Source organism: Pongo abelii, chromosome 7, assembly GCF_028885655.2.
Source record: "Pongo abelii isolate AG06213 chromosome 7, NHGRI_mPonAbe1-v2.0_pri, whole genome shotgun sequence".
Classification (NCBI taxonomy): domain Eukaryota; kingdom Metazoa; phylum Chordata; class Mammalia; order Primates; family Hominidae; genus Pongo; species Pongo abelii.
The window spans coordinates 133026120-133098208 of NC_071992.2; the positions used below are offsets into that span (position 1 = coordinate 133026120).

A 72089-nucleotide genomic window follows, 5' to 3' on the forward strand; every position below is an offset into this window, starting at 1 on the left:
GTTTATGGAGACTATCAATGGGGACAAAGTTTCAAGAAATTTGGGGAAAGCTGCTTCTGCCCCAGAGTCCCTTCAAGAAAAGCCTTAAGTGCTGAAATTCCCTGGGAAGTTTAAGCTTGTGACACCTGCAGTGGTTCCCCCAAGAAATCAACCTGAACTGTCTTGTATCCGCTTACCTTGCTGAAAATGACTTTCAAATGAAGGCATAATGTTATCTTCATCTCATATGAGGACTCTTCTTCCCAAGGAAGCTACCTTGTTATTATAGCAACTACTTTTGTGGAGCTTTCCAGATTGCAAAGTATATGTGCATACATTATCTTGTTTAGCACTCATTGTGATCATGGGGCTTGGTAGAGGAGAGGATGACATTTCGTACACAACTCCTATAATCAAGGGAATCTGGCAGTCTCTGTTATTTCAGCAGAGTCAATCTAAACAAATTTTGGATGGCTTGGGGGAAAGAAACTCAGAATTTACCAGCTGCTATAACCTTCCAAACAGCATGAAGAAAATGACACTGTTGTTTTCTGGAAAGCAAGATTTCATACCCAAGAATTATAGTAGGGATTTGGAATCCCAAATCAAGTATTCTCCTGTATTTTACCACATATTTAAACTCTGAGGTGCTCGCTTCCAAACTGGTCAATGTAGCAACTGAATCCGGGGCCATTAGCCTTTTGTTCTGATCCAGCCACATCTGCTAGCGGAGCTCTGAACCAATTTCAAAAGGACACACCCATAGGAGCCTTTTGATAGGTGAGGTAGGGGATAGCTTGGTGGCCCTGAAAGAAATGGGTAACTAATGTTCCAAGAGCAAATCTTTGACTGGTGGGAGATGGAAGGTGGTAGATAAATTATTCTCCCTTCTCTGTTTTTTTTTTTTTTTTTTTTTTTTTTTTTTTTTTGCAGGGGGTTTGGGGGGAAGGAGTCTAGCTCTGTCACCCCGGCTGGAGTGCGGTGGCGTGATCTCGGCTCACTGCAACCTCTGCCTCCCGGGTTCAAGCAGTTCCCCTGCCTCGGCCTCCCGAGTAGCTGGGATTACAGGCACGTGCCACCATGCCCGGCTAATTTTTTTGTATTTTTAGTAGATATGGGGTTTCAGTATGTTGTCCAGGCTGATCTCAAACTCCCCACCTCAGGCAACCTGCCAGCCTTGGTCTCCCAAAGTGCTGGGATTATAGGCGTGAGACACTGTGCCTGGCCCCTTCTTTATTTTCTAAGAAAAATAACACACACTTACCAAAGCTTACAGGAACTGTATGTTTAGAAACTCTTAAGAATTCATATTCTATTCTCAAAACCAATTTTCACAGAAATTGGCTTCATAGGAGTTTATTTTCATCCTTTACCATGGTCATGCTGAAGCCAGTAAGACTGACTGCGCCCTAACTCAGAGTCACACACTGGATTAGGTAGTTCTGGAATTATAGACAAGTCTTCCAAAAATTCATAGTCAGCTAGTCAAGAGAAGTAGACAGGCAAAGTATGATATATTGTGAAAAGTTTTATCAGTTATGAATAAAATATCGTGGAAATAGAGAAGATGGGGGAATAGTTTCTCTAGGGGAATTGAAGGAAGGTTTACTTCTTTGGAGATGTCCTTTCTTGAACTTACCAAAAACTTACCAAAACTTACAGCAACTGTGTGTTTTGTTCACATCAGTACACTTAGTTCTAGTATTATTCCTTGCTCAGAGTAAAAGCACTCAGTAAGTATTTTGGCCTGAAAAACAGCTAATATATAGCAGCGACCACTAGCCAGGCACGATGTGCTTTCCTTGCATTATGTTATTTAATCCTCACAGGAGCCTTACGAGCTTCCTCAGGAGAGAACCAAGAGTTAAAGAAGTTGAGATGGTCACCACAGTTTCTACTTAGAGGCAGACCTAATCCTGAACTCACCTCTCTTGGATTCCAACCCATGTTCTCAACCACTGGACCAAACTCACTCTGTCAATTAGAGAAGCTGTGTTGCTGTTTTGATGATCATTGCTGGTATGATTACTGGCCACCCATTGGTGCCCTTAACTCATTTTCATAGCAAATAGGAGACTGTCACAGCAGGGGTAATTAGAACAGGACCTGAGAACCCCTTTGGCCAGATGCCTTCTAGAAATAACAATGTACCAGTTTGCTCAAGTTGGAGAGCTTCATTTTCTTGAATTGTATGAGAATTTCCCCCTGAACAGCTGCTGGCCAATTGCGAGCTAATTAGTCCTAGAGCATAAGTAACAGCTGATCATGGAGGGCACTTCCTCCCACAAGCTGCAGCTCCAGATGCTGGCCAAGCATTTGAAATGGCAGCTCCGAGGTAAGGCTGAATTCTGGTACCTGAAAACAATCTGGGAATTGTCTGCTTGAGAACCATTGGAGTGCTTGTTAAAAATGCTGATTCCCTGCCTAAATGTCAAGCCTACAGGTTTACAATCTTCCATCTGACTCTTGAGCTAACAAACATCTGAGAATCCCTGCATTGTTTGGCTTTGGAAGATATGAGGAAATTAGACTTTTGTCTTTAGGTTTACATTTTTCAAGTCCTGCTTTTCAGAAGACATGTCCACTAGGTTGGGAGTGCTATAAAACAGCTGTCACACAAAGTTAGCAGGGCACACATGAAGCATAAAGTCAGGTGAGGATACTGCCTGTGGGCATGGAACATCAAATAGGGCCTTAAAAACATTGGACAGCGTTCTTTAAGAGGAAGCAGCCAGCCTGTGGCCTTTGAAGCACTGACAGGAAAGAGCCCAGAAAACCTTGCTTCTTTAAGTGGCACAACTTGCTTTCCTTGTGGTCCTCAAAGTCAGCTCAACAGAAGCCACAAACCTGAGGTTTATGAGCTGGATCTGTCTGCCAAGGTATGGGTGGCCTGCATGGTACTGAAACAGTTTTGAATCATATATCACATTTTAAAATCAGGAGTGAGAAGAATCTGGACCTCTGGCCTTTCCTGAGGCAATGAGGCAATACTCGTCTCCTTTTCTGAACCAGCAGTTAGTGACATTTGAGCAGACGCTGTGCTCAGCTCAATGGGAGCCCCTGCCGTTTCATCCAGGTCAGCACTGTTCCTCTTCACCCTCCACTGCTGGTCACCCGGCTGCTTCACTCATTTCCATGACCTGCCTGGCCACTAAGCGTTTACACACATGACCTAGAGCACAGCTGGGAAGACAGCAGGGGGAATACAGAAAGCGGGGCAGATGACTGCTAGGGCATGGTCTTGAAATAAAAACCTTCCTGTCCTACCTGTTTAAAAGTCCCTCTGCTGACTTGCCAGTTGACTCTAATGTATTTAGAGGTAACAGTCTAAATTTTGAGTAACTGGAGCTGTTGAAGTAATCTCTGCAAGTCTTCAATAGTGTTAGCAAAGGAATGGTTATTTGAAATGTAGAACACTGAAGCACCAGGTCGAGAGGACATCAAAGGTGAAGGAGCCACTCACCAAAGATGAAGCATTAGGAAGGCCTAAAGTAGTAGAATTAATTCAGTTTTAGAGAAATTAAGTGTATGTGGTTCCTCCAAGTAGAGATGTCCACCTCACAACGTACTCTAGAATTAGAATCTAAGTTTAAAACCTTGCCCAAGTACGTGCACCTAAGCGGCCTGAATGCAAGCCAATGTTATCTTCATCATACAAATGTTAGCTGCTTTTCAAACCGCTTTTAATTAGCTCATAGGGTTTTCACAACTCTTGGAAATCGGTGGGACTCGACTTTCATTTTTAGACCTGGATACAGAATGAAACTTCTGAAGTTTCAGGTTCAGGTTCTATAATCAAATTAAGATTACAGCCTGGGGCCTAGGCCTCTGGCCCATTGCTCTTCCCACTGTTCCACTCTGGTAACTCGAAGTTTCAGGACAGTCAAGAGACCAGATTCTACTGTCTACACCTAGGCCTTTGAATTCAAACACACATGGTTCTGCTCTAAACATCACTTCACTTTACCAGGCCGAGCCATCTTTTAAATTTTAGCAAAAGCTTTTTATCATCTGAGAATCTTTTCTTTCTGAACTTCCCCCCAGGTACTGTGGCATGCTGTATTCTAGGCTCTCAGCACTTTCACATTAATCATAATTCTTTACTAGAGGCATCTATGGCAGTGAGCCCCAAATTCAAGCTGCTTTGGGTTTCAGGATAATTGGTGCTTAGTAAAATCTGACTTTTTTTTCTATTAAAAACAGCAACAAATTTACACTCGAATCAGGGTTTAAACCATAAAATCTCAGGGCTTTAAAGCTCACAGTGAGGGCTGGGCGGGGCACGGGCAACAGGCCTAGTCAGAGGCTAGAACGTAAAAGTGGGTACATGTCAGGTTACTGAACGTCCTGGTTTTCAGTTAGGCTTCTCAGAGTGACCTAGGATATTTCTAGCACCTGCCTACCCTCCTAGCTTGTTTGGAGCACCAAGGATGTACACACATAGCATGTCAGTTTGTATGTACTTACCAGTTGGAGAGATATATTTACGCCCCAAAGCTTCCTCTGTACCAGCCATTTGCTGGTTTCATTTTTAATCTTAATACCTTCACATATAACAATTATATATTTATTAAAATTTCAGATCACCTAGTTCTGTTAACAAAGAAAGTTGGAGACAAGCTAGTCTGTCTTCCATTTTTTAGTCTAAGACCTCTTGAAAAATTCATTTGGTTTGTATGGATAACTATTCTAGATAAGGCAAACAAATGAGGTGTTTGGCTCTATTAACTTTTTCAGCCAACTTTCCCTTGGGGACCACCACCAACTGAATAATGAATACTCAAAAAGTACAGCTTATAACACAACTTTTATTAGAAAAGTTATACATAACATAGCATCAACTATTTTCAAGAACAATATTAAACCCGATAAGCAACAAAAACCAGACTAACAAAATGTGTAACAAGAAACTAATGACCTTTCTAAAATCAAACATTCAATTATCTACAATGTCTTTTTACAAACGGGGAAAACTCCTTGGTTTACAGGCACATCATATTGAATATAAAGCTGCAATAGCAATTTTATACAATTACCACTCTCAAGAAACTGAATCATTAAAACAGTAATTACGAGTTCACAAATTTAAAACATTTCACATAATTTTAAATTATTGGGTATACACTGAAGTCTGAGTTTCAAAAGTGATTTTTTTCCCACAAAAGTTTCAACACTTAAGCTAGAACTTTCAGTGTTAACTTTGCCCTAAAAAGTTAAGACATATTCTGATAATCATAACAGTCACATGATTTCTGATGCTATCTGGTCTGTTAATAATAAAGTCTTTATTTGGATGTATTTTTCTTCAATTAAATTACAGGAAACTGGATACAGGATTTCGTTGCAACGCTATTAAAGTTCCAAATACAGGAGTGTGCAGCACTGGAAAAGGAGATCAGTACTAAAACTTATAATAAATATCAGAGAAGCCATTAGTTTTTACAGCATCGTCTGCTTAAAAGCTAAGTTGACCAGGTGCATAACTTCCCATCAGTCTGTCCTTGTAGTAGGCAGGGCAATTTCTGTTTTCATGATCTGAATACTCAAATATATCCAAACATCTTTTAAAACTTTGATTTATAGCTCCTAGAAAGTTATGTTTTTTAATAGCCACTCTACTCTAATCAGGCCTAGCTTTGCTCATTTTGGAGCCTCACTAAAATAAGAGATTTCAGGATAGCCAAGTTCATCGGAAAGACTCAAATGGAATGATTTACAAAATAGAACACTTTAAACCAGGTCAGTCCTATCTTTTTGTAGCTGAAGGTTACCAGTCATAACACAATTTCACATACCCCTCTGCCCATTATGGAATTACACTTAAAACGAATCTCAAGAGGGTGACCTTTGCTGTTTCAGAGACCATCCCTAAGGAGAGTGGTTAACAGGAAGATTGCCAGTGTTACTGATGGAAAGGTGTGTATTTTTTTTTTTTTTTTTTCTTGTCAAAGACTCACATCATAGTTTTAAATTAAACTGTCAGGCATTTTCTCAGACAGGTTTTCCTTTTCAATGCAGTAATGAAGAACTAAGATAAAAATCATGACTTTTGACTGCCACTCAACATTATTACATGCACCAATATTGCACACATCTGTTCTGAACTGTTAAAATCATCTTCTGAGTCCTGGGGGTGCTGTTTTCTCCATCAGAACACAAACACAACCCATCTAATCAGTTTCCCTCAAAGATGAAATTGACAAATTTAATGTACTGGAAAAAAATGAAGAAGGAAAAAGGCAAAGACTTTGTACAGACAAAAATCTAAGTTTTCTCAAAGGGTTCTGTGTCCCCTACACATGGGGGCAATTTGTAAGCACTAGTGAATCAAACACTAGCTATAATGCTTCTAGCTCCTCATATAATATGGAACCTTGGTCCAGGTGTTGCGATGATGTCACTGTACGGTTCTTCCTGTGTCAGCTCAATAGCTTGCTGCTTTTTAAGAACCAAGAAGCTGTAGAACTTTGCGGCAGCTTGTTTTCTGTTCGTATTTCGACATAACTCAAGCAAACTGATAGATTCAGCTCCAGTTTTAGCAAGAGCACGCTGAAATAAAACCAAAAAAGGGTAACTTAAAGTAATCTGTATAATAAAGTAGTAATTCAGTGAGGATGCTGATACAGTCTGAATATTTGTCCCCTCCAAATCTCATGCTGAAACGTGATTTCCCAGTGTCAGAGATGGAGCCTAGTGAGGTGTTTGTGTCACAGGGTGGGGATGGGGGTGCTGGTGGATCCCTTATGAATGGCTCCCTGCAGCAATCAGTGAATTTTTGCTCATTAGTTAACACGAGAGCTGGTTGTTTAAAAGAGCCCAGCCATCTCTCTCATGTCTCTTGCCATGTGACACACCTGCTCCCCCTTTGCCTTCCACCATGACTATAAGCTTTCTGAGGCCTCACCAGAAGCAGATGCTGGTGCTTTGCTTCTTGTATAGTCTGCAGAACTGTGAGCCAAATAAACTTCATTTCTTTATAAATTACCCAGACTCAGGTATTCCTTTAGAGCAACACAAAACAGACTAACACAGATGCTAATTTTGGTTACTGGAAAAAACAAACTATATATTCTGCTCAGGACAAAGATAGCACTTTTTAAAATAGTATGTGATTCTCATGTTAATCAAGAGGGTAAAAGGCCAAAGTATGTTATGGTACATCTAAAATCCAAATAAGTCCAAGAAACCAGCAAAATTGTTCTGACATGTATTATTAAAATAACCAATTTCTTTAGACAGCTAATGTAATATAGTAGTAAAATCTAGCACTTATAGTTTTTAAAGTAAAAAATAAAGAAAGAAATGTCAACTGTCTTATTTTAAGAAACCTTGAGCAACTTGCTTGGCATTTTGCAGACGTTCAAGATATCCTGTCTATGTCTAGGACATTAAAGCACGAGGAAAAGTAACGTCTGATGCTACACAATGACCCAATAAATTTAATGATTCAGCATATTAAATTTACTCCGTGAAAATCAAGAAGGTGCAGGCATACAAAGGAGTTGTGTAGTATGTCATCATGGTTCTGCTTTTCAGGAAAACCACAAGCATTCTCCTGCATGCTTTTCAGGCTTACTCTTGGCCTAACAGTTTATGTATTTAATTAAAACATTTAAAAATAATGTAGTTTTGGAAAAAGTTTGACAAAGGTATGCTTTCTGTTTCCAGCATCTAACTTTTTTTTTTCAGGGAACAATGCCAAGAGCCTTTGATGAAGCATTTTCCTCTAAGACAACAGCAGCAATACCTGAAGACCATGAAGCATCTGCTGAGTTCTTTTGTTCCATCTTCTTTCTTCCTGATCTTGATCACCCCCTGATGCATCTTCATCCTGAATAAAAATGACCCCCAAAAAGCTGACAAAACAAGTCCAATGCAAAATGAAGTATTTCTACATCTCCTAAAAGCTCCTAAATTACCTTGAGATTGTATATTTTGAACTAATAGAAAACTGTACTTAATGCTGCTGAGCAATCACTTAGCATCTAGAGTACAAACTGAAGAGTTTGTTTTTCTTAAATTACAAGGCAAAGTCCTCTGTTTATGTGCAAGCAAACATTTGGCTGAAAGTATGCTTCTATACTGCGCTATAAGGATGCTATCTACACACACTATGTGGTCTGTGGACTGCTGCTGATCATGGAGCTTTTGGTTACTGGCCCCTCTTAAAGAACTTCAGGATATAAATAAACTGTACCACTAAATATACTGTTTATTTCAACTAAATATACATACATAAATATTGCAACATGATTTTCTAGATGACTTATGTTCTGGCAGACTCCTAATCTCATTGTGGAGCAGTACCAAAGAGCCTGCAGACTACCTAAGTTGAGGATTTATTATTGGTCTATATGGTGTTTTAAAATGAATGGGCTATAATCCTTACTATATATTTCACTTGAGCAACCTAGTTCTCAGCCACATGCTGCCTAAGTAACTTTTTAAAGTCCAAGGTGGGTGCAAGGCAGCAGCTGTGATGTTCCCAGGCTATGGTGAAACTATATACCAGCCATAACAGAAACCACAACTATTTTAATACTCATTCACAACTAAGTCTGAGATAATGGCACATCCTCACACATAGGTAGGAGTAGCTCTGAAGCTAATTTTGGCTTTAAAATAAGGTATTCATATTAAAGATAAGCACTATTATTAGAATTAAGAACAGATGCTAATGAAAATTTATCCAATCCATAACTTTTTTTGGTCTTGAAGAAATTTAAACAGCTTCAATGCTACCTAAAGGACACCTTATTTTAAATTTAAAAGTTTAAGTAACACATGCGATAGAATATCAAACAGAAGAATAAATTCTAAGTCTTAACAACCTCAATGATCCAGAAATAAGGAAGAAAAAGAAGAAAAAAGACCTTCAACAGTGTAAACATGCCCCAAGAAAAAGAAATTGATTCCTAAAACACCTCTTACTTTGTAAAAAGAAAAAGTCATTTAAGCCTTCGCTCAGTCTAAGTGTTTTAGCAAAGTTATGCTTTACCCTGGTCCAAGTAAAAGAAAAACAAAAACAAAACCCAGACAAGTGGAAAACATATGGTTATCTGATTTCCAGGCCACTACAGATACAGAAAAGGTTATATCAGAAGCAGATGATAACAGCAGTAAGAATCGACCACTGACCACAAGATAGTAAAAGCAGCTACAAGCAATTTTGAAGCCAAGCAAGAAATCAGTGTAAGGGCAATTCCATGTCCTTCAAAAGCCCACAAGGGAGCCAATGAGTTACAGCACAGCATAAAATTTGATGTTCCTAATGATGAGCGAGACCATGAAGAATTTGGTAAAATTTTGCTTATATTCTAACATTTTTAAATAACTCTGATGCTCAACATCAATTAAGTTAGCCCCAATATGAAAAATAAAAGAAAGCTGGTTGGAGGTTTTTGCTAAATCTGGAATGAAAATTATTAATTAGTTTACCTCTTCCTCTTCATCATCTTCTTTTTCCTTCTCTTTCTCCTTCTCTTTTTCTGGCAGAAGTTCTAACTCTGGTATTAGCTGACAGATATTTGGAGGTTCTTCTGGGGGAAGCTCTACAGGTGGTATTTCCATCTGCTCTACCTGCTGAGGCTTAAAGCAATACAAATAAGACAATTTAAGATGTATGCTTTTAAAGTAGCTTATTTTAAATATGAAAATACACAGTGGCTGAAGTTTTCTAGTCGAAAAGAAATACTGAGATTATATCTCCATATTTCCCCACAAGCAAAAATTTATTACAGTATATATCTTTTTTGATTTTTTATAAAACTACATTGAAGCAGCTTACAAAAGAAACTGACTGCTTATCCTAAACCACGTTTCATTTTCATACTTTTTAGGAGTCAAATGCTTTTTAACTACTAAAGCTTCTGTAAGATTATTATATTGTAACTTAAAAATCATAAGCTTTCACTCTGAGAGTCTTGAATGTCTCACGACAGCAAATAAAAGGAGTGAGAACATTGCTTTTCTGGGTCCACTTCCTATATTTATTTTCTCTCAGGCTTTATATAGAGTTAAGAACATTAAAACCAAAGTCTTTAAAAGAAACCAAAGAATTACCAGAAAGAGGGTGGTTATGAAAGTCACCTACTCATTACTGTGTTCCTATTCCTGAGCTCATACAGAAAAATGCTCTTATTGACAACTCTTACCACCAGAGGGCACAGAAAACTAGTTCTTAAAATTGGCAGAGTATTCTTGATGGAGGCTGAACAAGAAGCCTAAGGTTATCTAAAAGCCTCCCTTTGCTCAAATTCATTTATTCTATGGACTTAAGATTGGAAAGCCCTAAACCAAACCCTACTATTTCCTCCTTCATACTTGCTTAGCTTTCCTATCCTAGCTGAACTCAATGGTAGTCAAAGTTTGAATGAAGCAGACAGATACTGCTTTACATTTTCTCAGGTACTTGAAGTTTATTCTGATTACTTAATAAGATGACCTAAAACTGCCTAGTACTGAAGGTATGCAGGAATGTTTCCCAAATAATAAATCAGAACCAGCTTCAGAGTCAAGGATGCTCATTCCGGAGCACTCTAAAGCAATACTATTCAAAAAGAGTCAGGAAAGACTGCACCAACTCCCAGAACATATTCTCTCACTCGGAGTGGACTGTCTATATCCCGTTGCTCTTCTTCCTCTGGACTCATTCCTTACCATTTTCTGTCAAAACCAAGACACTTTAAAGGCCTCCCTAAATACCACTTGCTACTGACTGTATGAATACCTTCAAATGACTTAATGGATAGATTTGCTTACTTACAGGCATCACAGGCTCTGGGTCAATTTGTCCAGCTTTTCGCTTAACTCCCTGAGGTGGTGGTGGAGGCATAGCTGACTCATCTACGTTTGTTCTGCTGGCCTCCATCACTGACTCCTGGAGGCGGCTTGGCTCTTCAATAATGGGCTCATCTGCAATTGGTCATATGAAGAGAAAACATAGGTCATACAGTTTTGAACAGTATTATAGAACCATTTATTTTTTAAACTGGTACACTAAGACATACATAATGCTTTCTTTAATGAAGAAGGCCAGATAAAATTTTAGCTCCATAAAGATTTACTCAATTTTCAGCAATATACATAAAGGGGAAAGGGGATCTTAAAAGGAGAAGTCCTACCCCCAGTACAATGTAGGACAATTCTTTAGCAGACTATCTACCCTGCCAGTTCTGAACCTTAAACCTCTGGAAAGACAGGAAGCTTCATACTTAAATAAGGCAATCAGATCCAATGCATTTCCCTGCCCAAACATCTGAGTTATCTTTGATTCCTCATTTCTTTCACTCTGACAGTATAAAGGTAAATTTTAAGCCAAATACTCATGTGAACTTCATCAAGGAACTATTCCAACAGAACAAACCAATAACATCACGCTGCTGATGCTGCTGTTGCTGGTCCTCTCTAGGAACCTCTGGATTTTCAAATTCTTTGAGGAATTCATCCAAATTATCTGCCTCTCCTCCTTTCCTCCTTTTTCTAAGGTCTTCTGGTACAAGCGGTGTAAGACAGCGTGTAAAGAGCTATAAAAAAAAAAAAAGAAAAATTTCAATTATAAAATAAATCTAACTAAAAAGTCACCACTGATTTCTATCTTCCAAAGGTATGTTCTAATAAATATAAGTGTATAATTTAGCATGGCTTTTATCATATTCACATTTCATTCCATCTGAAAACGATTTTAAATGAGTTTTCAAATTATAACTGCAGACATTTTAAATAAACTAAAAAAACTGTATCCATTATCTCACAACCTTAAGGGGTTTTCTATTTATCTGCCTGCAGTTTATTTTCATATTCATCAATTAAAACTCACCCTAACTGGTCTCATACAAAATAGCTTTAAATTGTGTTTTCTTCCCTTATATATGGTAACCTTATTAGCTATCATTTAAACTATTTTTTTTGAGACAGAGTCTCGCTCTGTCACCCAGGCTGGAGTGCAGTGGCACAATCTCAGCTCATTGCAACCTCCGTCCCCCGGGTTCAAGTGATTCTTGTGCCTCAGCCTCCTGAGTAGCTGGGATTACAGGTGTGTACCACCACACACGACTAATTTTTATATTATTAGGACAGACCATGTTGGCCGGCTGGTCTCAAACTCCTGACCTCAAGTGATCCACTCGCCTCAGCCTCTCAAAGTGCTGGGATTACAGGCATGAGCCACTGCTCCTGGTCTCATTTAAACTACTTTTAATGGCTATGTAATATTTCATTTTGAACCATTCCTCTACTTTTAAAATTATTTCAGGCTTCTCTCTTTTAAACTGTAAACAACAATGTAATCAACATTTTCACAGAGATAGCTTTTCCACACTTTGAATTACTTCCTTAGGAAAAATTTCTAATAATGAAATTACTGAGTCAAAGAATAAATAGTTTAAGGACCTTCTTAAAAATAATTATATGATAGTGCTTACAATAAAGAGCACAACTTTGTTGCTCTGGGATACTTTAGATTTAGAATATATTACTATATTCTAAATACACGGTAAAATCAATAGGTTCTGTGCATATCTCAACTTCAGACAGAATAGCCTAACAGGACTGCTTCATTCACCAGACACCTGTGAGTCTTATTTTGGAATACTGTGGAATGTGAGCAGAAAAGAGCCTATAAATGGAAAAAAACAAAACAAAACAACCAACCAAAAAACCTCCTGAAGCCAGAATTCTTTACTGTGGAAAAAGGAGAACCACTCATGTTTCATTCAGAAAACATTTCAAGAATTCAGATGTAAAACACACTGAGACGATATAACTAATAATTACAGAGAGAAGTATTATTAAACATGTCAGTGGCTTTTTAATGTAAGCAAAATTCATTTTACATCTTTTAGAAATGCACGTCTCACTTATCCATATATTTCAGATGAAGTTATGCCCAGTACACTGTGATTTAAGGGAGAAAAAAGAAAATGTGCCACACAGTTGCAAAATACTTGATCAAAAATGATTCAAAGGTTTTAGAATCTTTTTTTAAAGATGCTCAAAATGTATATGAAGTAAAAATTCTGCAAACTGTATTACCTTCAGTAGTCTGTTATTCCACAAAGGCTGAGCAGGTAAAGAAAACAGTTTTTCTACTCCTCCTGTCTCTTTCCACATCATCAATTTCTTGGTGGGTGGTGCCAGATCCAAAGTAGTAACAATATCAGAATAATCACTAAGTTGGGCTCTAATTGTCTTGCTATCCAACTCTTTGACACTGTCAACAATTAGCTTCCTCTTCCTCTTGGCTTTTGTTTCTTTAACTGGAATGATAATAAAAAAAATAAAAAATAAGATCATTTTCCTGAGAGGCCAGCATGGAACACACAGCTACAAGATCTGGACTGACTATATTCCCCTGCTTTTCTACACACAGACTCTAGCAGAAAAGTTAAACTTCATGAGGATAGAATGTTTTAACTGATGTTTTCCAACCACCATTCAGAAGAGAGGCTGGAACACAATAGGCATTCAACAAAAATTTGCTGAATGAGTATGTATAGACTTTTAGCACAAAATAAGCCAAATGATGCAAGGGCCAATACATTTTTGCCTATGTAGTTTTATACTGTAAACAATGAACATATCACACTCTTTAGAGTTGGGCTCATTTTCTCATTTGAAACAGGGCCCATCACTCAAACTCACAGATTGAGTTTTCTTTAATGATTGTAAATACTGTTATTTTTATTAGAAAAGTTATAATTCACATATGGCAGTTGTGGAAGCTGCTTGATAGAATGAAACAAGCCCAAGCCCAGTCAGATAGACCTGTAACTCCATCCTAGACATTTTAAGAGTCATTTCTAATCTTTACAACTTACAAGTGGGTTGTATTGCCTCACTTTTTTAAAATGCAAGAAAGCTCATGGGGTTAAATAAAATCCTCAAGATTTCACCCTGTCAGACATACCCCAAAGGTTTTTGGTTCAACACTTAAAAAAAAAAAAATACAAAAAGATGTTACACAGTGAGAGTCTCTCTCTAATCTCACTGTCTAATACAGTATATATTTTACTTAATTGCCCATTTCCCTCATCAATGGGAAACCCAAAAGGGTAATCTTGTTCTGCTTAAAGGTAAAAACTATGTCTAAATTACACTGTAATCAATTTCAAGTATTCTATCCTACTGTCCTCATAAACCATCTAGAAATTGTTAAGTTTTATATCCCCATTATCTCAAATTGTCTGTCATTTGGAAGCAGCCTTCCTCAAATTAAATAATGTGTTTTGCAATGTTACTTAAAAAACTACAAGAAAAAGATTACTTATTCTAGAAATTTTGACATTTCCAGTTTTTAAATTTAAAAAAATTTCTTTTTTCAGAATGTGTGGAAAAAGGCAAATTCTAAGAGTACATAAAATTTAAAAAAAAAATTTCTTTTTGAAGAGACAGGTCTTACTACATTTACTGCCCAAGCTGGTCTCAAACTCCTGGCCTCAAATGGTTTTCCTGCTTGGGCCTCCCAAAGTACTGGATTACAAGTGTGAGCCACCACACCAGCCTCCAGTTTTGTTTTTTTTTAAAAGAATACTTTTAGTTTTTTCAGCTCGTAGCCCAACTGCACAGCATTTAGAATTGTACTTTATTGAAAAATGCTTTCCAATGTTTTCCAGTTGTTACACAAGCAAGCTGCTAACTTTTTGGGAACCCCAGGAGACTAAGATATGCATTATCAGAAAGCTTGTTCTATACTTTTGTATTTCACAGCAACTTGCACAGACATTCTACAAAATACTCAAAATTATAATTGGATAGAAGAAAGACTCTATGACAGATGACTGTGACATAAAAGCAAGAAGCCTAGTTACCTAATACAACAGTAGCAGATCAGTAGACAGGCCAAAGAAACAGAAAAAAGCAAGAAGCCTAGTTACCTAATACAACAGTAGCAGATCAGTAGACAGGCAAAAACCAGAAATAGGACCTTATGTTGTATGCTGTATAAATCTTAAGGTTCATATGCTCACCAGTTATATCAATAGGTTCCAATGCAAATGCTTCTTCCTCATTTGGAACAAGTGTTGTTTGATCTGTCATGGTTGGCATTGGTTCAACGGGATCCACTGAATCAGGACTATCAGGCCCACCCACTGTAAAAAAAAAAAAAAAAAAAAAAAGGAGTCACAAAAAGCTTTGGTATATAATATATATCCCACAAATGGGGAGGAGAAAAATCTCTTAATGAAATGGAAAGAAATCCTGTTATTACTAAGAAAAAATATTTTTCTAGTTAATTGGAAAGCCCCGCCAGACTTGAACCCAATCGGCCAAAAAAATGGGGAGGGGTGCAAGATTAAACATAGAATCAGAACCAGTAATCATAAGCACTGTACTTAAAGATATTTATAATTCATTACAAACTACAACTTTTAGTTTGTCATCTTCTATGGTAAGTATCTTTTTGGATGCCATACGATCATCACCAGAATCACTGAACATGAAGTGCTTACTTGATACATTATCATCCTCATCCATATCGTCATGTGCAGGCTGCTCTGGCAACATCACCCCTGCTTCAGAGAGGGCAGGGGGATCATCAAAGATACCACCATCATTATTACTAATAAGTTTGTCATCTGAAATAGGGAATGTAAGTTAGTTATAATTTGAAAAAGAAACGCCAAACCACAATAGCCAATCAATGGAAAAACAAAATTATGTTAAAAGGGATAAAATTTAAACATATATTCAATTTTTATCTGTTTCTCCTCCAGGTAGTTTATAAAACACTTAGTATATAAAAAAAATTTCTCATTCTTCATTTGTATTTTCTAGTTCATTTATCTATTTTAAAAAGTATTTACTTAACACAGCTTTCAAACACAAACAGAACAGTTTTAAGTACTAATAAAATTTAGCATTCTGAGATAAGCATATTTAGGTTTTGTTACAACATTTTAAGAGGCTAGTTTTACCGAAATGTCTTATTGAACCAATTGATCACAATTCACTCATATATATCTAAAAGCTGTTCAAGACTCAGAATTAGCAACTGCTTCCAAAACTTTACAACTTAATAAAGAAATTCTGTTTATGTTCGAATAACCATCATTCTCTCACATACCTAATATTCCACCATCATTTCCTTCTCCAAAATTATCATCCTTATATTGATCTTCATATTCTAAATGGTTAATTTTCTCATTCAGATTGCTGGTGCTCTGTTCAGACTCTAATAGGAGGTTAGAAGTAGTAGTGCTTACTAACATGTCGTCATCCTCAAAAGCACTGCCTTCTCTCATTATCTCACGATCATCCATTCCAAAATCACCTAAACAAATTTTAATTTGTCATTAGTTTAGAAAGATTAGAAATAGCACTATGATAAAAGAAAACAGCTAATGATTTATTATAATTATGTCACATTTGCTTACTGAAGTCTTATCTTCAAATGTTAAAATATCTAGTTTAAACTTTAAATCTTTAGCATCTAAATTTTTAAAAATGACTCAATTACACACAGCTACAACACTGGGGCATGACTAGCAAATTCCAACTTAGATCTAGATTTAAATGATCCTAAAATATGTTTGATAAAACTCTAAATATGTATGTATGTTAAGTTATATTAACAGTCACAGCTGAAACTTTCCTGTTATAATGTGTTTCATCAAGAAAAGAATCTGGTTCTGGGCACAGTGGCATGTGCCTGTAGTCCCAGCTACTTGAGGCTGAGGTGGGAGGATCACTTGAATCCAAGAGTTCGAGGCTGTAGTGTACTATAATCCAGCCTGTGAAGAGCCACTGCACTCCAGCCTGGATAACACAGCAGAGACCCTGCCTCTTAAAAAACAATATGCCTTGCTACTAGTTTTGAATACCTGTTTTTGAATAGCAAGTATAATAGGGAAACTAACTGTTCCAAAATGGTTGGTTTAAACGTGATCACCACTTCAATGTTGGGACTCCTCGCAGAAATCTATAGGTTCTATGATTGTATATAGGGAGAGGAGTACGTAAACAATTATCTCTAAGTATGAAAATAATGCTTAATCTACTGGTAGAAAGCCAAATTCTTTTCTTGATGAAAATGCATTACATGAAATTTTAAGTCTTTCTGTCTATAGTCTGGTTTTCTTTTGAAATTTCTATTAGCAACACAATATAACAGTATAATTAATGGCTAGTAATTTGTTTCTCTTTTACCAAAATCATTTTCTTGTAAAATACTGATGTTCCCAACTTCTTCTCTCATGGTTATCTCTTCCACTCTACTCTGATTCAAGCTGAACTGCTGGGCCACATCGATGTCACTTTAAAAGAAGGTCAAATACATTTTAGTTTCAAGTCTATTTATAAGAAAAAACATCCCAATTCTCTCTATAAGAAAAATTAAATATATATGTATAACCCACCAAGTTTTAGAAGACTTAATATTTAATACTTTTGTACATTCTAGTACAATCCAAGAATGTAAGTGATTTGGAAATTAACTTGTATTTAAATTTGAAAAGCATCAATAATCAGCAAATACAATGTAATATGCAGAAGTCACTAAATCAAGTACAGAGGAAAAAATTAGAAATGATGGGCTAGATAGGCATGGGTTTTCATTAGGACCCTGCAACTTACAGGTGGTGTAAACTCTAAAGTTCCCTGACTTCCCTGAGACTCAGTTTCTTTCTCTAATAAAGAATAATCTCTCATATAGTTTAAAAATACTAAATAAAAAATAAAAAGTGTGTAATGCTAAACACCAATCTAAACACTATCAGCCATATCCAGAACATTAATACCTCAAAACAACTGACCAAGTCTGTACAAAAAATAGATGGCAAGGAAAAAAAATAGGAGGCAGGAAAACTGTAATAGATTCTCAGAAGACCCATAAGCTATATCAACCAGATGCAGTTTGTAGACTTTGTTTAGCCTCAACAGAAACTGGAAAAAAAAAAAAAAAAAAGCCGACATGTCAACTGGGGACATTTGAATGCTGACTGGCTATCATATAGGCATACCTTGTTTTACTGCACTTTGTTTTACTGAGTTTCGCAGATGCTGAGTTTTTAACAAACCAAAGGTTTGTGGTAACACTGCCTTAAGCAAGTCTGTTGGTGCCATTTTCCAACAGCACAAGCTTACTTCATGCCTCTGTGTCACATTTTGGTAATTCTCATGCTATTTAAAAATTTTTCATTATTATATTTGTTATGGTGATCTTGATTAGTGATCTTTAAAATTTTTTTCCTTATTTTTTAGTAGACATGGGGGGCCGGGATCTTACTATATTGCCCAGGCTAGTCTCAAACTCTTGGCCTCAAGCGATTCTCCCACCTCAGCCTCCCAAAGCACTGGGCTCATAGGTGTGAACCACCATACCTGGCCCAGTGATCTTTGATGCTACTATTTTAATTATTTTGGAGTGCCACAAAGGATGCCCAAATAATATGGGCAAACTTAATCAAGAAATGTTCTGTGTGTTCTGACTGCTCCTGCCCTCCCCCACCCCCGCAATGTTTCTCCCTCTTCTTGGGCCTCCCTGTTCCTTGAGACACAACTACAGTGAAACAAGGCCAATTAATAACCCTACAATGGCTACTATTTGTTCAAGTAAAATGAAGAGTCACATGTATCTCACTTTAAATCAAAAGCTAGAAATGAATAAGCTTGGTGAAGAAGGCATGTCTAAAGCTGATTTAGGCTAAAAGCTAGGCCTCTTGCACCAAACAGCCAAGCTGTGAATGCAAAGGAAAAGTTCTTGAAGGAAATGAAAAATGCTACTCTAGTGAACATGAATAAGAAAACAAAACTACCTTATTGTTCATATGGAGAAAGTTTCAGTGGTATAGACAGAAAGTTTGGAAGAAATTAACATTAACCCTGATGCATGACTTTGAGGGGTTCAAGACTTCAGTGGAGGCAGTAACTGCAGATATGGTGGAAAAAGCAAGAGAACTAGAATTAGAAGTGGAGCCTGAAGGTGTAACTAAATTGATGCAATCTTGGAATAAAACTTTAACAAATGAGGAGTTACTTATTATGGATGAGCAAAGAAAGTGGTTTCTTGAGATGGAATCTACTCCTAGTAAAGACACTGTGAATATTGCTGAAACAACTACAAAGGGTTTAGAATATTCCATAAACTTGGTTGATAAAGCAGTGGTAGGGTTTCAGATGATTGGCTCTAATTTTGAAAGAAGTTCTACTGCGGGTAAAACGCTATCGGGTAGCACTGTATGCTACAAAGAAATCTCACATGAAAGAGTCAATTGATGCAACAAACTTCACTGTTGTCTTATTTTAAGAAATTGCCGCAGTTACCTCAAACTTCAGCAACCACCACCTGTATCAGTCAGCAGCCATCAACATGGAGGCAAATCCTTCATCAGCAAAAGAACTGCAACTTGCTGAAGGCGCAGATGATCACTAGCATTTTTTTGCAGTATTTTTAAGATAAGCTCACTGCTTTTTTAAACATAATGCTATTACTGCACACTTAATAGACTACAGTACAGTGTGAACATAACTTTTATAGGCACCATGAAACCCAAAAATTTGTGTAACCTGCTTTACTGCGGTGGAACCAAACCCACAGTATCTCCAAGGTATGTCTATATTAAGGAATAACTGATAATTTTTTTAAAGGTGTGATGTGTCAGGGAGGCTTTAAAAATTCTTTACCTCTAAGAGACAAATATCGAACTATTTACAGATGAAGTAAGATTATTGTTACTTGATTTAAAATAATCTGGTGGGGGTTGTGAGGTAAGCTGGGGAAACATAGATGTAATAAGACTGGCAATATACTTGTAACTTAAAAAGCTGAATAACTGACATATAAGGTTCATGATCCTAATTTCTCTAGTTATTAGCTATGTTTAAAAATTTCCATAATAAAAAATTTTCAAATAAAATGTCAAAAAGAGAGAAAAAAGTAAAATAGCTAGATAGAGCCTAGAACTGATCAATACACATGCAATAACAAAATAGGTCATAACTTACTCTTAATTAGAAGCCACAGATCATTTCAAAAAGCAGAGAAATCTGTAATGGTGTAGAGTTTCTTGGTTGTCAGTTATGCTAATAAGTCACTTGGAAAGCTACAGTCACGTTCCAACATCATGGCATGATAGCTGGATCGTAAGGGCTTGAGAAAAGGGAAACATACTACAGTACTCTGCTATAACAGCCATCTCTGTGTAACTCTCTCCTCTCAAATGCGTGTCATGACAATGACCCTTTGTTGCTCTTCATAAAAAGTTATCTCGCATGTTCATTTAAAACAAAAATAAAAACACACCAGAACAGAACTATGGCTCTGAGTATAGCCTGGCCAAACCAGTAGCTGACTTTAATATGTAACTCTGAAAAAAATCATGAAGCAACAGTTTACATTCCCTGCTATCATTATGTAACAAGCATATCTGACTGTTTCAGTTTACGTAAGCTTTGGCCTAAGATTGTCAAAACTCTCACATCTTAGCTGTGTTAAAGCTGACATCCACATGATTTTCTTACAGAAGAACAACTTTCTAGGTTTTATGTTCCATATTTATATACTATCCTAAATAAACATATATATGCATTTTAGCTACCTGTTAATGTAAAACATTCCAAGGAAAACTATACATTTGGAAGCTAATACTACTGCTTATTGTAGACCAAGTCAACGATTTTTTTTAAAAGACGACACATACTCTAAGTCAGGCAGTGGCTGATCAAAGTCATGAAATTCTTCAGGTAAAGTAATGGCATTATAAGCTGCTTCCCGATTTTCCTCAGGCAGGTCAACCACACCTAGAAAAGAAATGCTAAGCTTAAATATCTAGCTACCCATAAATTATCTAGGGATCAGAGGGAGATAAGTAGGTATAATTTCCTAAGTTTGTATTCTAATAGAAAGGTTGATAACATATGCAAAATACCTTGAAGCACAAGTACTTCTCTTTTTCCATGCTCATAAATCGTATTCCTTGCTTTAAGAAAAAGTCAAAGCACTAATTATGCATTAAGCTCATAAATGTTTAAACGGACATATCAACAAATAACTAGTAATGTTTCCTAATTAAACATGATATTTATGAGGTGGGAAAAAGAATGACTGCAAAAGAGTACCTTAAATGTTAAAAGGAGCTGGTTATTTTGGAGAAAGATTTACACAAAATTTTCATTTTCTTTATATTTTTCCTATATTTTTCAAGTTGTCTATAATAAATATGCCTTACTTTGAAAGACAAACAAACAGCATGTTATTTAGATAAAATGTGCTTACTGGTCACATGTTAATTTAAGTATTGTAGTCTTTTTCTAAATATTTTACTTTTAAATAAAATCTTAGACCTCAGACATTTTACTGTTCACATATTGACATAAACTGAAGTACCAGAATGTATCCTCAGTAGAAACTGTTTAAGGCATTCCTTAATAAAATACACATTATTTTAATTTAGAATAAAAATTTCATCAATGCTTTTAAAATTATAGAAAGATATGTGAATTTAAATATTAATTATCTACTTAGATGGTGGTGTGGTTGGCAGACTCCAGTTTTATAACCAATCATTACCTAAAACAAAATAACAAAAAACTGCAAAGAATATTTACTTAGGAAAAAAAGTTTAAAATCCTAAAATTGTCTTTTCTGAGCTATAATTTAAAAAATCATTACATAACAATTAGTTTTTAACATTTCAACCTCTTGATGACTCAGTCTATGTAAGCTGCTGAAAAAAGTATTAAAAAGGCACCTCCAAAGGAAGAACAAAAGGGGGTGAGCTCCATTACTTCACAGGGAGAACAGACACAAGTAGGTTTCCTCCCTTGAAGCACTGCCTCCCCAAGCCTTGATCTATCTTTGAAGGGTTCCTTGTATTTCAATTATAACAAAGCATGTAGATTTAGAAAATGTGTTTAGCTATGGTAACACAAAAAACATGAGAAACTCCAAAGTAAACAACAACAACAACAACAAAAACCAAACAAGTTCAACAATACCTGGCCGAAAAGCCATCTTTATCTTAATGAATGCTTCATTACAGTCTGCAAGAAGGTATTTGGCTTTCCTGTGATAGATTCGAACTACTCCCAGTAAGAGATGTCCTGATGTCCGTAATGCCATTTTCACCTATGAATAAAACATTAATCATATTCCAAAACCTGCATTTCGTGCCATTCATAGTCTTTATTTTTTTATCTTTTTCCTTTAAAGCTGCCTTATAATCATATACATTTCTCACTGTCCTTACCTATAAATTCCCTGAATATCGAATATTCTGAAAAGACAGAATGAGTGGTAATTCACAAATTAACACAAACATGAAGGAAGCTACGAAGCAAGCACTAAACCATTCCATGAATTGTGTCATTAGCACATTAGGGAGCACGTAACACTTTTGGTTGCCGATCCAGAGCCATTGTTTCTTGCTGGCTAAGTCAATTCTGATTTTGTTTGAGAAGCAAATGTCCCCCACATTGACAGATGTCTCATTCCTCTCTGCTAACACCTGTTCTTCAGTGGGCATGAAACACACTTCAGCCAATTGAGTAATAGGTGAAGTATGCCAGAGAGTTTCTGAGAAAGATATTTCCCCCCAAAAGAACAACGTCTCTCTCTTCCTTCGAACTCTTTCCTGCTTTGCGAATAGGCAGGGCTTGCTTGGTGCTTCATGCAGTCACCCTGTAAATTACAATGCTAAAGTATGAGGACAGGAAGCCAACACACTAAGTAAGGATGGAGAGTCCTTGGATGACATAATCAAGCTGCTGGACCAATCTCAGATCTCCTTGTTTCCAAAATTTTAGTTAATTAAGCCTGTTATTTCCCTTATTGTTTAAGCTACTTTTTACTAAGTTTCCATTAATTGGAAAGCATACTGATTTAAAAAAAAGTTTGGAAAGCATACTAATTGATAAAGAACAATAGTATCCATAGCTTTTTTTCACCAGAAAATATACTCCCAACCTTTTTTTCAAGGTAGATCTTGATCAACATTAATATGGGATACAGTATGTGGAAAAGCAGTAGTTGATAAAACAATGAGATAAGACTCCATCTAAACACAAGTATTCAAAATTCCTCTAGCCATAAGGAAAATTTACTGAAAGAACAAGGCAATATGAACTCTAACATCCCGATACTTTCCCAAACCATGCCATAAAACACAACAAGTTCTAAGGTAACAAAAAAAGCTTTTAAACATTTGCTTAATGTTTAAATTATGATTAGTATATTGTTATTTGTAAAAGAAAATGTTGTATTTTAAATTTTATGTGTATTCTCCACAGCACTCTAGGACCCTACTTATGACTCTAAGGTTCTGTATTTATGAGCATTTTATGTGACTTACAGCATAAATGATGATGTCTATAGCCATACATTTTTAGACATCCGAAATTATACCAAATTTGTGATCAAATTCAGAATTTATCAGACAATGAATCCCTAATTTTAAAAAAAGTCAAAGTAAAATGTTGCTCCTAATGGAAAAACAGAATCTATTTTTATGTGGTGTTATAAAATTTAAAATTAATATTTACTGAACCTTCACCTAAGAACAAAGGAGGGGAAAAAAAACCTCTGCTAACTATTATCTTATCTAGAACTAGCAACTTTCAAAAAGTTGTGTTTGGGCAAAAGCTTTCTTTCTGGATTAGTCTGGTTCAGAGTTTAGCCTAGGAGTAGATAAAATGAGGTATGGCCTATGTTTTTGAGCTAGTGTGTGTTAAAATGTAAACATAAATATAATAAAGATTCCAGGCCACATATTCTGGGAAAGCTCTGCAAATAGGGCCAGTGGTTCTTCCAATGGGGGAGTGGAAGAGAGAAGAGAAAGAGTATGCAAGCTTGCAGTTGCAAATAAGCCACGTGTGACACTTACGCTAAACAACTAAACTGACATTTTCACAACAAGAACTGCACACCAAAGCAAACATTAGAAATTTCAGGCCAGTTCACTCTGGGGAAATATCTTTACATCCTTTTACCAAATAGATAAAAGATCAGGTAGAAATGGTTAAAAAAATTTGAAGAAAAATCACTTTCTCTCATAAACACATTACAGTCTTTTACATTATTCCTGAACTGTCTGCTTTCCTTTGTGGCTGTTCGTGTATATGTTCAATTATCAGATTATCTCATACTCTTTTGTAGTGTCCCTAAAGTGGCACAAAGTACCAGGTACATATCATGAAAAAAATGTGTTATCCTTTTAAGCCACTCAATATTTGCTTACGGATGTTAAAGATTAGCCACACATACACTTTCCAGAAAAGAGTACGATTTCTACGTTTTCCATTAACTTATCCCACTAAGCATACCTATAAAAAAAATTGAAAATACCAATGTTCTCATACAATTTGACCAGCAGTGCAAACTGGTATGATCTCACCAGAACAAACTGTTGGTGCATATCACAAATCTCAAAAACATGTACATCACTTGGCCTATCAATTATAATCTTAAAAATAAATCTTAAGAAACACTTAAGGGCGTGAACAAACATTTAACAAGAAATGTTTACTAAATGGCTAGTCTTTAAAAAGAAAATAAAACAACCTGTAATCCTACCACCTACAGAAATCTGTAATAATCTTTTGGTATACCTTCTAGGCTTTCCTGTGTACATGTACGCAAGTTTTCTTTGTGTATATAAATAACAACTAACATGATGATTGTTAGAAGGATGCATCCAGGAAATAGAGCAAAACTTAGGAAAAGGCACAGATTTCTCATAAACACCCCCTTCCTCACATACAGATAATCTTCCCCACAACTGACACCTCCCATCGGTGTTTCATTTATTAAAATCGATAAACATATTAAAACATCATTACCAAAAGTCCCTAGTTTACATCAGGGTTCACACTTGGTGTTATACATTCTATTAGTTTGGACAAATGTAAATGGAATTTGTTAACTATTATACTATCATGCAAAACAGTTTTACTGCTCTAAAAAGAACAGTCTGTGCTCTGCCTACTCAACCCTCCATTCTCTCCCCAACCTCCCATCTTTTTACTGTCTCATTTGTATAGTTTTGGCTTTTCCAGAATGTCCTATAGCTGCAATCATATAATATGTAGCCTTTTTAGATTGGCTTATTTTACTAAGTAATATGCATTTACAGCACTTCCATGTCGGTTTTTTTTTTTTTTTTTTGAGACAGGGTCTCAAATAAAAGCTCCTCTAAGGAACAGATCAGTAAACAATATTTGGGCACTGCCCTGACTGATGCTTATTTGCCATTAAAAATAGGCAAATCAAAATATATGCACTTAAGAGATTTTTTTTTAAAGAAAAAGAGAATCATACCATAATCATATCAAGTGTATCTAGAGGTGATAAGGACTTCACATAATAAACACTTCTAAGGATTTTCCTTGCGCTCCAATGCCCCTACCTAAAAAAACTGTTTTAGAAGTTCTATTTCACATATCAATAAACAATCACCAAAGTGAATAAAAATGTCAACATCAAACATACCTTTGGTGAGATGATACTCTCCACGCTGCTCTCTAAATTACACTCGAACACATGGGCTTTGGTTAGCTTCTTATCCCAATGGGCCGCTAGCCAAATTTTGGCCAGAGGCCCTCTTTTACTGAGTACAAAATGTGCGTAGAACATTGTTCTGGCTGGCTATGAAAATAGAAGAAAACCTAAGAGGGGAAAAAAAAGTTAATACAAATATCATCTGACAATTTAAATACTTGTCAAGACATAAGAAATTTAAAATTTTTCTTCTCTCTTTAATATAAAAACTACAAAATGCTTGAGTAAATGTTTAATATGTATTTTAAAAACAACAGATTTGAAACAAATCTATTGTTTTAATTTTGAGAGAGGAAAAAAAAAAACAGACCCCAAAATACTAAGAACTGAAAGTAAAAGGGACAAGAGTCAAATTGCTTTCATGCCTTGTTTCATTTCTATCTTGATTAACAGTAGAAATAGTCTGTTTACTGGCCAAAAGCTAGAGAATTTATTTTTCATGGCAAGAAAAGAAAATCTATGAAGAAAGATACTCAGGCACAGATAAAAATCTGTGGAAATTTCCATTTTTAGAATCCCATTAAAAATCGCGATTCTGGGATAAATTATCTGTAAAATTGCTACTACACAAAAAGTACTGTACTAAGCATTTCATATTCCACCAAGCAAAGCTAAGCAGGTGGGCTGGCCCCATTTTACAGCTGGGTAGTTTAGAAAAATTGACGTTCAAAAAAGGTAAACAATTATATATAGTTTTCTTAACTTAAGAACTTACAAAGCATTTATCTACTTATAATTTAAATATTAACTCAAGGACAATGGTACAGCAGATTTATCTTATGACTGAAAGTCTTGGAATCACAAATATGTTACTGACATTTTACTTTCCTTCAGCACTCTAATGTATTAAGAAAGGCCGCTTGAAAACCCCAGTTCAGAAGAGTATATTATCTGCAGGATATTTCCTTTATATCATTTAATTTCCCTCTTTCACAGATTTAAAAGAAATCTACTTCGGCGAATGAATTTCCAGATTTAAAACAAGTCTATTGTTTTAATTTTTTTCTAAAATGTCCATGACTAGAAAATGATATATGCCTTGCTTTACAGAAATAAAATCAAGTACGTGTACAATACATAAAAAGCACTTTAAAATTTTAATTTGAAATAGAGTCACAGGGAGTCATACACAGAGTAGGTCCCATGTACTTTTTTAAACCTAGTTTCTCCCAATGGTGACATCTTAAATAACTACAATATAGTATCAAAACCAGGGCACTGACATTGATTCAATGTGTCTACAGACTTTTATACCATTTTATCACATATGCAGATTTGTATAATCACCACTGCAAAAAGATACACAGCTATTCCATCACTACAAAACTCATCATATTCATCCCTCTCTCTCTGCCATTCCTAAGTCTTGACAAGCACCACCTGTTCTACATTTCTAATTTTGTCACTTTTTTTCTTTTAAGAGATGGGGTCTCATTCTGTCTCCCAGGCTGGAGTGCAGTGATGTGATCATAGCTCACTGCAGCCTTCAACTCCTAGGCTCAAACAATCCTCCTGCCTCAGCCTCTCAAGTAGTTGAAACTACAGGTGTTGAGTCACCACACTGGACTTAATTTTGTTGTTTTGAGAAAATTATATAAATGAATCATATAGTATGTGACTTCTTGAAATGGCTTTTTGGATCTAGCACAATGCTTCTGTGATCCAAGTTGTTATGTTTATCAGTAGTATATTCCCTTTTACTGCTGGACAGCATTCTGTGAGATTCATATACCACCATATGCTTGGACATTCACCTACTGAAGGACATTTAGTTGTTTCCAGTTTTTGGCTATTACAAATAAAGCTGCTATAAATATTCATGTACAGACTTTTGGTGAACGTTAAGTTTTAATTTCTCTAGGACAACTGTCCCGAAGTGTGACTGCTGACAAGTATTGTTAAGTATATGTTTAGTTGTTAAAGAAACTTTAATACAATTATCAAAATAAGTGAGTTTTTTAAATTTATAGGCAAGATTATCAAATTTTTATGGAAAAGCAAATAAACTAAAACTATTTTGAAAAAAAGTGATAAAAATTAGTCTATTTGATTTCAAGACTTACTATATAGCATAATCCTCAAGATTGGTATTGGCAGAGGAAACATAGTCAATGTAACAGAACTGAGAACCCAGAAATAGCCCGCACAACTAAGTTCAACTAATTTTTTTTTTTTTTTTACAAGATGCAAAAGCTATCTAATGGAGAAATGATAGATTTTTCAACAAATGGTGCTGGAATGATTACATACGATCTGAAGACCAGAAAACACGCAGGCACGCACGCACACACTCCCCACAAAACAAAAAAGGCAAGGAAAAAATCCTCCACCTAAATCTCACACATTATATAAAAATTCAGAATAGACAAAACTTTTTAAAAATGGCAGAAGGGAACCTTCAGTACCTAAAGCTTGGTAAAAATTTTGACACATCAAAAACACAACCCATGAAGGAAAAGTTCTTGCTCAATAAATTCGCCTTTATCAAATTAAACTTTTGCTCTACGAAAGAAATGCAAAGACAAGCTATAGACTGGGGAAAAAATATTTGTAAACCACACATCTGACTAGAACTCAGATACAGAATATGTAAAGAATTCTCAAAACTTCAGGGGTAACAAGAAAAAAAAAATCCAATTAGAAAGTAAGCAAAAGAGGCCAGGCATGCTGGCTCATGCGTGTAATCCCAGCACTTTGGCAGGCCGAGACAGGCAGATCACTTGAGGCCAGGAGTTCAAGACCAGTCAGGGCAATTTGGCAAAACCCCATCTCTATTAAAAAACACAGAAACTGCTACATGTGGTGGCATGTGCCCGTTAATCCCAGCTACTCAGGTGGCTGAGGCAGGAGGACTGCTTGAACCCAGGCTGTGGAGGTTGCAGCGAGCTGAGATCGCGACACTGCATTCTAGCCTGGGTGACACAGCAAGACTCGGTCTAAAAAGAAAAAAAAAAAGTGAGCCAAAGAGGAGAAATTTCACAGAAGAGGTTTACTGATGACAAATAAGGACATGAGATGTTCAATTACCCTAGGCATTTGAGAAATACAAATTAAGGCCAAAAACATTATCACCACACACTTAATATTTAATAAAAGAGCTAAATTAAAAAATAGTAGCAACATCAAATGCTGAAAAAGACACAGAGAAGCTGGATCTCTTACACCGCAGGTGGGACTAAAATCTCTTGAATTAGCTTTTTTCTAAAAGATACAGAGTAATTATTTTTCATTTTTTCACAGTCTGTAAATCTTAAAATGAGAATTTTGATTACCGTACTTTCAATTAAAAATATGCCAATTCTTTCCAATGATGTAGAGAAAAAATATTTTAGTTAAGCGTATCACAGGCAACAGATTTCTTACATGTCAAAAATATTTGGGAGGGTGGGGGGCTGTGGTGCAAGACTACTGCAGTCAGGTTTGCCTTATCTCCATTTCCATCACTTAACAGTAAAGAGTCTTGAAATTCTCATTCTCTGAATCTAATGTTCCCAAAGGATTATTAATTCATACTAAAAAAACTTTTTCTCAAAAGAAAAAAAACCAGGCTTTGTCAACTGTCTAATGTTCTAAACTCTTCCTCCTAAATTTGGAGTTAAGGAAGGAAGAAATTGGCTAGCCGTGGTGGCTCACGCCTGTCATCCCAGCACTTTGGGTGGCCAAGGTAAGAGGAATGCTTGAGGGCAGGAGTTCCAGACCACCCTGGTCAATATAGCAAGACCCTGTGTTTATTTTTTAAAAAAAAGAAATTAAAGAATGAAGAAATACTATATTCTATACTAAGAACTCAGACAAAATATTCTTAAAGTACGAGCATTAAATAACACCTCAAAGGTGCTTTATTTGCCATTTGGTATTTTATAGATTAAAACATGCTTCCCACACTGGAAGAGAGCCTCCTATGTTTCAAATCAGTGCCTACTTCAAGCCTTAAAATGTTATCACAAAACTTAAGCTGCTCCTACTATGTTATAAATAAAACCTAGAGAACTTTACAGAAATCCAACATAGCAGCATGTTCTGAGAAATATAATCGCTGTTGTAAGGACAAGCCCCAAGTTCCACTATGGAAGCAAGCAACTGTATCCTAAACAAAAAACTCCTTAATATTAAGCTTCTAGAATACTATCTGTCGCATGACAATTACTAAATATGTGCTTAATGAATAAGTAAATAAGATCCACCAAGTGATCTCATAATTGGCATATGTAAAAAATTTTAGATGTTTTAAAAATTAAAACTACTGGCATTTTTCAACAGGTGTCAGTAGCTCTTGGACAGCACTTCAGCTGCTGGTCAGAGCACCGTGCCTAAAATATCCCAGCTATGCAGAGGCAGAGATTCCTAAACAGAAGCCTGTTTGGCATAGGATGGGGCTAAGGAAGGCAGAGTGATGCTAAAATTATGTGGGAAACAATTAGCAAAAGGAAATCACTCTAATAACTAAAGGAAGCCAAAGAAGCAGTGGTGGATCGACTCCTGGTGTATATCTGAATAAGGAGAAAGTGTAATTATAATTGCCTTTTAAGCCAATTTTTTTTTTCCTTGATAATACCAAACTTTATCCAATCTTTAAAAAAGTCGATTAATCTCTTTAGGTTTTGAAGATTCTATATTCTGCTAAATCTTTTATGAAAACCCTGTGCAGAAAATCTGCATTTGATACCAGAGCACAACTTAGCATTTCATGATTTGAGAATCATTTTTTTCTAAAGCGGGAAGCAATTTTTTTCAATTGATCCTAAAAAATTAAAGTCTGATGTGAAACAGCAGAAAGATTGCTATTTTAGAACATATTCAATACAAAAAATGGCAATTTAAGACTGTTTCAAAGAATCAAACTGAGGCTCATGCTTCTAGGATAGTATCAGTCATTACCAATATTTCACTCGTTAGAAAGCATGGCAGGACAGTGGTTGTGTAAATTCGTACTGTCCTCTCTGAAGGACAATATGACAACATTTTATAAAAATTTCACTTACGCTTTCTAGCCAGAAATTGCACTTTCAGTAATCAATACAAAAGATATACTTGGAAATGCATATTACTAAAGACAAAACCAAAAAACCAAACACCAAAAAACCCAAAGAAAACTTACTAAGCACTACGTGTTTTATGTATCCAACCTCTTCATGACTGTCCTACAGAAGTAAATTACTGGCCCATTTTAGAGATGGAGAAAACAGATGAAGATAAGTAAATGTCACTAGTATTTAATGGAAGTGGAACTTGAACTTCAGAATCCACACTTCTAACTACAACACTATGCTGCCTTGCCAGAGCAGAACAGAACATTCGAAATAACCTACTTGGCCATCAATAAGTGATATAAAAAATTAATAAACCCAAAACAACGGAATATAGTCAGTCCTCCTTATCCATGGCTTCTGCATCCATGGACTAAACCAACCCAGGATCAAAAATTGTTGGAGGGCGGAGACAAAAAAACACAACAATAAAAAATAATACTAATAAAAAACTATAACTATATTAACTATTAACATAGCATTTACATTGTAATATTATAAATAGAGATGATTTGAAGTATATGGGATGTTAGTAGGTTATATGCAAATACTACACTATTTCATATAAGCGACTTGAGCATTCGTGGTTTTGGTCCTGGAACCAATTTCCCTTTAATATCAAGGGACAATTATACAGTACAGCTTTAAACAAGAATACATTTGTACTAACATGGAAAATCTCCAGGTTAAGTGCAGAAAAGTTGGAGTTTTAAAAAAGAATGCTCTTTCTCTATATATTTACGAGTTCTTGAATAAGCTTAAAATACCTGTGGCGTACACATGAAACTGGTGATACTGGTTACCTCTGGAAAGTAGGTATGCAGGGCAAGTGAGGCCTAACTTTTTGTACTGTTTGAGATACACACACACACACACACACACACACACACACGTATAGTTTAACTCGGGACATACATGTACACCACCTATTCAAAGTAAAAACTACTATCTCAGAAGTAAAGACATAATCCTGCTATTGTCATTAACTAGCAGGTTAAGCTGCCTAACCTTTATGCAGTTCAGTTTCCCTACTATGAAAACCTGAAAGGTTGAAATCTGGTGGTTTACCTAACCTTTGAAAACATCAATACCTAACTCAAATCAGAATGGAGCTACCTCTTCAGGGGAGTGGGGGGAAGGATCTCCGAAGATATTTCTAACCCTGCACACTAGAAATCTCCTCTGTTTTGGTTCTAACATCCTTTGACCAAGAGTTTTACAATCAGACAGTCGTAGGTTCAAATTCAGCTCCCTCTTTGCTCAGTTGTTTTGTAACGGTGAATAAGTTACTTCTCAACTATAAAGTGGGATAATATTCACCAAAAAAGATTATGAAAATTAAATACAAGGGCACACCTAACATAGTGCCACTGCTGATGCGAAGAGTAACTCTGAAGACAATCTTGCAGCAAAACATTAACCAGCCAGTATAATCATGCCTAACAACCCTGGTTTGACATTTAAACTAAAAGCACAACCTTATTTCTCAAGAATTAGAAAATTTCTATTCTGTACCAAACTGTAAAAGAGTTTCTTAGAATTTGTATGTTTCACAAAATAATTCACCAGAAATTCTTTTGTAATTCTGACTTGTGTATAAAAAAAGCACTATGTCTATTAGTTATGCACTGCTGTCACCTCAATTATACAAACTGTTCACTTATTTGAAGATCAGATATGGCGCATGTCATCAATGCCTTTCCAAAAATAATTAGTTGCCTCCGACATTAACAAAGGTATTTAATGACTTCACGATTTCAGAAACCTTCTCCTGCCTGTCTCCAAAATTCTACAGACTCGCACAGCCCGCTGGCATTTACACCCAATTTAAGAAAATAGAAATTTTTGCCTGAAAACCAATTACTCTTCTAACCAGTATGACAGCAAATATTAACTTTCCCTTGCAAAAAGAAGCCGATAAACACAAGCCTTTCCCAGAAACCCTTCACACAAACGCTGTTTTTTTTTTCACGCTGAAGACACTAACAAATCAGAGTGACCAAGTAAATCCCCCAGCGTTTCCCTCTTACAAATTTGAAGAAGGTCACTAAGTCTGGCAGCACAACCCGACAGTGTCACCCCGAACTATCAGAGCGGATCATTCGCAAAAAGCCTTTTTCAGCGACGAAAAGGGCATCAAGCATTTATCAGAAACACACACCTCCCCCAGAGCGTCTCTACAAGACCCGATATCCTTAATCACTTTAAAGAATGATCGGCAAAGTTGAGGGGAAAACCAATTATGCAAATATCCTTGGAAAAAGAAGCAACTTCCCTCCGTCTCTTTTTCCACGCGTCTGTGCAATATTTAGCATTCCTAACGTAAAAATTATCTTTTTAAAACGGGAGGGCAGCAGCAGTCACTGGCCGAGGGGCACCCGCCAACCCCCCCGCCCCCCGCCCAGCCCCCCCAGGTCCGCACTTTCTTGAGCCCCGCACCCGAGTTCGGTTCGGCGGAAGGTCGCTGCTCCCGGGGCTGGCACCGCGGGCGCCGGGCCCGCCACCGCCTCCTCCCAGCCAGCCATTTTTACCCGCGGAGTAGGCAGCCCGGTCCCCAGAGCGGGCTCGTTCAAACCTCCTCCCCTCCCTTCGCAGCCCAGGGTTTCCCCGGCCTCCTGGGGGACGTGAGATGGACCTGCAGGGTAACAGCCTTTGTAGATCTCAGAAAGGATCAGAATCATTTGTTACCGAACAAGCGATGATGCGGGTCCAAGCTGCATGGGTCCGGGCCGAGGGCGGGCCCGGGGCGAAGGGGACTGGGCGGGTGGCGCCGCCGCTTGGGCGCCGGGAGGGTGGCAGCACGCGTGGGCGCGGCGAGGGCTGCCTTCTTCCTCGCCCTCCCGCCCCCAGGAGTCCGGCTCCCCGACGGCAGAGCGGCGGGGAAAAGTGGGGGGAGGGAGCTGGAGGAAAAGAAGGGGTCGGCCGAGTCTCTTACCTTGCTCTCCGCTGGGAGTTGGGCGGGCTGGGTGGCCCGGGGAGGGGAAAAGGGTCGGGGGAGGGGGCGGGGAAAGGGGGGAGCCCTTGCGAGGTGTAGCGTCGGAGCAGCTCCCGCCGCCGCCACAGCCGGCGCCTCCTTTCCGATTCACTCAAACAAACAAGATGGCTGCCGTTACGCCGCGGCTCTTCCTGCCGCCCAAATCCTCGGTTCAAATCGGCAGGATGTTTACGGTCAAAATGGTACCTGTGCGCCTGCGCAGCCAGCCTAAGCCTCCTAGAAGGAGCGGCGCAGGCGCAATGACTATTTCCTTTTCTTTGGAACCCGCCCTCTGTTTGTGGAGTCCGCAACTGAGCAAGCGCAAAGGTGATTCTCCTGCGAGAGGGTTTTTGAGAGTTGCGGTGTTAGTCAATAAAGTAGGAAAGCGCACGCGCAGTGCTTTCCAGTGCGGTGAATATTTGCGTTTAGCTTTATTCTTGTGCTTGTTTTAAAGAAAAAAGCTGTCGTGGTGCAATTTTGTGTGCCCCCACCAAAAAATTCATTTTATGGCTCTATAGGGATGAAAGTAACATAAAAACCTCAAACTAACTCCGTAAAATATAGAGGTTCATTTATTCAGTCAACCTATATTATAGAGGATCTTCTGTTTGCTACACTTTGGGCTCTGGATATAGTGATTAATATAACAGAGATAATAACTGCCTTTTGGAAATTTTCAGTATTGCTTGGGAGGAATCTTAAAATTTCTTATCTTAAAAGACTTACTTGTACCATGAAGAAATTTACTTTTGTTTTTATTGTAGAGATCTTTCCAGTGATGAAAGAAATTGAAGAGGACACACAAAAAATGGAAATATATTCCATGTTCATGGATTGGAAGAATCAATATTGTTAAAATTTCCATACTACCCAGAGCAATCTACAGATTCAATGTAATCCCTATCAAAATATCAATGACATTCTTCACAGAAAGAGGAAAAAAATCCTAAAATTTATATGAAACCACAATAAGACCCAGAATAGCCAAAGCAATCCTGAGCAAAAGAATAAAGTTGGAGGCATCACATTACCTGACTTCAAATTATACTACAAAGTGATAGTAAACAAAACAGCATGATGCTGGCATAAAAACAGACACATAGACTAACGGAACAGAATAGAGGACCTATAAATAAATCAATACATATACAGTCAACTAATTTCTGACAAAGCTGCCAAGAACATACGTTGGGAAAAGGACGGTCTCTTCCAAAAATTGTTCTGGAAAAACTAGATAACTATATGTAGAAGAATGAAACAGATCACTATCTTTTGCCATATTAAAAAAATCAAAACAAAATGGCTTGAAGACTGGAATCTAAGATTTGAAACTATTGAAACTACTAGAAGAAAATGTTAGGGAAATGCTCCACAACCAAATATTTCTTAGTAAGACCTTAAAAGCATAGGCAAGCAAAGCAAAAATGGACAAATGGGATCATGCCAAGCTAAGAACCTTCTGCAAAGCAAACAACAAAGTGAAGAGACAACCCATCAAGTGGGGGAAAATACTTGCAAACTACTCATCTATCACAGAATTAATAGCCATAATATATAAGGAGCTCAAACAATATAATAGGAAAATAATCCAATTAAAATTGAGCAAAAGACCTGAATGGATATTTCTCAAAAAAGACATACAAATGGCCAACAGGTATATGAAAAAATGCTTAACATCACTAATCATCAGAGAATTGCAAATCAAAACTGGGATGAGGTATAATCTCATCCCAGTTGAAATGGCTTTTATCCAAAATACAGGCAATAATGAATGCTGATAAAGATGTGGAGAAAGAGGAACACTCATACACTGTTGGTAGGAACGTATGTTAGTACAGCATTGTGAAGAACAGTATAGAGATTCCTTAAAAACCTAAATATAGAGCCACCATATGAGCCAGCAATCCCACTCCTGAGTAAATACCCAAAAAAAAAAAAAAAAAGGAAATCAGTATATCAGAGTGGTATCTGCCCTCTCACATTTATTGCAGCAAGATTCACAATTGTCAAGATATGGAATCAACGTAAGTGTCCATCAGTGGATAGATGGGTAAAGAAAATGTGGTACATATACACAAGATAATATTTTTCAGCCATAAAAAAGAAAAAAAAGTCCTTTCATTTGCTGCAACATGGATAGAACTGGAAGACATTAAGTGAAATAAACCAGGCACAGAAAGACATTAGTGTGAATGTTCACACTAATATGTGGGAGCTTAAAAAAAAAAAAAAGAACTCATTGAGATAGAAGGTAGAATGATGGTTACCAGAGCCTGGGAAAGGTAGTGGGGAGGGGGCAGATGAGTACAAAATCTGCCCCCTCAGATTTGGTACAAAAATACAATTAGAAAGAAAGAATAAAGTCTAGTGTTTGGTAGCACAATAGGGAAACTATAGTTAATAACTTACCGTATATTTCAAAATAACTAAAAGAGTGGAACTGGAATGTTTCTAACGCAAAGAAATGATAAATACTTGAGGTGATGGATACCCCAATTACCATGGTTTGTTACACATTGTATGCTTGTATTGAAATGTCAGATGTACCTTATAATTATGTACAACTATTATGAATCCATAATAATTAAAACGTTTTTTAAAAAGAAATTTTGTGTCCAGTTTCTGAATGTATTTTCATTTTAAAGTAAAACACACAGGAAAAGCAGACATTTAAGTCCATATACTCCTCATTGTCAGCAACCACTACTTCTGGACACTTCCAGGGTTTTAATGACACACAAAACAACTCACTTTTACCCTTCTTATGCTGCTATAGGAGATGGATAAGAAAGTGGACAGTCTTGTGCTCCACTCACTGTGGGTCCACTGTTTTTGGGTTGGGGCAAGGTTCGTCTCACTGGCTGGAGTCCATTAGCTAAGTGGCCATACTGGCCAGAGCTCAAAGCTTCATCAAGAGAATTCCTGTTTTAGTTAGCCAAATATTTTATGTTCTTTTGGTTTGTTTTTAATGGAGACTTTAAGAAGTTGGCATTAAGGATAGTTGTTAAAATCCCAAGCTGGGGAGTGAAGGAGTACAAGCACTTTTAACATTTTAAACATGCTTTCCCTTGACCAATATAGATTAGATGCTCAAAGCACTTAAATCCTTCCTGCTGGTGTGGCTTTAAGCAAACTCAACAGTGGCAGTTGTTGCATCATCTCAAAAAAAAAAAAAAAATACAAGCTCATTAACAATTAAACTTCTTGCAACAGAAATTAGATTTCTGCCAGTGAACAATTTAATTCTTCACTTCAAAATAATTTAAGTGTATCAGCTGCTAAATGACCTCAAAACTAATCACGTGGGAAAAGTCTCCTGTCAGGTTAAGAATCACACAACCATGTTGCATGGTGAAGACGTTGTCGTTCATATTAAATTTCAGTTTAAATCAATCTCAGCTTCAAACTATGGCCAGGTGAATATGCATTGCCACTTCCTGTCTCTCTTATATTACGTTAGCTTTTAGAGTTTTTGTTCATGGAACCATATATTTTTCCTCTGTATTTGAATAAAAACAATTCTCTTTTCCTCATTTCTAGCACCAAGTCTGATTCTAATATTTAAATCAACAGGCTTACCTTTTTCTTAAGACATTTATTTTTCTACTTTTGGGGAATGGTTATGAACATGGGCTTTGGGTTCAAATTCTTCTCTTCTACCTCCCAGCTGTTTTAACATGTACAATTAATGTCTGAAGTTTGATTTCTTTATTTATAAAATGAGGATAATACTTGTCATGATGTTTGAAAGAATTCAATAGGATCACATATACCAAGTGCTTAGTATAGTGCTTGGAACTGAGTAATTAATAAATGGCAGCTATTACTCTAGTTTTATCTGCTTTCTGAGTAATAAGATATCCAGCAAGATATGGAAAATATTTATCAGATATTCAATTTATAAGAACATCAGTAAACACTGGGATACTCTGCCCCATTCTGACTATATCCTGTTTTATGTTTATATTTGAAAATTATTCCCTCTCTCTGTCTTCTCTCTCTCTTCTCTCTCTCCTCTCTCTCCATCTTTCTCTTACATGCTGTTCTCCTACCCCAAGTTACCTCCCAAAGTACTACATTTCTTTTCTCTTGATCTATTTATTCTTACTCAGAGCTCCCAACTCTGAGCCCACCTTCCCATTTGTAGATTTTAATATAGTTTCTTCACATACAATCCTAATCCCCTAAATGGGTGGATTTGATTCTTTTGAACAAGGTGTATGTTTTATTCTGGCTTGGAGTCTCCTCTTATCAACATACTCATCCACCTCCTTGTATTAAAATGTCAAGTTAAATTTCTTATTGCAGGAGTTAGCTGCAGTATCTCTTCTCCCTGGAAATACTTATCTGATGAATATGCATTTGTCAAAATTAGTAATTGTGAATTTGTTTGACTAAAACCATGAGAGGACAGATTTCAATTACAGATTTTGTCTTTCTTCAGTTGCAAATGGTATGCTTTCCTTTTCTGATTACTCAGTTGATGACTTGTATGATTTGGGGAAATCACTGAGAAACTGGGTGTTGCCACTGTTTTGAGTATATCTATAAAAACAGCTGTGTTCTGTCTATATCACGTTATTTTATGATGACACCCCCCCACACACACACAACTGGGAGTTTTTTTGTGAGATAAAAACTGTTATGGCAAAAAAAAGAGAAAATATACTGTTATAGAAAAAGATGATAAAACTTACAGTAGCAGATTTGTTTAAGATTTACATATACTGTTGTAGACTTGTTCCTCTGAACTGGCAAACTTTTAAAACAGGATTCTCTATAACATTAAAATAATTATAGAATCCCAGAACTTTGGGAGGCCGAGGTGGGTGGATCACAAGGTCAAGAGATCGAGACCATTCTGGCCAACATGGTGAAACCCCGTCTCTACTACAAATACAAAAATTAGCTGGGTGTGGTGGCGTATGGCTGTAGTCCCAGCTACTAGGGAGGCTGAGGCAGGAGAATTGCTTGAACCTGGGAGGCAGAGGTTGCAGTGAGCCGAGGTCATGCACTCCAGCCTGGCGACAGAGCGAGACTCTGTCTCAAAAAAAAAAAAAAAGTATTATTATTATTATAGTAAGTAGGAGGAATTAGGTGAAGAGAAGAATAAGACAAGAAAATAGATATTTCAATGTTCGGGAGGATGGGTATTAAACGTGGTGCACCAGATTTTTAAAAATTTTTATTTAAATACAAATCAAAGTATAAAATATGATGATCAAAGAAAAGTTCAGAAAGAGTGAATAGCCTCTTTAAGGTTTTCGGCTAAGCAAAGAAAAACGGACTGCAAGTGACTTTAAAAATTGTAGATTCTGGCTTTCCTTCTAGTGCCAACAGTATCTTGTCTATCCTTACAAGGGGTTTTGATCAAAAAGGGAATGCATTTTAAGGACAAAATCCAAGGAAGAAATGTCATAATCAGACATAAACATTATAGGAGATGTAGAGGAATTCAGGACAAAATGTCATTATTTGAAACAATTCCTAATTCACTAGATATTAATTAAATGAGTGATAATAGCGTGTGCATGTGTGTGAGAGAGAGAGAAAAAGAAAGAGAGAGAGAAACCGAGAGAAAGAAAGAGTTTTGTAAGCCTTAGAAAACATAGGTTTCATTCACAGTCACATCCTCAACTTCAAGCAGAAGCTGAGGTTTGAGTTTTAACGTTTGAGCTGAGGTTTGGGGTTTGAGGCAGGACTCCAGAAAGCGGCTGCAAGCATCCCTATTATGGCTGGGCTAAGGGTCTGCTCAGGCAGGTGTGTATCAGCAATGGAAAATCACCAGGGGCCAGGAGTGGGCCCAGGGATAATAGGGGGTAGTCTCTGGGCCAGATGGAAATGTGAGTTTATCAAGGACTGAAGTGGAGATGAGGGGAAGCCTCAGAGGCAGAAGCTGGGTCAAGGTCTTATGTTAATCACTTGGACTTCTCTCAGAAAATTTCACTGTGCTAATATTTCAATACTGGGAGCATTTTTAACTCTAGCTGGGAATTTTTCTCAGTGAGTATTTTGATGCATTTCCTCTATTTTAAAGCCCATCATATCTTCCACAATTGTGCTGCATCTTTGAGAATAATGAGTGCTAGCTGGGTAGGTAGTGTGCACCTGTAGTCCCAACTACTCAGGAGGATGGCTTGAGCCCAGGAGTTCAAGTCCAGCCTGGGCAACATAGCAGACCCCAACTCCAAAAACAGAAAGAAAAAAATAATGGATGCTTTCTAAAAGCAGAAGTTTAGTGTTTATTCTGAAATCCTCTCGCCATTCCAGAATGCAGACATTTTTGTTTTAATACAATATACATTGTTCCTTTCATTCTGTGAAATTGCTTGGAAAAATTATTGGGAAAACTCAGGAAAAATAGGGTTGAGATAGATTTCTTAAAACCAATACAACTAACAAAAGTGCTAACAATCCTAATAAAAATTATTAAATATATGTTAAATTGCCACCAATCAAGGAAATAATATAGCAAATATAGTACTTTTACCACAAAGAAGGTGAAAGTGCTTGGAGAAAGGGGTGTAACAAAAGGTAGAAGTTACCGAGTTGTGAGAAAAGAGTCAAATGCAGAGATTAAGTGCTTGCTGCAGTAAGCGGTTCAAAGACACAACATGGAGATAAAGTGAGCCAAAAGCTAACTTGAAGTGAATGGGCACCATGTGCAGTACTTTGTTCTCTGTGGCTAGATGCTCAGCTGTATTAATGTGTTTTACATGAACTTGATGGGATCAAAAAATTAATGTGCTGGGAAAAAAAGTCACACCTGAGTCAAGGTAACTTCCATGCCGTTTGGAAATCATTCCCCTATTTGTTAATGACATATGAGGAATTAGTGTTATTATAGAAACTCACACTGCAGCTTAGTCCCTAAGACTAAATTTGGGGTTTTATTATCAGTGAGATCTGATATATTTACGGTAGGGTTGTACAGACTGATATTTCTCCAATTGTAATGGGCTATTTACCTTGGGGTCTTGGTTAAATCAGGTTCAAATTTAGTAGTTTGCGGTGGGGCTGGGGAGTCTGCTTTTTTAACAGCTTCAGGTAATTCCAAGGCTGCTGCTATGTGGACCACACTGAGGATTTTTCTTTGATTTAATTTTAAATCATGTTTAATTTATTTTTATTTTCTTTTATTTATTTTATATTAATTTCTTTATTTTTATTTTATATTGTTCTCTAACCCTTGTAGATGAAGAGGATTTTTGAAAAATAGACTTTGGAATCAAGTAGAACTGGGTTTGCATCATGGCTCTTCTATCTAGTAGCTGTGTAACCTTCAGCAAGTTGCCTAACCTCTCTAAGGCTGAATTTTCTTATTTGTAAAATCAGGTTAATTGTATCTACCACCTCAGTACTGTGTTGTTTATGTCATGCGATGATGTATATAAAGCATCTAGCATAGTGTTTAGCATGTTATGTGATCTCAGTAAATAATGGTTAAAGAGCGTCACTCTTTTGCCCAGGCTGGAGTGCAGTAGCAATCACAGCTTACTCTAGCCTCGACCTCCTGTCTCGAGTGATCCTCTTGCCTCAGCCTCCCAAGTAGCTGGGACTACAGGCATGCACCACCATGCCTGGCTAATTTTTCATAGAGACAAGATCTCACCATGTTGTCCAGGCTGGTCTCAAACTCCTGAGCTCAAGCAACCCTCCTACATCTGCCTCCCAAGGTGCTGGGATTATAGGTGTGAGCCACCACGCCCAGCTCTAATCACATACTTATTTGCCTCAACATATTTACTATTTTTTTCCTCCTGAAATGTACTTATTCTCTCTTTTCTGAATCGATCTTTATTCTATACTGAGTTCTATGGCAAAAGCTGAGAATTGTTTCCCGACATCTTTGCCTTTTTTTTTTTTTTTAGTTTTGCACATGGCGCCCAGCTAAATGATTACATTTTCCAGTGTCTCTTGCATCTAGGTGTGGCCAAGAGAATATATTTTACTCAAATTTTATGTGGGCATTACTAGAAGATATCTACAAAATGGAGCAACCTTTCTTCTCATTATTTATTTTGCTGCTTGGAATATAGATGAAATGGCTGGTGCTCCAGCAGCATTTTGGGCAATGAAGGCAAAGGTTAAGCTAAGGATAGTAAATCAGTGATATGGACAAATCTGAGTACATAACAACTTTGTAGAGCTGTCTCATAAACCTGCAACTGGCTACCTCCAGACTTATTTTATGTAAATGAGAAATAAAGTCCTGTCTTGATTTTTTTCCCGTTATATGTAGCTTACTCTAATCCTCACTGATACAAGCACTTACCTGGTTCAAAGAAAGATGAAATACAGGGGGCACAAAAGTTAATGTCTGATCTCTCCTGGCAAGTAGTTCAACCTTCTATGTCATATCAGTTGTCTTTCATAGAGTACTATTTTATAACTTCATTGAGAGAATTTTCCCTCCTATGAACTTCACTTCCAAATGCTCTTCCTCTCTTATTATTCTTTTATTTTGATCACTCTGGTAAGTCTCCCACAAAATGTGTTCTTCCAAGTCTAATCACACATTCCATTACTCTTTAAAAACATAAACTATGGGGAAGAGAATCAGGATCTGTAAATCAATACTTGTATGGCCAGTTTATCTAATGTCTTTTATTTTCAGAGTCAGTACCTTCACAGTTAAAAAACTGAATTTACGTGTTTAATCTCAAAACTTGCAGTTCCCTAACATCTGGAGACTTTTGGCTTCCTGACAGTATGCATTTCCTCTAAAGGCAGCATTTCATTTTATCTGAAATGGTTAGTCTTTGATGAATTTAATGAATCCTGGAAAACTCTCTATTATCTCTCTCCAAGATGCTGCCCTTAAAACCAAAAAGCATCTCTCTTTGACCATGTCAAGTCCATATAGGGCAGTTGTTGAACATCTCAATAAAATGATCAGGATATGTGGTGGGTAGATATAATTTTCTAGCTAGCACCTTTCCTCTTTGTTACACTATTGAGTATAGGTAACTATAGCCTTTTTCTCTGAATGTTCCAGAATCAATCACTCTTCATTGGCCAAGTTGCATCTGATATAAAACTTTTTTCTTATGAACTGTGTACTTCTTGTCTGAAATTAACTGGATTCAATTTATGTCAGTGTTACTTCAACCACTGATAGAATTTTAAGTTGCAGAATATAAGTTTTCGCACTGGACAAACTCTTTGTCAACTAGATAGTGGAAGGTCAGGTTAAAAGGGATGATATTTAGCAATTATTATTTATTTTTTATATGAAAATGGTATGGTGGTTTTGTTTTTAAAGAATGGCCTTATGCTTAAAAGATACATACTAACATAGTTACAGGTAAAATGATACTTTATCTGGGATTTAATTCAAAATAATCCCCAAGAAATAGGAAAAGGAGTGGATGTAGTTATAAACAAAACAAGATTGGCTGTGAGTTGACAGTTGTTGAACTTGGGTGAAACATATATGGAGGGTCATTTTAATCCTCTTTCTACCTCTGTATATATCTCTCTTTACCTTTGTATCTCCATAAAAAAAGGATTTAGAAAAGTAAGATAATTAGATGGAGATATGAATACTAATTTTAATAATTTAATAATGGAAATCTTCAATAAGCAGATTTCTAATGATTCATAGAATATTTTCAATCCACATTTGGAGTTTTTCAGAGCATATTTATATGCAACCATCCAGTTCTATGAGTTATTCATCTGATATATTCACCAACAATGTATCAATAGGAATAGGACTTCTCATTCATACAACCGGCTATTAGCACACATGAGTGAGTTTATCCACTATCTCACTGGGGAAACAAATCGGGGTGAAATCTAATTGCTTTTCTAAGCAATGCATCAGTTAGTTTCTATGGTCATCTATATTTTATATTGCTTTCCTAGTGCCATAATTTATTTCTTTAGCATAGTGAGGCCATGAGTGTCAGTGGAAAAAGTGGGTCATGATATCATCTGTTACGGCTCTAAAGATTCAATGTCAGTCTTCATCTATTCATCCTGAGGTGAACTCTGACACTCCCTATGCCTGTTTGGTAGCCATACCTCATTTATTCATTCATTCTACAGCATCTACTTAATAATTATAAAATGCACCTATCTTCAATATTTTAAAACCTTTCCCTTTGCACCATATCCACTGCACCATTTATCAACTCCCCCTTACAGCAAAAGTTCTGAAAGGAATGTCCATGTTTTCCCTCTCTAATTCCTTCCCTCTCATAATCTATCTTTTCATTACAGTACAAAACACATAATATAAAGATCACCATTTTAACTGTTTTAAATTGTACAATTCAGGGGCACTTAATGCATTACAACTTTGTGTTACAGTCACCAGCATCTAGTTCCAGCACATGTTCATTACCCCAAAAGGGAACTCTCTACCCATTAAGCAGTCCCTTCCCATTTCCTTCTCCCTGTAGCCCCTTGTGACTACTTTTCTATGGATTGATCTGTTGAGTATATTTCATATAAATCGAATCATACAATATGTGGTTTTCTGTGTCTGAAATCTTTCACTTGGTGATATGGTTTGGATCAGTGTCCCTGCCCAAATCCCATGCCAAATTGTAATCCCCAGTGTTGGAGGAGAGTCCTGCTGGGGGGTGATTGGATTGTGAGGGTGCATTTCCCCCTTGCTGTTCTCATGATAGTGAGTGAATTCTCATGATATCTGGTTGTTTAAAAATGTGTAGCACCTCACCCTTTGCTCTCTTCCTCCTGCTGCAGCCACGTAAGATGTGCCTGCTTCCCCATCACCTTCTGCCATGACTGAAAGTTTCCCAAGACCTCCCCAGAAGCCAAGTAGATGCTGCCATGCTTCCTGTACAACCTGCAGAACCGTGAGCTAATCTTCTTTTCTTTATTAATTACCCAGTTTCAGGGTATTTCTTTATAGCAATGCAAGAGTGGACTAATACACTTAGTGTAATGTTTTTTAGATTCATCCACATTGCAGCATGTGCAGCATGCTGCTCTAAAATATGTAACATTTTAGTTTCATCCACACTGAAGCATTGTTTTTTTATGGCTGAATAATATTCCACTAAATGGATGTGCCACATTTTGTTTATGCATTCATTAATTCATGGACATTTGTGTTGTTTCTACTTTTTGTCTACTATGAATAGTGTTGCTAGGAACATTTGTGTACAAAAATTTTTGACTGTCTGTTTTCAGTTCTTTTTGGTATATATCTGGGAGTAAAATTGCTGTATCATATGCCAATTTTATGTTTAACTTATTGTGGAACAGCCAAACTCTTTTCCACAGCACTGCACCATTTTACATTCCTATTAATAATGTATCAGGGCTCCAGTTTTTCGCATGCTCACTAACTCTTATTACTTTCTGTTTTTTAAAATTAAATCCATCTCAGGCCAGGTGCGGTGGCTCACGCCTGTAATCCCGGCACTTTGGGAGGCCAAGGTGGGTAGATCACCTGAGGTCTGGAGTTTGAGACCAGCCTGGCCCACGTGGTGAAACCCTGTCTCTACTAAAAATACAAAAATTAGCCGGGCATGGTGATGCAGCCTGTAGTCCCAGCTATCTGGGAGGTTGAGGCAGGGGAATCACTTGAACCTGGGAGGTGGAGGTTGCAGCCAGCTGAGATTGAGCCACTGCACTCCAGCCTGGATGACAGAGTGACTCCATCTCAAAAAAAAAAAAAAAATATATATATATATATATATATCCATCTCAGTGGATGTAAAATGGTATCTCACTGTGGTTTTAATGTGCATTTTCCAAATGACTAAATAATGTTGAGCATCTTTTCACGTGCTTGTTGGCCATTTGTATGTCTTCTATAGAAATATGTCTATGCAAGTCCTTTGCCCATTTTTAATTGGGTTGTTTGTCATTTTATTATTGAGATGTATGAGTTTTTAATATGTATAAAATGTTAGACCCCTATCAGATTCCTTATCAAATATATTATTTGCAAGTATTTTCTCCACTATTAGTCATTCTTGAGAAAGAATAGCACAAACTTAAAAAATTTAAATATTCTGATATTCAATTGTGTGGGTTGAAAGTATATAGGTTGAAAGAGTAGTTTGTCTATATGCTCACTGTTAGTAGAAGTAAAAAATATTTCAAACTCTTGAGCTGTAAGCAACAGTGGAGTCTACTTCTGGTATCCAAACACTTCCCCAAACATTAAAGCATTTAGATGTACAATTTAATTCTCAGGCTGATCTTCAAAATCATGTCTTGGAGACACAATTAAAATACATGTTAATTGGTTTAAGGAAGTCTACCCTAATAGAAGTTCAATTTCTTTGAGTCTTTTCTGATTTTTGGATCTTTGCAAAATAATATATGATGATTAATTAATGTGCTAGATTATTTGGCATTACATGCCTGACATTCCACCATATAGGTTAATTTAGTTTAGAATGCAGTAAGCTCCTGACATTTGTAACAAAAAAGAAACCCCATGCAGAATTCCTATGAACCTCCTAGAAATGTTGTGTCAGTCAGGGTACAGTCAGGAGATAGAAACTACTCAGTAACTTGAATGGAACATTTCAAATATAAAGAATTATTATAATGAACCAAGAATTAATTAATAGTAGGATTAACTCTGAAGCAATAAGGAGAACTCTACAGAATACAATAGTAGCAGATATTGGAAGTAACTATTACCTCTGTAGCTGAGGCCAAGTACCCATTGAGGGAAAAGACTTCCAAGGAGGCCAACATTGAGATCTAAACTCCTATGGAGATGGTGTGGCCCAGTTCATGGCAGATAAATTTGCTGAGGTCCCAAAGGTCAGAGGTGGCTGGAAACTGCCTGTTGGGGTTACCAGTGAACTAACTGGGAATCAGGCCTCTGGAATGCTGGTGAAACTCACTGGAAAGCCACCCTCTAAGGAGCTAACAAGACTTTACAGGGGTGCTGGCAAAATTTGCTGGAGCACGAATGCCACTGGGTGTTCCACACACTGCTTGCTGTCAAGTGCTATGGGAGCAAAAAGGCACACAAAAATCAGGAAAAGTCCCTTCCTCCTGCAATGTCCCTCTTCTGCCCTCTGTTGACAAAGCCTAACATTGCACCCTCTGACAAAAGAGAAACCTTTACATAGTCCAGCTCCTGTATCACAAAGCAAGACAAAGGTGAATCTGGAACTGGGATGCTATAAATTGATAAGTGGCACAGATGGTGATTTGTGATTCTTTGAGGGAATAATCCAGAAAAAAGATGGTTTATGAGGAAAATTTCAGAAGTGGTTATTTACAGAGCACAGGGTAGCAGTGTGATTACTTTGAAGACAAAACTTAATAATGGCTAAACCAGAAAACCTGGTTTAAATTAAATAATTAAAAATCTAATTAAAATAAAAAACAGATATGTTGAGGATAATCTGAATCTATGAGCCAAAAAATTTCCAAAGCAGAAAATTCTCTTAAAGCAGATCCCAAAGACAAGGTCAAAGGTAGGTCCTATACTATCAAGTGAGAATTGATACCACATGTTCTAGGTAAATTGTTCTATGAAATGACGAATTGCAGATATAAGCAAGCAAGTGACTTTATTTGCTTGTTTAGATTTGGGCTGCTGTGGTGAAGGAGCCATCAAATCAGAGTAGGTATATTTTTGAGGATCTTGAAAAAATAAAAATTCCTCCTTTTAGAAGTACATCAATAGAAATACATAAGTTAGGTGCTGCATTCACTGCTATTACTAAAAAAAAGAAAAGAAGAGAAAAAGAAATACATCTGTTAGGAATGCTTTTTGCTGTATGTAATAAATGACCTGAATAACAGAGATTTCAGAAATAAAGAATAAAAACTTTTTTTTTCTTTTGAGATGGAGTCTCACTCTGTTGCCCAGGCTAGAGTGCAGTGGCATGATCTTGGCTCACTGCAGCCTCCACCTTATGGGTGCAAGTGATTCTCCTGCCTTAGCCTTCCCAGTAGCTGGGACTATAGGTGCACACCACCACACCTGGCTAATTTTTGTATTTTTAGTAGAGACAGGGTTTCACCATATTGGCCAGGCTTATCTTGAACTCCTGACCTCAGATGATCTGCCGCCTTGGCCTCCAAAAGTGCTGGGATTACAGGTGTGAGCCACTGCGTGGACTAAAAACAGTTAATAATCTCATGTAACAAACGATCCAGAGGAAGCAGTTCCTTGATTTCTTCAAAGACCCACCTCTTTTGCATCTTTCTGCTCTAGTATCCTTAGACTACTGTCTTGTTGCTTCATGGACAGAACTTGGTGTTTCTTGTTCTTTCACCATTTAGACAAGAAGAAGGAAGAAAGGAGTTAATGTGCATCTGCATTTATGAGTATCAAGCTGTTTGACAGATATTAATTGAACCATCATTTGTGTGTGTGTGTGTGTGTGTGTGTGGCAGTGTGTCTGGCTGTGGAATTTAATAATTAGTCAAAGCATGTACAATTTTGGCCCTTTAGCAAATCTTACAGATCCAAACATGAGACGTCGTCCTAGAAATTTCTTTTTTACCTTATACATGCCTGACTACACAGAGGGTCATTCCCCAACCCCTGCACACTCATAGCAATTCTTCTGCTCTGAATCATACTGGTGCATTCTGGGAGTTATCCTACTTATTTATACTTACTACGTAATATATTGAGGATGACATTTTATGTAACAGATTTTTTTCTGGTGCCATAATTCTCTAATATAAAATCCTTAAAAATATAATATATATTGGTAACAAAGATTTTATTCTCTTTCTCTAGTCTCCCTCTCTGCTAAATCTAATAAATGATTAAATAATAGGAAACTGCAGTTCTTAAAGGGCATTCTCTTTGTTGTTAGGATCTGATTTCCATTTGAGCAGTGGAAAATTTAATGTTGCAATTGCAAAGAGAGAATCTCTCTTTTATTAACTTTTATACAATTTCTCATTATCTAATTTATAACTTTGAAGAGACTATTCATTCCTTCTGTACTTTTTTGGACCACTGTTTAAAAACTTATGAAATAACTCTTTAAATAAATAGAAAAAGCACAGGGTCAAGTGCAGTGGCTCATGCCTGTAATCCCAGCACTTTGAAAGGCTGAGGCTGGTGGATCACTTAAGCTCAGGAGTTCGAGACCAGCCTGGGCAATGTGGCAAAACCCCATCTCCACCAAAAATACAAAACGAACAAACAAATAGCCGGTTGTGGTGGTGCATGCCTGTGGTCCCAGCTACTCAGGAGGCTGAGGTGGAAGGATTGCTTCAGCCTGGGAGGCAGAGGCTACAGTGAGCTGAGATTGCACTCACAATGAAACAGCATGATAAAAGTACAATAAAATTAGCCCACATATTGTTTAATAACTTTGCATTGCTAACTTTCAAATATTTCTGAAAAAAAACATATCGGGCCTATTCATCCTCTGCTCTCTCCAACTTCATTTGCTTTCTACATTGTGAAATCTCCTGTTTCCAGATTTAGTTCTTCAGAGAAGCAGCCTGTCCTCGGCTTGTCTGTTTGATGTTATGTAAATAATGGATAGAATTTTCCCTGTCCATGTTTTTTCTGAGATGGTTTTCTCAAAAAAAATTTCCATTTCAAAAGCAAACTCCACAAATACACAAAAAATAACTAAACATGGAAAGAGGTTTAGTTGCCTTAGGCTGTGCAAAAGACTAGAAGTAACCGCCAGATTCTCAGCCCCTGATTGTCCCAAATCACACGTCATCAACTGAATAACCAGAAAAGGAAAACAAGCCAGTTTCAGATGAAAGAAGATTTGATTCTAATACAGATTGTAAACCCACAATGACTGTTTTATAAGCAAAGAGTCACTTTTGTGACTGAATTTGAGTTTTCCACTGCAATGTTTCTTGAAAATTCCTAAAATATCATACATTATATATTATGCCAAACACTCAACTATTGAGCGGCAAGATTTGATTGTCTTTGGGAGCACTCTTAACAGGCATTGGTAGGAAATGCAAAGAATTCCAGAAACAGAGCTGGACTGGAAAGAACACATTTATCATTAGTTTCAAATATCTATGTTTCTTAGGATTAGAAGAGGAATTTCTTGGACTGAGTAGGTTTAAATATTCTGAGCCATTGGCAGAGGGAGCTAGGATTGTTCTGTGATGTTGTGAAATACATATTTGATCTTCCTTCCATTTCCTCGCGTACAGCTCCTAGAATCCTTGGAATCTCCTGAGTGATAAGAGTTTTTTTTTTTGTATGTTACTGATGTAACAGTGGCTAAGAGCACCTAGGTAGTTTCAGGATGGGGGTCACTGGAAAGACCAAGGCATGATTAGAGAGTTGGGAGTTTCAGCCTCCCCAACCCTACTCCCCAATCCCTGCAAGCAGCAGAGAAAGGCTGAAGGTTAAGTTGATCACCAATGGCTAATAATGTAATCAATCATGTCTATGTAATGAAGCCTCCGTAAAAACCCAAAAGAACAGTGTTCAGAAAGGCTTCTTCATTGCTGAACACGTGGAGGTGTCTGGAGGGTGATAACGCCCACAGAGGGCATGGAAATTTCACTTCCCTTTCCACATACATTGCCCTATGAATGTATTCTGTCTGGCTATTCATCCATATCTTTTGTAATATCTTACAGTTCATTTTGTTTGTGGGATCATATAAACTTGGGCTTGACTTATTGTTGTCATTTTATTTTCCTGATACTTTGTGTTCTTGTTGTAAAATGGGGATATAATACTTTATTAATTGGGGCTCAGTTGTAGGTGACAGGAAACGTTAGGATAATCAGAAAAGAAAGAGGTTAATCATGGGGAAGAGCTGGTTTTAGGCTATGTCTCCGGGATTGACTTCCAGAATGTCAACCAAGAACCAGCTCACCAAAGAAAGGGCTACCTCTGCAACCTTCAGAAAACTGGGGAGTCAGGAAGACACTATCCCAAACTCTTGATTCCAGCATCACACCACCTTAGCTATGAACTGGAGTAAGAAGCTACCACCAGCATTATAGACTCAGAGCCACATGGTGCATACAAATCCATTCAAGCAAAATGTATGTCACTGGCATCCCTACTTTCCTTCCTTTTATTTACTGATTAATGCAACACATATTTACTGAATTGTAATAAAGAAATAAAATATGTAATACATTAGAAAGAGATAAATGTAATACATTAGAAAGGGATAAATGCAATGAAGAAAAGTAGTGTAGGAAATGGGAGTACAGAAAATTGACGGCATCGGCCTTAGTCTGTGTTGCTATAAAGGAATACCCGAGGCTTGATAATTTATATATTAAAAAAAGAGGTTTATTTGGCTCATGGTTCTGCAGGTTGTACAAGAAGCATGATGTCAGCATTTACTTTTGTTGAGAATTTCAGACTGCTTCCACTTGTGGCAGAAGGAGAAGTGGAGCTGGCATGTACAGAGATCACATAGTGAGAAAAAAGTGAGAGAGAAAGAAGGAGGTGTCAGGCTCTTTTTAACAACCAGCTTTTATAGGAACTAATAGAGCGAGAACTCACTCACTCATTACCTCAAGGATGGCACCAAGCCATTCATGATGGATCCACCTCCATGACTCAAACACCTCCCACTAGGCCCCACCCTGAACACTGGGGATTATATTTCAACATGAGTTTTAGAGAGGTCAAGTATCCAAACCATAGCAGAGTCAAAGAAGACCTCCTTCAGAAGGTGATATTTATGTGAATATCTGAAGAAGGCGAGAGGATGAATCATGTGAGTCTTTAGGGGAGACGTGTCCAGGAGAGGGAGGAGAAAATGCAAAGGCTCTGAGACAGGAGATTCCCTGGAAGGCAAGCAAAAGCAAAGAGACCAGCATGGAAGGAGTGGAGTGAGTGAGGGAATGAGCCTGCTGTCAGAAATTCACATTTATTTTCAAGTAGAAATTTCCTAAGTAACTATTGCTTGGTTTTCTATATAGACAGTGTATAAGTATTTTAAACTAAAATATTCAAAGATTTTGATATAATTTAAACGAATATATGCTCCTTTAAATGAAAGGACAGAGCTACCAATATCACTATATTTGATGCTACTGTTATTTTAAATAATAATCTGTGCTATTAACAATGTCATTATCTGGTTTGGGTTTTCTTTTTCCTCTTTTGGAGACAGGGTCTCACTCTGTTGCCCAGGTTGGAGTGCAGTGGCATAATCATGGCTCACTACAACCTCCACCTCCCTCCCACCTCAGCCTCCCAAATAGCTGGGACTACAGGCACATGTTACCACACCCACCTAGTATTTTTTGTATTTTTTTTTTAAAGAGACAGAGTTTTGCCATATTACCCAGGCTGGTCTTGAACTCTTGAGCTCAAGCAATCCACCTGCCTTAGCCTCTCAAAGTGCTGGGATTACAGGCACGAGTCACCATGCCTGGCCTTTTTTCCTTTTTTTATAAGACTTTTTTTTATGATTAAAAAAAAGTCTGTCTTTGATGTGACTTTTTCATGTAGAATTAATGAGTTACATGATTGACTTCTACCTTTTGAAAGATTCTTACAGGCTTCATCTTTATAATAGCACAGTTATAATAGCTGAAAAAAAATCTGAGTATAGCTTGTCAGATTCATCACTGAAATATGTTTTAAGGGTGCAGAATAATAAGTAGGCTGGCTTTGACACACTGCTTTTTTTCAATGGAAGGCTAAAAGTGAGAAAATAAACTCATTTCTATAGGAGACAGAGATTTACATTTGTTTTCCTTTAACAAAATACTCCATTCTCACACATTATACACCATTTTAAGAAGATTAGTATTTTTCTGAGACAAAGTGATCTTAGACTTTCAGTTTAAATGGTGGCACAGAAGCAAGCTGGTCTTATTACCCCACTTCCTTGCCAGAAAACCAAAAACAAATATACAGCAACAACCCAGAATCAAATATGAGGATGAGACAGATCCTGGGGACACAGGGAAATGAGAGTACTTTGAGCAGATGATGGGAAAATCAGACTTTCACATCCATGACACCCCATCCCCCCATTCTGCCTGGCAACTAGCACCCGGAAAATCTTCTCCAACTCATGGTTTCTACAAGGGAAGAAGTGAGATTGAGATGGCCAACCAGCTTTTCTACCATCTTGGATTTCTTGGGAGGAGACCTGTTATTGTCGTAACCCAAGGGAAGCATTGTGGCTGCCTGAAGGGAGAAACTTCCCAGAGGACAGGCAGAGACAAAGGAGGGAAGTGGAACTACCACCCCCAGCCCTGGAAACTCTGCTCTGCAACTTGGCAAAAGAAGACATCAAATCAGAATGGCTGTTCAGGAGCATCACACCATAGAAGGTACATTTTATAGTTTTCTTGGGCGTAAACTCCTAGCTAGCTTTCTAACAGTGCCAGGTCCCTTTAGGACCTCACCTGTTCAAAACAGACATCACTCTGATCATTTACCAAAGCCAAGGTGAACCTGGACTTAAGACACACCTAGGGCCAAAAAAAAGGCTGCAACATAGTGGTAAAGATTTGCTAGGCAAATATATCCACTAAAAAACAAAACAAGCCTGTCAGAGGAAATTTGAAAAAATAATTAATCCTTCAATACAAAGGCATAGATGTATCCAGGAGGGAATGGAATGACATTTTCAAAGTGTTCGAAGAAAAGAAAATCTGCCATCCAAGAATATTGTGTCCAGCCAAATTATTCTTCAACTATGAAAGAGAGATAAAGTCTTTCCCAGATAAGCAAAAGTTGAGAGAATTCACCACCAGCAGATCTGTCTTACAAGAAATGCTGAAGGGAGCTCTTCAATCTGAAATACAAAAAAAAAAAAATAATGCACAAAAAGAAAACTTTTCAAGGTGTAAAACCCACTGATAGAATTAAGTATGTAGACAAACCAAGAATACTCTATTTCTATAATGGTGGTGTGCAATCTACTCACAACTCTAGTAATAAAGCCCAAAAGATAAATCTATCAAAAACAATAATAGCTACAGCAACTTATTAAAAGATATGCAATGTAAAAATATGTAAATTGAGACAACTAAAACTCAAAATATGAGGGTGATAGAGTTAAAGTGTAGATTTTTTTTGTACGTGTGTTTTTTGCCTTTATTTCTGGTCTTTATTGTGTGATCTAAGGTAAATTGTCATCTATTTAAAATAACTTGTGATATCTATGTTTTTTTTTTTTGTAAGCCTCATGGTAACCACAATGTGAAAACCTATAATAGATTCACCAAAAATAAAAACCAAGAAATTAAAACATACTACCAGGGAAAATCACTTAAACATGGAAAAAAAAAAGAATGAGAAAGGAAGAGAGTAGTCTCAAAACAACCAGAAAATAGGCAATAAAATGGCAGTAGTAAGTCCTTACTTATCAATAATAACACTGACTATAAATGGTCTCAATTCTCCAATTAAAAGTCATAAAGTGACTGAATTGATAAAGAAACATGACCCAACTATATGCTGCCTTCAAGAAACTCACTTCATCTATAAAGGCACACATAAGCTGAAAGTGAGGGGGTGGAAAAAATATTCCATGCAACTGGAAACCAATAAAAAGCAAAAGTAGCTACACTTATAACAGATAAACTAGAGTAAAAAGCTAAGGTTATAAAAAATAGCAAAGAAGTTCATTATATAATGATAAAGGAGTCAATTTGGCAAGAGGATATAAAAATCATAAATATCTATGCACCTAACATCAGAGCTTCCAAGTATATAAAGCAAACATTAATAGATCTAAAGGAAGAGATACACTGCTGTATAATAATAATAATAGGATATTTAACATCTCACTCTCAGTAATGGACAGATCATCCAGACAGAAAATCAACAAAGAAGCACCATGGTTAAACTATACACCAGATCAAATAGGCCTGACTGAAATTTATAGAACATTTCACCCAACTGCTACAGAATACACATTCTTCTCATCAGCACATGGCATATCCTCCAGGATAGACCATATGTTAGGACACAAAGCAAGTCTGAACAAATTAAAAAATATATAAATTGTATCAAGTTGTATTTTTCTGACCATAATGAAATGAAACTAGAAATCAGTAGCAAGAGGGACCTCAGAAAATACAAAAACACATGAAAATTAAACAACATTCTCCTGAAAGACCAATGGGTCAATGAGGAAATTAAGAAGGAAATTTTTTAAATTTCTCAAAGCCAATAAAAATGGAAATACAACATACCAAAATCTGTGGGATACATCAAAAACACTCCTAAGGGAGAAGTTTATGGTGATAAATACATTTATCAAAAAGTAGAAAGCCTTCAAATACACAACCTAACAGCGCACCTGAAGAAACTAGAAAAGCAAGAAGAAACCAAGCCCAAAATCAGTAGAAGGAAATAAATAATGAAGATCAGAGCCAAAATAAATAAAATTGAGACAAAATTTACAGAAGATAGATGAAACAAGAAGTTAGTTTTTTGAAAAGAAAATTGACTTACCTTTAGCTAGCTGAGAAAAAAAGAAGACCCAAATAAATAAATTCAGTAATAAAAAAGGAGAAATAATAAGTGAGACTTCAGAAATACAAAGGATCTGTGGACAGTATTATGAACAACTGTATACCAACAAATTGGAAAACCCAGAAGAAATGGACAAATATCTGGACATGTACAATTGATGAATATTGAACTATGAAGAAATAGAAAACCTCAACAAACCGGTATTGAGTAATGAGATCAAAGGCATAATAAAAAGCTTCTCATCAATAAAAATTTCAGGACCTGATGGCTTCACCGCTGAATTCTGCCAAACATTTAAAGATAATAAACTAACACCAATCCTACTCAAACTCTTCAAAAAAACTGAAGAGGAAGGGACATTTCCAGACTCATTCTATGAGGCCAGCATTATGCTGAAACCAAAACCAGACAAGTACAAAAGAAGAAAAAAATAAAATTACAGGCCAATATCACTGATGAACATAAATGCACAAAATCCTGAACAAAATACTAGCAAATCAATTTCAACAACAATCAAAAAGGTCATTCATCATGATCAAGTGGGATTCATTCCAGGGATGCAAGGATGGCTCAACATATGCAAACTAATAAGTGTGACACATCACATTCACAGAATCAAGAACAAAAACCGTATGGTTATTTCAATAGATGCCAAAGAAGCACGTGATAAAATTCAGCATTCTTTATGATGAAAATCCTCATCAGAATGGGTATAAAAGGAACACACCTTAAAATAGTAAAGGCCATATGTGACAAACCCATGGCTAACGTTGTACTGAATGGGGAAACATTGAAGGCCTTTGCTCTAAGGAATGGAAAAAACACAAGGATGCCCACTTTCACCACTTTTTTTCAACATAACACTGGAAGTCTTGACTGGAATGACTAGACAAAAAAAAAAAAAAAATTCAGTAAATTTGCAGGATACAAAATTAACATATAAAAATCAGCAGCATTTATATATACAAATAGTAAACAATCTGCAAAAGATATTAGGAAGGTAATTGCATTTACAATAGCTACAAAAAATATAAAATACCTAGGAATCAATCTAACCAAAGAAGTGCAAGGTCAATACTAGGAAAACTATAAACCTCTGAAAAGAAATCAAATTAATATAATAATTAATATTGTTAAATTGACAATAATACCCAAAGCAATGCACAGATTCAATGCAATCCATATGAAAATACCAATGACATTCTTCACAGAGACAGAAAAAAAAATTCTATAATGTATCTGGAACCACAAAAGACCCTGAATAGCCAAAGTAATACTGAGCAAAAAGAACAAAACTGAAGGTATCACACTACCTGATTTCAAAGCTTACTATAAATTTATAGTAACAAAAACATCATGGTACTCACATAAAAACAGATACTACAACAACGGAACAGAATAGAGAATCCAGATATAGATACACACATTTACAGCCAACTCATCTTTGACAAAGGCACCAAGAAATAAAATGGAGAAGGGACAGTCTTTTCAGTAAGTAGTGCTAGAAAACTGGATATCCGTATGCAGAAGAATTAAACCAGACCTCTATCTCTCACCATATACAAAAATTCAGTCAATATGGATTAAACACTTAAATCTAAGACCTAAAACCATGAAACTACTAGAAGGAAACATTGAGGGAAAATCTCCAGGACGTTGGCCTGGGCAAAGATTTACTCTGTAAGATCTCAAAAGCACAAGTAACCAAAGCAAAAATAGACAAATGGGATTACATCAAGCTACAAGGCTTCTGCACAGCAGAGGAAACAATCAACAAAGTGAAGAGACAACTTACAGAATGGGAGAAAATATTTGTACACTATCCATCTGAGAAGGTATTAATAACCAGAACATATAAGAAGCTCAAACTATTTAATAGCAAAAAATTAATCTAATTAAAAATGGGCAAAAGATTGGTATCAACATTTCTCAAAAGAAGACATACAAATGGGCCAACAGTTACATGAAAAAATATTCAGCATTTGATATGGTTTGGCTGTGTCCCCACCAAAATCTCAATTTGAATTGTATCTCCCAGAAGTCCTACATGTTGTGGGAGAGACCCAAAATATCCAGGGGGAGGTAATTGAATCATGGGGGCTGGTCTTTCTCATGCTATTCTCATGATAGTGAATAAGTCTCACAAGAACTAATGGGTTTATCCGGGGTTTCTACTTTTGCTTCTTCATTTTTCTCTTGCTGCTACTATGTAAAAAGTGCCTTTTGCCTCCTGCCATGATTCTGAGGCCTCCCAGCCATGTGGAACTGTAAGTCCAATTAAACCTCATTTTGTTTCCAGTTTTGGGTATGTCTTTATCAGAAGCATGAAAATGAAATAATACGGTAAATTGATACCAGTAGAGTGGGACGTTGCTGAAAAGATACCCAAAAATGTGGAAGCGACTTAGGAACTGGGTAACAGGCAGAGGTTGGAACAGTTTGGAGGGCTCAGAAAAAGACAGGAAAATGTGGGAAAGTTTGGAACTTCCTAGAGACTTGCTGAATGGCTTTGATGAAAATGCTGATAGTGACATGAACAATAAGGTCCAGGCTGAGGTGGTCTCAGATGGAGATGAGGAACTTGTTGGGAACTGGAGCAAAGGTGACTCCTGTTATGTTTTAGCAAAAAGACTGGCAGCGTTTTGCCCCTGCCCTAGAGGTTTGTGGAACTTTGAACTTGAGAAAGATGATTTAGGGTATCTGGCGGAAAAAATGTCTAAGCAGCAAAGCATTCAAGATGTGACTTGGGCGCTGTTAAAAGCATTCAGTTTTGCAAGGGAAACAGCATAAAAGTTTGGAAAATTTCCAGCCTGACAATGTGATAGAAAAGAAAAACCCATTTTCTGGAGAGAAATTCAAGCCAGCTACAGAAATTTGCATAAGTAGAAAGGACCCTAATGCTAATCCCCAAGATCATGGGGAAAACGTCTCCAGGTCATGTCACAGACCTTCATGGCAGCCTCTCCCATCACAGGCCCAGAAGCCTAGGAGAAAAAAGTGTTTTTGTGGGCTGGGCCCAGGGTTGCCATACTGTGTGCAGCCTAGAGACTTGGTGCCCTGTGTCTCCGCTGCTCTAGTCGTGGCTGAAAGAGGCCAATGTACAGCTTGGGCTGTGGGTTCAGAGGGTGGAAGTCCCAAGCCTTGGCAGCCTCCACATGGTGTTGAGCCTGTGGGTGCAGAGAAGTCAAGAATTGAGGTTTGGGAACCTCTGCCTAGATTTCAGAAGATGTATGGAAATGCCTGGATGCCCAGGCAAAAGTTTGCTGCAGGGGCAGGGCCCTCATGCAGAACCTCTGCTAGGTAAGTGTGGAAAAGAAATGTGGGGTTGGAGTCCTCACACAGAGTCCCTACTGGGGCACTGACTAGTGGATCTGTGAGAAGAGGGCCACCATCCTCCAGATCCCAGAATGGTAGATCCACTGACAGCATGCACCATGCACCTGGAAAAGCCACAGACACTTGATGCCGTCCCATGAAAGCAGCCAGAAGGGAGGCTGTACCCTGCAAAGCCACAGGGGTAGAGCTGCCCAAGACCATGGGAACCCACTTCTTGCATCAGCTTGACTTGGATGTGAGACCTAGTCAAAGGAGATCATTTTGCAGCTTTAAAATTTGACTGCCCTGCTGGATTTCAGACTTGCATGGGCCCTGGAACCCCTTGTTTTGGCCAATTTCTCCCATTTGGTATGGCTATATTTACCAATACCTGTACCCTCATTGTATCTAGGAAGTAACTAGCTTGCTTTTGATTTTATAGGCTCATAGGCGAAAGGGACTTGTCTTGTCTCAGATGAGACTTTGGACTGTGGACTTTTGGGTTAATGCGGGAAATGAATTAAGACTTTGGGGGACTGTTGAGAAGGCATGACTGGTTTTGAAATGTGAGGACATGAGATTTGGAGAGGCCAGGGGTGGAATGATATGGTTTGGCTGTGTCCCCACCAAAATCTCAACTTGAATTGTATCTCCCAGAAGTTCCACGCATTATGGGAGGGACCCAGGGGGAAGTAATTGAATCATAGGGGCTGGTCTTTCCCATGCTATTCTCATGATAGTGAATAAGTCTCACGAGATCTGATGGGTTTATCAGGGGTTTCTGCTTTTCTTTCTTCCTCATTTTTCTCTTGCTGCCACCATGTAAGAAGTGTCTTTTGCCTCCTGCCATGATTCTGAGGCCTCCCCAGTCATGTGGAACTGTAAGTCCAGTTAAACCTCTTTTTGTTTCCAGTTTCGGGTGTGTCTTTATCAGCAGTGTGAGAATGAATTAATATATTATCACTAATCATCAGAGAAATGCAAATCAAAATCACAATGAAATATCATCTCATCCCAGTTAAAATGGTTTGTATCAAAAAGGCAATAACAAATACTGGTAAAGATGTGGAGAAAAGGGAACCCTTGTACACTGTTGGTGGGAATGTAAAATAGTACAGCCAATATAGACAACCGTATGGAGCTTCCGCAAAAAACTAAAAACAGAACTACCAGCAATTCTAATACTGAGTATATATTCAAGAGAAAGGAGATCAATATATCAAAGAGATATCTGCATTCTCACATTAATTGCAGCACTATTCACGATAGCCAAAATATGGAATCAACCTAAGTGCCAATCGATGGATGAATGGATAAAGAAAATTTAGAATATACACATAATTATTCAGCCATAACAAACAATGAAATCCTGCCATTTGCAACATGGATGGAACTAGAGGCTATTATGTTAAGTGAAATAAGCCAAGCACAGAAGGACAAATATCACATGTTCTCACTCATATGTGAGAACTAAAAGAGTGGATCTCATGAAGATAGAAGATTGTTGGTTACCAAAGGCCAGGAACAGTAGGAGGGAGAAGGGTTTGAAGGGAAGAAAAGAATATAAATGGAGCCATTACCACTTAATTGTACACTTAAAAATGGTAAGAATAGTAAATTTTATATGTATATTTTATCTCAATAAAAAACCCACAAAATTGCAAAAAGTATTGCTTTGTAATTATAAGCATATACTAGCCTAGGGATTAGAAGGAATACATGGTGGTGGGTTGAGGAGAAAACTACACAAAGATGTGTCTAAGAGAGCAGTCTTAGAAAAGGGTTTCTTAACCTTTGCATTGTCATTAAGGGTGGACAATTTTCTGTTGTGGGATGCTATCTTCTGCCTAGGATGTTTATTAGCAGTAATCCTGGTATTTACCTGCTAGATGCCAGTAACATCTCCCCTCAGCCCTCCACCCCTGCCCTGCCCTGATGTAATAACCAAAAATGTCTCTAGACATTGCTAAATATCTCCCGGGGGCAAAATTATTCAGGACTGAGAACCACTAAGTCGGAGTCAGAAGAGTGAAACAATTTTAAAAATTAGCTGGGTGTGGTGGTGTATGTCTGTAGTTCCAGCTACTCAGCATTGCTTGAGCCCAGTAGTTTGAGGCTAGACTGGACAACAGCTCTGTATACTGTATAGAGATAGAGACCCTGAAAAAAGAAAGAAGGAAAGAACGAAAGAAAGCAAGAAAGAAAGAAAAAAGAAAAAAATTGATCTAATCTTGGAAAGTGAAGGAGACATCTCACTGCACAGAAACAGAGAATTTAAAACTGGATCTTGGAGAATATTTTAGTAATAATTACAATTGTAGTTAAACAACTGTTTGTAATAATTATTAGTTTAATGTATATTTTCTTTGCTAGATTGTAAGATGCACGAGGATAGAGACTGTGCCTCTTATTTTTATAGTCAGATCATAATCTGAAAGTTAGTCAACAGGTGTTTATTGCATTGCTATGGGTCTAGCAATGGGTTATGTGCTTTTGAGGCAGGATAGGCAGTCAAGGAAGTGACCATGTTGCCAGGACACATGATCGTGGTGGCCATACAATCAACACAGGCCTCAGCGTTTGCAGTATAATTGAGCTCATTCAAGCAAAGCTATCTGCAGTGGGGACTTTTCCTTCTAGAGAGCATGTGCAGTTGGATTTTACCAGTCCTCAAATTGACGCTTTGCTCATTTCAATAGTGAAAAATACACTCCTGGGTGGAGATTTAAGATGCTAATGAGACACACGGTGCATGAACAAGCATGTGCAGCTACTGTGCATGTGCACCCAGAGGACCACCCAGAACACACCTACTAGTAACGCCTCTTCCCACCTTCTTATGAATTATCATGTAAAACTCCCATAAAGGGAGTCTCCCTAGTGCCAGTCTTTGCTGGCTCATCCTTATGGGCAGCCCACCCTGAATCCTCTCTCTCTCAGGGTGTCCTGTCTATTCTGTACCTACCTTTCAAAATATTCTTTTTCTTTTGCAATAAATCACTCTATGCTGCACCTTCTTTGCCAGGTGCTCTTATTTAAATTCTTTTAAATTAAGGAGACAAGAACTGAGGTCTCACAGCAACCATCAATATTTTGGAAATAAAAGTGAAGATGTAGAACTGAGTCTGTTCTTAAAGGGCTTCATGGCTTATTTTCTAATTGCTTATTATACACTAGCTCTTTTCTGTGCTACTAGACAACAAAACCTATAGTACTAAAAACCATGTTCTTTTTCAAAGAATACAGAAAAGAGTATGAAATAGAGGAAGTAGAATTAGAGTTGATTCTTGATGAATGGACTAGTTTTCAGTGGGTGGAAGAAAGAAATGAATGAGGGATTCCGGATGTGGTGAATAGCATAAGCAGAGCTATAGAGTTAGGAATTAAAATTATTTTGGTGTTGAGAGCAAGCAACTATTTTTTTTCTCGAGTACTTACTATGTGTCAGTTACTCTGTTAACTGGTATGTATATATTATTTCATTTATAGGACTCAGCCAGTGAAGGCATGAAAGTGTTAGAATCATTTTAATGGACTTGATTCAAATGAGGGTGGGGAAGTATAAGTAAAAGTCAATCCAAGATATTGTCTCAGTGCCTGGAAGAGTGGTTCCATTGATGGCATGGCTGCTTGGAAAAGTGGTCAAAGTTTATTGGTAATAGGAATTTTCTTTTTGCATTTTAGAGCTAAAAAGGGGCCTTCAATGTCATATTTGAGTCTGGCAACAAAGCAACCAAAAAATATATCCTCTATGTAATAGGAAATATGAGATCAGAATCCCTGTGAGAGGACACAGGTAAAGATTTAAGTTTGGAAATCATCTGTCAGGGGAGTGGATGAAATGGCTAAATGGGTAAATCAAGAGAAGAGCTGCTTGCCAAAATGAGAGCCTCGGCGGACACTACCTATTAGAACACCCGACAACAAAGAGAAGACAAAGAAGAAGAAATCAGAGAGGAAGGAGGAGAACCAGGAAAGTACAGGGTCGAAAAATATTTAGAAAGGAAATGATACATGATTATTAGGATTTCCTACCACTCTGAGATGTAAAAAGAGGAAAGTCAGTTTGGGGAATTCTTCAAGTCAAGAAGCCTGGTTATCTTCATTCAGAGAATGGAAGAGCTCAGCCTCACCTTTCAATTCTCATTGGCTCTGAAACATCATAGGGGTGGGGTGGATAAGTTACTTTGCAGCTTTTATTTCTATTTGTGGCTATGATCTGGGTTGTTTACACTTTGTAAATAATTTTACAGAAATATAACAAAATTAATGTTTTGAAAAAGGAATTGCTATAGGAGAGCAAGTGTGGAAGGATAAGACCCACAATGGAATCCAATGTGGATTAGTAATGAAGTTCTTTAAACTTGTCCAGCATGACAACGATCTAGAGCAACAGAAATGTCTTCTTGGATTCATTCCACACGAGCTAACTTGGCCTCCGTGCTCCTATTCCATTGTTCCTAGAACATAACACTCATTGTCCATGCACTTGCTGTCCATCTACTCAGGAGACTTTTCCTCCCAATATCTACAAGGCTTACTAACTCACTCTCTTCAGGTCTTACTCAAATGTTACCTTATCAAATCAGCCTTTCCTAACCACTCTTTTGAATACAGTAACTACCATTTTTACCCTAGACACTCCTTACTCTCCTTACTGTGCTCAAGGAAATTAGGATAGACTTATTACCATCTGATGCACTATGCATTCTCTTACTTATATGTTTATTGTCTGATCTCCCCTTACCCCTGTGCACATACCAGCAAATTATCTCTATCATGATGGAGATCTTTCATTTTATACTTGCTGCTACATCCCCCATGTTCTAGAACAGTTGCAGGTACTCAATAGATGTGGAATGAATGGATGAAAAGGCACTATCTTTATAATACAGTGTAGTGGTTAGGACAGATGACTTTGAAGCAATGTTGCCTGGGTTTCAATCCTGGCAGTACCACTGCTTCTAGTTGTGTGGAAGGTTAGTTAACTTCTGTGTACTTCATTTTTATTGTCTCTAAAAGAAACCATAATATAAATATCATAAGATTGTTGAGGGAATTAAATGAATTCTTTCATGTAAAGAACTGAGGATAGTGCCTGGTACAGAGTTGTTGCTCTGTTAATGTTAGTTATCACTATTTTTTTTTCTTTTTTGAGACAGAGTCTCGCCCTGTCAGCCAGGCTGGAGTGCAATAGTGCGGTCTTGGCTCACTGCAACCTCTGCCTCCCAGATTCAAGCAATTCTCCTGCCTCAGCCTCCCGAGTAGCTGGGACTACAGGTGTGTGCCACCACACCCAGCTAATTTTTGTATTTTTAGTCGAGATGAGGTTTCACTATGTTGGTGAGGCTCGTCTCAAACTCCTGACTTCCTGATCTGCCCGCCTCGGCCTCTCAAAGTGCTGGAATTACAGGTGTGAGCCACTGCGCCCAGCCTTAGCTATCACTATTAATGTGGTTCTGTAATGTGACTGAAAAGTGTAGTACTTTCAAATCTGGATGTATAAATACATGCTAACCAGAGGTCAGAAGGGAAGGGATTGTTGGGGCCAGAGAGGCAGTGAGGAGCTGTAGTAGACTGAATGCAAGAATGGTCACCATCAATTCCTTCTACCCTACACATGCCATTTCTCTGTCAACAGGTAGAGTCTATTTCTCCCTTTCCTTTAGATCTGATCTGGCAAAGAGTGCAATGGAAGTGATGTTTTGAGACTTCCAAGGAAGATCATAACAAACTTTTCAGCATCCTATGGGGCCTCTTAGAATGCTCCAAGTAAAGCCAGTCACTATCTAAAAAGTTTAACTACTATGAACCACCATTATGGAAAGATGCTCAAACTAGCTATGTAGTAAAACCATATGGAGAGAGAGTGATGCAGGTCAGCCCCTAGCTGTTCCAGCCATTCCAGTCAAAGAACAAGGAATGTGAGCAAAAAAGACATCTTGGACATTCCAGCCTCAGCAGATGCCATAGGGAGAAAAATCAAGGCCACTGTCGTATGGCCCCAATTTAGTCACCTCATCCCTCTTCAGCCATTTGTGCTACCCTAGATGAGGCCCAGATATGTTGGAGCAGACATGAGCCATATCCATTTTCCCCCAACCAAATTTTGTATACAGAGAATTGTGAGCATAACAGACAGATTTTTAAATGCAACTATATTTTAGGGCAGTTTGTTACATAGCAACATGTAATGGGAGCTGGAGACATTCAGTTTGCAGAAATTAGGAAAACTTTAAAATGCTCTTTATATTATGAAAACAATAATAATGAAGATCATGATAATGAGAACAACACTGGTAGGCATATTTTATTAAAGGCCTAGTATATCTTGGGTACTCTAATTTCTAAATTCACTTCTGATAGGTTTCAGTAGTGTATGTGTGATGGTTAATACTCAGTGTCAACTTCATTCAATTGAAGGATGCAAAGTATTGATCTTGGGTGTGTCTGTGAGGGTGTTGCCAAAGGAGATTAACATTTGAGTCAGTGGCTGGGAAAGGCAGACCCACCCTTAATCTGGGTAGGCACAATCTAATCAGCTGCCAGCATGGCTAGGATAAAAGCAGGCAGAAGAATGTGAAAAGACTACATCTTTCTCCCGTGCTGGATGCTTCCTGCCCTTGAACACCAGACTACAAGTTCTTCAGCCTTGGGACTTGGACTGACTTCCTTGCTCCCCAGCCTATTGTGGGGATCTTGTGATTGTGTGAGTTAATACTACTTAATAAACAAACTCCCCTTCATATATATATATATATATGTATGTATATCTTATCAGTTCTTTCCCTCTAGAGAACCCTGACTAATACAATATGTTAATGTAGTTACATAAGTTTGCACATTTGCATATGGTGATGGAATCTATCCAACCACAACTCATTCTGCTTGTCTCCCCACCACTCACATGTGAGGGGTCTTGTAAAGCATATCAAGAATTTGAGACTTTATGGTTTTTTTTTTGGTTTCTTGTTTTTTGAGATGGAGTTTCTCTCTTATTGCCTATGCTGGAGTGCAATAGCACCATCTTGGCTTACCACAGCCTCTGCCTCCTGGGTTCAAGCGATTCTCCTGCCTCAGCCTCCTGTGTAGCTGGGATTACAGGCATGCACCACAATGCCTGGATAATTTTTTTTTGTATTTTTAATAGAGACAGGGTTTCTCCACGTTGGTCAGGCTGGTCTCAAACTCCCGACCTTAGGTGATCTGCCCGCCTTGGCTTCTCAAAGTGCTGGGATTACAGGTGTGAGCCACCGCCCTGCCGAGACTTTATCTTAAAGGCAATGAGCAATCATTAAAGAAATTGTATCAGGTTGCTGGTGCAATCATATTTGAATATTTATAAATTATTTTGGCTGCAGTGGGAAGAAATGTTGTTGCAGTGGTCAAGTAGTCTTCAAATGATTCACTAGGGTGAAATGATGGGTTTGGCACTAGGGTGGAGATAATTGAGATAAAAAAAGAAGAGTTGACTGATTTAATGGAGGTGGGTAAGTATTGGAAAGATTGTACCCAGGACAAATTTGGAGGATTTGGGGTTATTCTCCAAGTTTTGATTCACGTATTCCCAGAAAAGTCTCACGAGTTATTCTATCTGGCCTGGGTGGCCTGGTAAATTACATGTAATTTAATTTCATTTAATATCATTCTAAGATGGTAAACTTAACTATAATTTTTTGGGGGAGAGGATAGGAAGGTACTTTGATACTTTCTCATTTACCCTACAATAGGACTATCACGGGCATGGGAGAGGGTGGGAGAGAGGGTGTTTATTGTTAGATTCATGCTCTTATAGGATGCATGGTGGCAGGTGTGATAATGATGTCTTGCAAAATAAAAGGATGATGCTAATAGTTCAATTCCTAGGTAAAATCAGGATAGCGGAGGAGGAAGCTTGTGGAAGCTTTTGGTTTATTTGGGAGGGAACTGTAATTATGAAATTGGGATAAGATGGTGGGAGGCTCCATCCCTCACAACATCACATTTGTTCCTGTCCTTTTGGCTCACTGTACATGGCCAGGAATAATAGTCTTCAAGTGTCACTTTCAAGCTATGAATTTCCCAGAAAAATGGAACATGGATGATTTTTCTTGCTTAGTTCAGGACCATGTGGATTAATTTGTATCTGATCTTGAATTTTTCTAACTCAAGGTTTCTACATACTACAAGGTTTCTAACTCAATAACATTTTTCTAACTCAAGGTTTCTACTACTAATAGCAGCAGTTGATATTTATATAGTGGTTTCTCTGTGTCAGACACTGTTCTAAACACTTTTCATGTGTTAATTTAATCATTATGAAAACCTTATGAGGTAAGTACCATCATCATTCCCATTTTACAGACAAGAAAATTGACAGCAGAGAGGCTTTGTAACTAATCCAAGATTACTAGGAAGCAGTAGAGAGTGTATTTAAATCCTGGAGCTGTAGCTTCATAGACTGTGCTTTTTAACCAATGGGGTTAAGTTGGTAATTCTTACTACTGCTGCTGCTGCTGCTACTACTATTACTACTACTACTACTACTGATTTTGATAATCACTTCTATTTCTTGAGTATTTACTATATTAAAGACACTTTGATATGTGGTAAGTGAAAGTAGACACTGGCACTATTTAGTTTCTAGAAAGAAATAAAATATTACCTATATATTCTTATATAGGTACTACTTTCAATCCCATTTCATGAGGGGGAAACTGAGACTTAGGGGGGGTTAAGTATCTGCTGGTAAGTGGCATAGTCACTTTGAATTGAAGTCTACCTCATACCACAACCCATGGGATCAACTGTCAGCTAATGCCTATCTAGCTTATAGAAATTTGGTTTTGCCGGTTGTCTCTACTGCATCCTGCAGGTCTTTCCTAATATTACAGGATCTCTTGGGCATAAAACAACTCTTTGCCTGAAGTCCAATGATCAAATAAAAAAGCCAATATCTTTTTTAACTGTGCAATTCAAGCACATCTAGTGTAATTTTACAACTCAGCCCAGATTGCATTTATTACTCTGATGGCTTGTTCCAAATACAGACCATGGAGCCCATGTAGCTTGTTTCAGGAAATATAGGATAGAGTGAGGAGTCTTTTGGTTTTCTAATGTGGAAGTAGAGGATGCCAGCAATAACTTTCCATATTTCCATTAAGACATATTTATTAGTGCTTACACTCATATAGTTGAATCTATAATTTTATAGGAAATTATAATAATTTCTTCATCCCAGAAAGTCAAACATTTCCAAGTAGGGAAGAAAATTGACTTTCACGTAATTTTCTCAGTTCATTTATGCTGAAGAGGCTTTTGCCATGTGAAGTTTTCTGAGTGTGGCTTAGAGGCAAATAAATCTTTCATTTTAAATAGCATGAAACATCTGGGAATTAGTTCTTATCTATTAAATTAATAGTTCATGGAACTCCAGTTTTGTGGAGTTTGTCCTAAATTCAGGGTAGAGTGGAAATCATTTTCCCTGATGGAAAAAACTTGGCTGCTAGGCCAAGATTGGTTTTGACAAAAATTGCAGTTCACTCGTTGATTTAATTAGATGATTCTCATTCTACTTTACCTTAAGAAGATGTCTTCATGGGATTCAGTGAACGTTTTTAAACAGATATATGAAGTGAACAAGAATGGGTTATCAGCTAATATCACAGATAGTTGATTCCATGATTAGACTGTCAGGCTGAAGTGACCCGAGATGATGAGATACTTTTCAAGAACAGTCTTCAGATGGTAAAAATTAGACAGTATTCCACATAAGTACTCCCATTATAGTAAAAACATCACTTTTTATAATTCAAAACAAATGGTAAACATGAAATTCCCTGTTAAATGCTTTCTGTTATAGCTACTCTGATAAACATTTTCTGTGGAGAATTTATTTCACTAAAGATTTGTAGACCCAAACATGCATTTCCAACATACAAAATTGTTCCCTTTTGTTTTAAACAGAGCACTGTTACCAAGATGGGGTATGACCTTCACAGAATGAAACTGATTGATTCCTTCTCTCATTATAAACTTTTAATGATGATATGGAAGACCCAAACCCATACCCAAACATAAACCCAATATAAGCACTTATCTTAGTAAGGACATTTTATGGAAAAGAGAATGGTTAGCTCATCTTTGTTGGAATAAAAATTTAATATTTCTTAACAGTCACTGAGTGAGAGTCTGCTGGGAGGGTAGATTACCGGTTTCTCAGAACAAGTCCTAAACCCATTAAGCCTCACCAAAAATTGTTATGCATTTTATCAGGAAGTCTAATTTCTTCCCAGAGGTAAGTCTTGAATAACATTGCCGAATAGGGTTTTATCCCATACCAGGTTTTGGACAATTTTTCTTTTATATAGGTAATAGGGTCTTGTATCTATAAACAAGCCTGATAAAAATTAAATAAGTTATTTGGTTAAGTCTCATTAAATAATGTAAATTTAGCTCCCACGCTCGGATATCAAAGGTTTGTGTTTATGAGGAAAGTAAAGAGAGAGAATATATGTGTGTGTGTGTCTCTCTGTGTGTGTGTGTGTGTATGTGCACACACATGTGCTCTCCACTCCCTCAATCTGTGGACACATGATTAGAAAAACTACCCTCAAGCATTTTGATCATTTATGGCAAAACAAGTGTTACAGGAGCATGTTGCAACAAAACCAGAAAGAATGCAAACTGGCTAGCCATATGTAGAAAGCTGAAACTGGATCCCTTCCTTACACCTTATACAAAAATTAATTCAAGATGGATTAAAGATTTACATGTTAGACCTAAAACCTTAAAAACCCTAGGAGAAAACCTAGGCAATACCATTCAGGACATAGGCACGGGCAAGGACTTCATGACTAAAACACCAAAATCAATGGCAACAAAAGCCAAAATTGACAAATGGGATCTAATTAAACTAAAGAGCTTCTGCACAGCAAAAGAAAATACCATCAGAGTGAACAGGCAACCTACAGAATGGGAGAAAATTTTTGCAACCTACTCATCTGACAAAGGGCTAATATCCAGAATCTACAATGAACTCAAACAAATTTACAAGAAAAAAACAACCCCATCAAAAAGTGGGCAAAGGATATGAACAGACACTTCTCAAAAGAAGACATTTATGCAGCCAAAAAACACATGAAAAAATGCTCATCATCACTGGCCATCAGAGAAATGCAAATCAAAACCACAATGAGATACCATCTCACACCAGTTAGAATGGCAATCATTAAAAAGTCAGGAAACAACAGGTGCTGGAGAGGATGTGGAGAAAGAGGAACACTTTTACGCTGTTGGTGGGACTGTAAACTAGTTCAACCATTGTGGAAGTCAGTGTGGCGATTCCTCAGGGATCTAGAACTAGAAATACCATTTGACCCAGCCATCCCATTACTGGGTATATACCCAAAGGATTATAATTCATGCTGCTATAAAGACACATGCACACGTATGTTTATAGCAGCACTATTCACAATAGCAAAGACTTGGAACCAACCCAAATGTCCAACAACAATAGACTGGATTAAGAAAATGTGGCACATATACACCATGGAATACTATGCAGCCATAAAAAATGATGAGTTCATGTCCTTTGTAGGGACATGGATGAAACTGGAAACCATCATTCTCAGCAAACTATCGCAAGGACAAAAAACCAAACACCGCATGTTCTCACTCATAGGTGGGACTTGAACAATGAGAACACATGGGCACAGGAAGGGGAACATCACACACTGGGGACTGTTGTGGGGTGGGGGGAGTGGGGAGGGATAGCATTAGGAGATATACCTAATGCTAAATGACGAGTTACTGGGTGCAGCACACCAACATGGCACATGTATACATATGTAACAACCCTGCACGTTGTGCACATGTACCCTAAAACTTAAAGTATAATAATAATAAAAAAAAGAAAAAAAAAGAATGCAACTGTTAACAAAAGTATATTTCAAGCCAGTAAGGTCTAGTTAAAAAATACCGAGACCTAAAAGACCTGCCACACATTAAAATTGTGAGGAAATTGATTTTGCCTTAGCAAAATGATAACACATCAATGTATCCTGAACAACAGAAGAAGGTAATTCATGAGGATTATCTAAAACAAGTGAGTTTAATGTCATGAATCTGATTTGTTTTGGAAGCAGATCATTTTATTTTTTTAAAAATATATTTAATGCTATTTAAATAATTTTATATGAGACCTATTTTATATGAGACCTTGATTTATGTTAATCTAGAGTTTGACAAAAATAGGATTTTTTAAGAATGTACATCACAGTGGTTGACAAGGGATTACCATATAAAGTCACCTAGGGCAGGGATCATGCTTAATTTGTCTACTCAGTAGGCAATTGGAAGTTTTGTGTTAGGTGAACCTGTTCAGTAAAGGTGAAAATGTATTCTGCAGTTCTTTTTAATCTATTAAGGGCTAACCAGTATATGATACTGTACCAAGTCATAGTCTTTTGATAATGGATGAAAGAAAGAATGTGCTTAGAGTTGTGTTTTGTGATTTATATTTTCTACAACTATATGAGTTACTTTTTACATAAAAATGTGTAAAAATATCTTAAACCTCAAGTTTATATAGTTTCGGTTAAATACCTGAGTTTTCTCATACATAGAGATAGATACTCACATGGCCTTCAAACTCCATTCCCACACTCCCAGTAGATACACTAGAAGAATTGTGGAACTGTGGAAGGAATTTAGCCAGAATAAGGTTGGGCTAGATTTTATGATTCTACAACATTCATTATATTTCCAACCATTTTGAAGCACATAATTAGTGTGCTAAGTCCTAGGGATAACAAGGTAAATAAAACCATATCCCTGTCCCCATCTAGCTTGCATGTAGGCAAGTACACATCTCATCTGAAATACATGTAGTTAGCCCTGAGTGAGTGAATGCTTTGGGATCCTACAGAGCTGAAATGATTTCGTGACTCATTCCACCTCCTGGGAGGCTTAGAACAGGCTTTATAAAATAGGCAATTGACTTCTCTTAAACTGAGTCTTGAAGGGTTGACAGTTGTGAAGTAAAGAAGGGAGGAGGGATCAATCCAGATAAAGGTAAAGGAACCTGTGCAAATGTAGCCGCCCAATTCTGTGCTCTTGCTGGAGAGGTGTTGAGATCATTTGGAGGAGAAGGGGCACTCTGGCTTTTTGAGTTTTCAGCGTTTTTTGGTCGGTTCCTTCTCATCTTTGTGAGTTTGTCTAGCTTTGATCTTTGAGGCTGCTGGCCTTTGAGCTTTTTGTGGGGACCTTTTTGCTGATGCTGTTGTTGTTTTTGTTGCTTTCTGTTTGTTTTCCTTTTAACAGTCAGGCCCCTCTTCCGTAGGGCTGCTGTGGTTTGCTGGGGGTCCACTCCAGGCCCTATTCACCTGGGTCCCTCCCTTCCCTGGAGATATCAGTGGAGGCTGCAGAACAGCAGAGATGGCTGCCTGCTCCTTCCTCTGGGAGCTCCCACCCAGAGGGGCACCGACCTGAGCCAGTGGGAACGCTCCCCTATAAAGTGTCTGGCGACCTCTACTGGGGGGTCTCATCCAGTCAGGAGGCATGGGATCCAGGATCCGTTTAAGGAAGCACTCACACTGCCCCTTAGGCAAGCGGGTGTGCTGTGCTGGTGGGAATCCCACTCTTCCGGACTGCCCGGATTCCTCAGAGCCAGCAGGGGGAAAGACTGAGTCAGCTGATCTGCGGAGACTATGGCCACTCCTTCTGCAAGGGGCTCTGTTCCAGGAAGATCAGAGTTCTGTCCTTAAACCCTTGGCTGGAGTTGCTGAAATTCCAGCAGGGAGGCCCTGCCTGGTAAGGAGGTATGGGTCTGGCCTAAAGAGGCAGTCTGGCCACAATTTGCCATAGCTGCTGTGCTGCACTGTGGGGAATTTCTCCTGGGTCCAAACTGCCCAATCTCCCTGGCACTGGCAGGGGAAAATGGCTGAC

General features: G+C 37.5%; 2 protein-coding genes across 5 annotated transcripts; one reads left to right on the plus strand and one right to left on the minus strand.

Moving 5' to 3' along the window:
- Nucleotides 1-4767: 4767 nt before the first annotated feature.
- RAD21 (RAD21 cohesin complex component) lies at nt 4768-33603 on the minus strand. 3 transcript variants are annotated; one of them, XM_002819372.6, is made up of 14 exons: nt 33431-33603; nt 25400-25575; nt 21913-22042; nt 20616-20715; nt 17125-17231; nt 16043-16249; nt 15429-15554; nt 14946-15068; nt 13012-13235; nt 11345-11504; nt 10745-10893; nt 9418-9567; nt 7727-7810; nt 4768-6528 (listed from the first exon to the last, which is right to left on the minus strand). In XM_002819372.6, the coding sequence occupies exons 2-14, from the start codon at nt 25541-25543 to the stop codon at nt 6337-6339; spliced, it is 1896 nt and encodes a 631-aa protein (XP_002819418.1). In that variant the 5' UTR covers nt 25544-25575; nt 33431-33603; the 3' UTR covers nt 4768-6336. The 3 variants fall into 3 exon arrangements, with proteins under 3 accessions (XP_002819418.1, XP_009242322.1, XP_054374763.1); XM_009244047.4 differs by lacking the exon at nt 33431-33603 and adding an exon at nt 33184-33311; XM_054518788.2 differs by lacking the exon at nt 33431-33603 and adding an exon at nt 32935-33124.
- LOC134761966 (insulin receptor substrate 4-like) lies at nt 33055-35729 on the plus strand. 2 transcript variants are annotated; one of them, XR_010141287.1, is made up of 2 exons: nt 33055-33137; nt 34234-35729. XR_010141287.1 is itself a non-coding variant. In XM_063726795.1 (2 exons), exons 1-2 carry the CDS (start codon nt 33214-33216, stop codon nt 34323-34325), a joined length of 675 nt encoding a protein of 224 aa, XP_063582865.1. In that variant the 3' UTR covers nt 34326-35729. The 2 variants fall into 2 exon arrangements, 1 of the variants encoding a protein (XP_063582865.1); XM_063726795.1 differs by lacking the exon at nt 33055-33137 and adding an exon at nt 33214-33796.
- The last annotated feature ends 36360 nt before the right edge of the window (nt 35730-72089 follow it).

Coding starts and splice junctions, on each gene's coding strand:
- RAD21 (XM_002819372.6), bottom strand. CDS start 25,543: ATGTTCTACGCACATTTTGTACTCAGTAAAAGAGGGCCTCTGGCCAAA. Junction 22,043..25,399: donor AGAGTATCATCTCACCAAAG/GTATGTTTGATG, acceptor TTTTATTCATAG/GTGAAAATGGCATTACGGAC. Junction 10,894..11,344: donor TCAGCAGCGTGATGTTATTG/GTTTGTTCTGTT, acceptor GACCAATTGCAG/ATGAGCCCATTATTGAAGAG.
- LOC134761966 (XM_063726795.1), top strand. CDS start 33,214: ATGGGTCCGGGCCGAGGGCGGGCCCGGGGCGAAGGGGACTGGGCGGGT. Junction 33,797..34,233: donor GCAACTGAGCAAGCGCAAAG/GTGATTCTCCTG, acceptor TTTTTATTGTAG/AGATCTTTCCAGTGATGAAA.